Source organism: Oreochromis niloticus, linkage group LG1 (genome assembly GCF_001858045.2).
Source record: "Oreochromis niloticus isolate F11D_XX linkage group LG1, O_niloticus_UMD_NMBU, whole genome shotgun sequence".
Lineage (NCBI taxonomy): Eukaryota > Metazoa > Chordata > Actinopteri > Cichliformes > Cichlidae > Oreochromis > Oreochromis niloticus.
The window spans coordinates 4,460,080-4,532,168 of NC_031965.2; the positions used below are offsets into that span (position 1 = coordinate 4,460,080).

Consider the following 72,089-nt stretch of genomic DNA (forward strand, 5'->3'; position numbering starts at 1 on the left):
CAGCTAACACTAAAACAATTTTTATAAATAGCTCACAGACACTTGGTGCCAAAGTTGACTGATTTTTAGAGCTCAAGATATTGCTGTATGTATTTCTGTGCAAGTATGTTATGTGTGTGTGTGTGTGTGTGTGTGTGTGTGTGTGTGTGTGTAGTATTCCGGTTTTTCCTATCTTGGTGGGGACCAAAATCTGAAATTTACTATAGTGGTGGGACTAACAGCCCTCGTGGGGACCAAAATCCAGGTCCCCAAAATGTGGTATTAGTGTGATTAGGTTATTAGGTTATGGTTAGGTTTAGGGTAAGGGTTAGGGTTAGGCATTCATTTTTGATGGTTAGGGTTAGGGTAAGTGGCTAGGGAAAGCATTATCCCAATCAGATGTCCCCACTAGGATAGCAACACCCGACATGTGTGTCTGTGTGCATGTGTATGCTCATGCCTTTGCCCCAGCCATACCCTGCCTTCCTCTGTGTTATCCCTTCTGACCTTCTTTAACCTGGAATCAAATCAGATTTGTGCAAAGACCACAGGGCCTGTCTGAAATGTTGGCTTCAGCTCGCCACAGACTTCACTGCCAGATGTTCACTGGGGGATCTGCCATATGGTGCTTAATTTATTTCTGTTTCCTTCTCATCTCGTCTTTTTTCCATACATGTATCTCTCCTTTTCCTGTCTGTACATATACAATTTTGTACTTTTTAAAAAGGCAGGCTAAGGAATGGGCAATTGTCTCACAGTAATAACATCTATACATGGAGCCATTATCTTAAGATTTTCTGAATGTCTGTCATACCGTCATAGCTCTTCTGTCAGGCGTTAATAAACTCTTATCAGCTCAGTATATGTTCCTGTGACTGGCATTAGCAATTCACCTAATAACACAGCATGTGAGTAGTTTATTAGTGTCAATTAATAATACAATATATGATCACATTAATTTTGATGGTCAATAAAATGCTTTGTCTTATTAAATACAGCAGTTCTCTTATTATCTTAAAACTGGGGGGGTGGGGGGAGGGGGTGATGGTAAGTGTGTCCTTGATTTTCAGAAGCATTAATCCATCCCTATTTGCCATCCACTTTTGTAGGACAAATGTGCCTCTGTAAAGGCAAGTATATAATAATTCATAATGTGTGGTACAGGTGTGAAAATTGATGAAGTAAAAGAGGTGAAAATGAATAATCTTGAACATAGCTTTGACCAATTTAGTCATTCATGCATAGGGATGGGTATTGATAAGATTTTAACGATTCCGATTCCATTTTCGATTCTGTTTAACGATTCGATTCTTTATCGATTCTCTTATCGATTCTTATTTTTAAAAAGGAGAACACTAAGGTCGATTAGCTTAGAATTTTGTTTTATATCTTCTCTCTGAACAAGATAGAAATTTAGGAGTAACATGGCCTTATAAACCCAACAGTGAGATCTTAAGAGATCCAGCCTATGGCTCTTCAATGGGGTGTCACAGGGTCCCCGGGGAAAATTGTAAATGTAAAATAATAAAATAAATATTCTTCTGTAGCAATAACAAAGTATAACATAAATTATTCTGTAGCAATTACACAAGAATATTCAGTAATGTCCCTGCCTACAATTAAACACATTCACTTACCATCTGCTGTGGCAAATGGCTGCAAGGTTTTGACCACAAACTTAATCACTGCTCGGTGACATTCGGGCCTGAAAAGAGACGCTACCGGTGGACTGCAGCGACAACTGCCAGCGAGCGCCAGCCAGACTCTGTCTGTCTCTCTCATCACGGTCACCTAAATGCAGCGCACAGTAATGGCAGGTTTTGTAATAAAGCAGATCGCGCTAACATAATATGCACTGTTAGTTGATTATTTACCTGCCGCATTAACGGGAGATGACATGCAAACGTTACCACTGCTGCTGGGTTGAGATTCACGAGTCCGGAGCGGAATTAAAAACACGACATTCATTTAAGTTCATCGCGTGTTTTGTGAGCAAATGCTTTTGCATATTCGTAGTGTTTCCTCCCTTAAATGAAATATCTACTTTGCAAGTATTGCAAGTTGCCCTGTTGTCATCCGTTCTGGTAAAGTATAACCAAACTTTTGAGCGTTTGAGCCGCTTAGGCGCCGTGTTTCCTGCCAGGTACGCTCCGACGCTCCGCAACGTGGTGACGTCATTCGGGGCGACTGGAATCGATAAGGGAATCGTTTGCAAAAATGGCAAACGATTCCAAGGAATTGAAACAGTGGGAACCGGTTCTCAACAAGAACCGGTTTTCGATACCCATCCCTATTCATGCAGTACTTCTGTGTGCCCTGAAGCTCTGCTAACTCATGGCTTATTTTATTGTCAAGTGAAATGAGGTGAGTATGTGTCCTCATGGTGTTCCTGTTTTTGCAGGACATGCCATGGCTTATGTAAGATTCAGGTTAGTCACATTCTCTTTGCCTGCATCAACATCCATGAGATGAGATTAGTTCTGAGAGCTGCATTGCAAATTGAGCTTTAGTGCAAAGCTCTGGGCAGCTGCCTGCTGAGGTCTTATTTATGCATATTGCTGTGACCTGTCATAAAGTCTATATTTCCCAATACCCTAGTTAGGATATCCATGAGGGTTTTTGCTGTTTAGAAATTTGTTAAATCACTCAAAGCATACCAAATCACTTTTATATAAAGTGGTTTGAATTTACGCGGCTCTGACAAGCATCCCTTGTCAGCATATGTCTCTTGGTGGCGCTGTCACTTGGTGTTCGCTCGCTCTGTGGTATAGTATCACTTCCTGTTCCTGCTCAAACACAGTGGTGTTTCTGAGTAGCTTTTCTGCTTAGCAATTTAATTTAAATCTTTTGATACATCCCTTTTTCATAGTATAATCTTAACGTGCTTCATCTGAATCACCCTTTCTGTGTACTCACTACCTAATTTATAGCCAAAGTATTCACTCACTGTCTCTTTACTGTTTCGCTAGCTTAGCTTAGCTCGTAGCCGACTCGTTAGCACCATGGCTACTTCACCTGTCCCTCCTGCACTTTCCTGCTCATTGTGTCAGATGTTTAGTTACTCCTCGGCCTCCTTTAGCAGTAATGATACCTGTAATAAATGTAGCATATTTGCAGCTCTGGAGGCCAGGATTACTGAATTGGAGACTCGGCTTCGCACCCTTCATTCACCCGTAGCTAGCCAGGCCCCTGTAGCTGGTGCAGCCGAAGATAGCGTAGGCCCCGCTAGCTGTTCCCCGGCAGACCCCAAGCAGCTGGGGAAAGAGGGCGGCTGGGTGACGGTGAGGAGGAAGCATAGTCTTAAACTGAAGCCCCAGGTACACCACCAACCTGTTCATGTGTCTAACCGTTTTTCCCCACTCGGCGACACACCCGCCGGGGGTCAAACTCTGGTAATTGGTGATTCTGTTCTCAGACATGTGAAGCTAGAGACACCGGCAACCATAGTCAATTGTCTTCCAGGGGCCAGAGCAGGCGACATTGAAGGAAATTTAAAACTGCTGGCTAAGGGTAAACGTAAATACAGTAAGATCATAATTCACGTCGGCAGTAATGACACCCGGTTACGCCAATCGGAGGTCACTAAAATCAATATTGAATCGGTGTGTAACTTTGCAAAAACAATGTCGGACTCTGTAGTTTTCTCTGGTCCCCTCCCCAATCAGACCAGGAGTGACATGTTTAGCCGCATGTTCTCCTTAAATTGCTGGCTGTCTGAGTGGTGTCCCAGAAACGATGTGGGCTTCATAGATAATTGGCAAACCTTCTGGAGGAAACCTGGTCTTGTTAGGAGAGACGGCATCCATCCCACTTTGGATGGAGCAGCTCTCATTTCTAGAAATATGGACAAATTCATTAAACCCCCCAAAATATGACTATCCAGAGTTGGGACCAGGAAGCAGAGTTGCAGTCTTACACGCCTCTCTGCAGCTTCTCTCCTCCTGCTACCCCCCCAAAAACCCATCTCCATTGAGACTGTGTCAGCTCCCAAAAAGACAAAAAACAAACTAAAAACCAGCAATAAACAACTTAAACATAAAAAATCACAAAGAAAGAACAATACAGTATCCACATCTGAACCAAAGAGTAAAACAGTGAAATGTGGATTATTAAATATTAGGTCTCTCTCCTCCAAGTCTCTGTTAGTACATGACTTAATAATTGATCAACAAATCGATTTACTCTGCCTTACAGAAACCTGGTTGCAGCAGGATGAGTATGTTAGTTTAAATGAATCAACACCCCCGAGTCATTCTAACTACCAGAAATCCCGAAGCACAGGCCGAGGGGGCGGTGTGGCAGCAATTTTTCACACCAGCCTATTAATTAACGAAAGACCAAGACAGACTTTTAATTCATTTGAAAGCCTGATGCTTAGCCTCGTCCACCCCAGCTGTAAAACTCAGAAACCAGTCTTACTTGTTATCATCTATCGTCCACCTGGGCCTTACACAGAGTTTCTCTCTGATTTCTCAGACTTTTTATCTGATTTAGTGCTCAGCTCAGATAAAATAATTATTGTGGGTGATTTTAACATCCATGTAGATGCTAAAAATGACAGCCTCAACATGGCATTTAATCTGTTATTAGACTCAATTGGCTTCTCTCAAAATGTAAAAGAACCCACCCACCACTTTAATCACACTCTAGATCTTGTTTTAACGTATGGCATAGAAACTGAATATTTAACAGTGTTTCCTGAAAACCCTCTGCTGTCTGATCATTTCCTGATAACATTTACATTTACAATAATTGATTACACAGCAGTGGAGAGTAGACTTTATCACAGTAGATGTCTTTCTGAAAGCGCTGTAACTAAGTTTAAGAATATAATCCACCCACTGTTATCATCTTCAATGCCCTGTACCAACATAGAGCAGAGCAGCTATCTGAACGCTACTCCAACAGAGGTCGATTATCTTGTTAATAATTTTACCTCCTCACTACGTACGACTCTGGATACTGTAGCTCCTGTGAAAACTAAGGCCTCAAATCCAAAGTCCCTGACTCCGTGGTATAATTCTCAAACACGTAGCCTAAAGCAGATAACTCGTAAGCTGGAGAGGAAATGGCGTGTCACAAATTTAGAGGATCATCATTTAGCCTGGAGAAATAGTTTGCTGCTTTATAAGAAAGCCCTCCGCAAAGCCAGAACATCTTACTATTCGTCACTGATTGAAGAAAATAAGAACAACCCCAGGTTTCTCTTCAGCACTGTAGCCAGGCTGACAAAAAGTCAGAGCTCTACTGAGCCAACCATCCCTTTAACGTTAACTAGTAATGACTTCATGAACTTCTTCACAAATAAAATTTTTATCATTAGAGAAAAAATTACCAATAATCATCCCACAGATGTAATATTATCTACAGCTACTCTTAGTACCATCGATGTTAAGTTAGACTCTTTTTCTCCAATTGATCTTTCTGAGTTAACTTCAATAATTAATTCCTCCAAACCATCAACGTGTCTTTTAGACCCCATTCCTACAAAACTGCTCAAAGAAGTCCTGCCATTAATTAATTCTTCGATCTTAAATATGATCAACCTATCTCTAATAATCGGCTATGTACCACAGGCCTTCAAGCTGGCTGTAGTTAAACCTTTACTTAAAAAGCCATCTCTAGACCCAGCTGTCTTAGCTAATTATAGGCCAATCTCCAACCTTCCTTTCATATCAAAAATCCTTGAAAGAGTAGTTGTCAAACAGCTAACAGATCATCTGCAGAGGAATGGCTTATTTGAAGAGTTTCAGTCAGGTTTCAGAGCTCATCACAGCACAGAAACAGCTTTAGTGAAGGTTACAAATGATCTTCTTATGGCCTCTGACAGTGGACTCATCTCTGTGCTTGTCCTGCTAGACCTCAGTGCTGCGTTCGATACTGTTGACCATAATATCCTATTAGAGCGATTAGAACATGCTGTAGGTATTACAGGTACTGCACTGCAGTGGTTTGTATCATATCTATCTAATAGACTCCAGTTTGTACATGTAAATGGAGAGTCCTCTTCAGACACTAAGGTCAATTATGGTGTTCCACAGGGTTCAGTGCTAGGACCAATTCTATTTACATTATACATGCTTCCCCTAGGCAACATCATTAGAAGACATAGCATAAATTTTCACTGCTATGCAGATGACACGCAGCTCTATCTATCCATGAAGCCAGGTAACACACACCAATTAGTTAAACTGCAGGAATGTCTTAAAGACATAAAGACCTGGATGGCCGCTAACTTTCTGCTTCTTAATTCAGATAAAACTGAGGTTATTGTACTCGGCCCTGAAAATCTTAGAAATATGGTATCTAAGCAGATTCTTACTCTGGATGGCATTACCTTGGCCTCCAGTAACACTGTGAGAAACCTTGGAGTCATTTTTGACCAGGACATGTCCTTCAATGCACATATTAAACAAATATGTAAGACTGCTTTCTTCCATTTGCGCAACATCTCTAAAATTAGAAATATCCTGTCTCAGAGTGATGCTGAAAAACTAGTTCATGCATTTATTACTTCCAGGCTGGACTACTGTAATTCACTATTATCAGGAAGTCCTAAAAACTCGCTGAGAAGCCTTCAGCTAATCCAAAATGCTGCAGCAAGAGTACTGACAGGGACTAGAAAGAGAGAGCATATTTCTCCTGTTTTGGCTTCCCTTCATTGGCTTCCTGTTAAATCCAGAATTGATTTCAAAATCCTGCTCCTCACATACAAGGTCTTAAATAATCAGGCCCCATCTTATCTTAATGACCTTGTAGTACCATATCACCCTATTAGAGCACTTCGCTCTTGCACTGCAGGCCTACTTGTTGTTCCTAGAGTATTTAAAAGTAGAATGGGAGGCAGAGCCTTCAGTTTTCAGGCCCCTCTTCTGTGGAACCAACTTCCAGTTTGGATTCGGGAGACAGACACTATCTCTACTTTCAAGATTAGGCTTAAAACTTTCCTTTTTGCTAAAGCATATAGTTAGGGCTGGACCAGGTGACCCTGAATCCTCCCTTAGTTATGCTGCAATAGACGTAGGCTGCCGGGGATTCCCATGATGCATTGAGTTTTTCCCTTCCAGTCACCTTTCTCACTCACTATGTGCTAATAGACCTCTCTGCATCGAATCATATCTGTTATTAATCTCTGTCTCTCTTCCACAGCATGTCTTTCATCCTGTTTTCCTTCTTTCACCCCAACCGGTCGCAGCAGATGGCCGCCCCTCCCTGAGCCTGGTTCTGCCGGAGGTTTCTTCCTGTTAAAAGGGAGTTTTTCCTTCCCACTGTCGCCAAAGTGCTTGCTCATAGGGGGTCATATGATTGTTGGGTTTTTCTCTGTATTTATTATTGTGCTATCTACTGTACAATATAAAGCGCCTTGAGGCGACTTTTGTTGTGATTTGGCGCTATATAAATAAAATTGAATTGAATTGAATTGAATATGATAATGATCACTCTACTTTAGTACTTTTGGTATTTTGAGTATTTTTAAATAGCAGCTTTATGATGTAAACTCAACCTTGTTCATACATCAAACTGTGAATATAATCTCAATTTATGTACACTGTGGCACATTGATATTTTGGGGATTATTTAGAACATATTCTCAAAAAAATATTCTGATGCTCTATTGGGACTTATTCCCAGATGCCAGTTTTTCAAACCCACTGGTGTGACTTATTTGTCTCTTTTGGCCCTGTGACAGACTGCCAATCTGTCCAGAGTGTACCGTCTCGCCCTACGGTAGCTGTGATAGGGTCAAATTCGTGCATGTAGATGTTGAGTGTTCCTCACACACACGCATATGTTAGTTACCGAGTTAAAGAGGGTGTTTTTGGTAGGATCAATATTTTTATAAAATACGTATTTCCCTTTGGAAGTATTACTATAAAACACTGCGACATTTTCATTGGTATGCGCATGATATCTGCATTTATCTATCCATGAAACCAGATAACACACACCAATTAGTTAAACTGCAGGAATGTCTTAAAGACATAAAGACCTGGATGACCTCTGCTGCTAAATTCCAATATCAAATGTGCTATCTAACCAGATTCTTACTCTGGATGGCATTACCTTGGCCTCCAGTAATGCTGTGAGGAACCTTGGAGTCATTTTTGACCAGGATATGTCCTTCAATGCACATATTAAACAAATATGTAGGACTGCTTTCTTCCATTTGTGCAATATCTCTAAAATTAGAAATATCCTGTCTCAGGGTGACAGAAAAACTATTTCATGCATGCATTACTTCTAGGCTGAACTACTGTAATTCATTATTATCAGGATGTCCTAAAAGCTCACTGAAAAGCCTTCAGTTGATCGAAAAATTCTGGAGCAAGAGTACTGACAGGGACTAGAAAGAGAGAGCATATTTTTTCCTATACTGGCTTCCCTTCATTGGTGTGTGTGTGTTTTTCCTGTTTTCTCTGGGCTTCATGCCTTCTTGGATTTGTGAAGACCTTTTGCACTTGGTTATTTAAATCTGGTTATTTATCATTAAGAAATATTTTCTAAAGAAATTGTCCAATAGAGCTGTTGAGATCAGGAATGCTGATATCACATTTCAGTTTTCGTTGAACTAAAGCAGTTTTCCTAGCATGAAGCTGTGAGTAGCAAGGATTACTGACTACCTTTGTCTATATCCTGGTCCTGTAGAAAGACAAGCATTAACATGCAGAGGTTTGCAGTCTACCTTTTATTAGGAAAACAATAAACGGTTTTCAGCTGCTGTCACAAGTAAATCATGTCATGTAATACAAATGAAAAGTGTCAAAAAAATAAACATCAACAGAGGTAATTAGTGTCAGTGGTAAAGTGAGCCTTATCTCTCTAAAAATATATCAGCATATTAATTTTCGTTTACATTATTCAACACAGCTATGAGATGATAATGATGGTGGTGGTGGTGGTGGCATGTGTGTGTGCAAGAAGGACGGCATGACACGTTAGACAAATACACTCTAGCCTCTGTGTGTGGTCAAATTGGCAGTGCGGAGTGTTTGAGCACAGAGTACACAGGCTGAATGATTCTGTGGATCATTAGTGATGCTGGTTTTATTTATATACGCTCTTTTCTCCTGTTCGCTGTCAGCCATCAAGGGGTCCATCTCTTTTATTTGTGTGTCAAGCTCCTGCGTTCTGTGTTGCTTTGCTTTTACTCCTAGCAAAGATGTGATGCAACACCATAGATGTACACTGATTAAATGTGTCCCCCCCTTTCTGGTAACCATTGAGTGCTGCTAGGTTTCTGTTTGATATACAAAGTAAGAATGCTGCAGGTTCACAGGTTTGCCTGATTTCTCTTCAGTGGGCCAGCAATAATGGGAGGAGCTTATGCATGAACAGGAGAGTGATGCACAGCAGTGGGTCCATGGGGCTCATCACACTGCAGTCTGGAAGACACAGAAAGATGTGGCAATATTTACAACAGCACTGTATAATGCAAACATTTCTGCTTGTCCATTGGCCTCTACAGTGCTTCGTACAAAGACTTACTTCTTTGTATGTTATATACAAAGAAGTAAGTCAAAAGGAATCGTAATATACAGTTGTTCATCTCAGTGTGTTAATTAACCTTGGCAGCTGACGGCCTATGAAGGTTCAGTTAACTATAGTAATAGAAATCACTGGATCATTTGAAGAGCTTACAGCATCTGCTTCCCAACACCACAGGGAAGGGGGGGTCAGTGCGTGTATATGTGTCTTCATGTCTCTCTGTGTGTCGTTAGTGGGTGGATGAAAGTGAATGAGTGAATGCTGTGTGTGTGTGTGTGTGTGTGTGTGTGTGTGTGTGTGTGTGTGTGCATTGCTCAGCCTGGGTCTGGGGCTTGCTGAGCCCGGGTGGGACGGGGTCACCACTCGGGGTGCGTGACTGACACGGTAGCTCGGGGTGGCTTGGACCTCTCCCTTATTGGGAGGGGCTCTGCCGGGTGGTTCTTGGGTGCCTGTGGCCCTTTTAATTTTTGTGGTCCTAGTGCTACCTCCCACCACCACTACCGCAACACACACACACACACACACACACACACACACACACACACACACACACACTTCCTCTTTCTTTTTTTGCCTCTTTCCTATCTTGTCTTAGAAGTCATCATACTATTCCACATATAATGTAATAACACAAATAGAAATGAACAAATAAACAAATAAAAGATTCTATTTATTTAACAAAAGAAATTATCAAACAGTCTATCGGTTAATCTAAAACTTGAATGTAGCCATTCTCAGCAACCCCGGGCTCATTAAGAAAATGAATGATGGGATTCTCTGGCATTTATATGGGACCTTTCCGCTCTCATCACTTACAGTGCTTTATAGTACAAACCATTTTTACCCTTTTCACACAGCTCTTTATACGCTTTACACTACTGTCACCAGTCACAAAATATGTCAATAATCAACAATAGTGTAAAAACAATCAAACTTTCTGCACTTTCTATATGTGTTTATATGTGTGTGTATACAAAAATACTCTGGGAGGTCTTGAACCAAGTTCAAAACACCATTGTGGACAATTTTAGGTTACCTGTTAAATAACATGCATGTTTTAGGATTGTGTGATGATATCAGAGTAGGTGGAAGAAAAACAGCACTGAGCAAACATGCAAACTCTACACAGAAAAGCCTAGAGAGTAAGAGATATGAACCCACAATTTGTGATGCTTACCATCTCAACACTACACTGCCATGGATGAATTGATCAGAAATTCTTTAACTTTCAGGTGTCAGGGTGCTGGGTCTTTTCACCCAGCATTCTAAGCTAATTGTATACTGTACTCCTTGTATTATGATGATTTAGTTCCTGTTTATCCTCAGTTTAGTTCTTGTATTATATTCTCATATATTTAAGTTTTGTGGTTTCCCTGGGTTCCTCCTGTGTGTTTTGTCTAACCCCCGTGTGGGTGTCATGTCTTCTGTGTTTACGTCTCTTGCCCCTCTTTCCTTCTCCCTCACCCTCTTTGGAGCTGTCTTGTGAGGTGGTATAAGTCAATGACCACTCTGGATATTATTCCACTGTAAACCTTAATGTGTACTCCATCACACCATACACATGATGGCCGATGCCAAAACGTAACCCCATCGTACTGTTCCGATTGGATTAGCCCACACAGGTCATAACAGACAAGTTGTGCAGAGTAATCATTTAACCAAATGATCTACACTTTTAATAGGGTCTCTGTGTTTCACCTCCCTTTCCTGTTCCCGTGCAGCTCTCCTTGTGTTTCTTCTCCGCTCCCCTGTATGTTTTATTGTTTGCCTCCTTGTCTTATCCCTGATGTTATGTCAAGTCTGTGTCTCTGTGCTTCCTGTTTTATTTTGACAGTCTTGCATGTTCAGTGTGTTCTTTTTTGCTTCCTTCTGTTCCTTAGTTTGTCTCAGCTGTTCCCTGTCTGTTTCCGCTTCCCCTGATCGCCTCCTTTCTGTATATATTATTTTTCCACTGGCCTTTGACAGTGCATCTGCGTTTCCTCCCGTGTTCCTCCCAGTTTCCAGGTTTCCAGGGTTTTTCTAGTGTTACGGGGTTTGTGTTTATTTCTTTGTTCCCCCAGTTTAAGTGTTCCTTAGTTTAGTTTTTTATGGGGGGGGTTTCCCCGTTTGGTATGTCTGTATAAATAAACAGCACGCCTTCAGTTTAATTCAGTTTTTTGTCTCTCTGTGGTCTGGATTTGGGTCCTCATAAAAATCACACACACCTCTGCCACTGCAAATCGTGACATCAGGATTTAAAGGATTTATTGCTCATTTGTTTGTGAATAGTGTGGACGGACAAATTTATAGGACTAGCATATAGTTTTGGTTTATGAGGGCTTTTATATTTCCGCAGATTAAAACACAAACTGACGATCTCCATCCCTACTAGCTTTACTGGGGGACACCGAGGTGTTCTCAAACCAGCCAACAGATGTGCTGGGTCTGCACCAGTGTATCCCAAACACTTGGGGGTGTTTGGGACATCCCCAAGTGCCCCAGTCAGGTATCAGACTAGGAGGTGCCCAGGAGGCATCCCAGTCAGATGTCCAAATTATCTCAATTTTCAATGTGTAATCTTTCAGTGTGGAGGTAACAATGCTATTCATGCCATCTATAAGGGAGATATCCGCAATCTGACATCAGACAGAAAAACATTTCTCAGATATTGGGACTAGCGTTATTCTCCTGAAGCTCTACCCCCTGGAAAGGTGTTCTGGAGGGAAAACGACTGCATGGTCCTCCATTTTGTCTCTCGCTTCTAAAGTTTTACTGTGGTCTGGAGGTCTACACTTTGAAACAATAAAAATGTAAAACTAAAACACCATTGAGAAAAGCGTGTAGCCCCTGTCAGTCATGTCTGTTTACAAGTGTCAAGTCTGTGTCACTCTGTTTCTGGGTCTTGTCCCTGTTTGTTTACCCTTTCCTTGTGTCTAGTTGTATTTTTTCAGTCTAGGTCTCTGTCTCTGTGTATATGTTCCCTGTTTTATTTTGAAAGTCCTTGTCTCGTGTGAATTCTGCTCAGTTTTGCTGCACCTGTCTTATCAGGCCATCCAGCCATTTTCCACAGGTGTGTCCGCTCTGCCCTGATTCCCTCTTGTGTATATATTATCTTTGTCTCTCACTGTTCTTTGTCGTTATCTCATAATCGTAGATCAAACCCTGTGTTGTCCATTTGGTAATGACAATGACTTATAAGAGAGAAAATCTTTGTTTAATATAAATATGACCACCACATGCAATACTTTACACACTCCAACAGCTGCAAGGGCTCAGTGAACACATTAATATGATGTACTGTAATGAAAAGGAGAGGATGAAAACATGACAGGCAATTTGAAAGATCTGACAAATTATCTTTCCCCTTCCATTACCCTCCTGCCTCTAAGTCAGATGACATTGCAGTCAAATGACAGATGCCTGTATTTTTGAGCGGCCCCCTCCTCTGGCATCTCTTTGGCTGTCACTAGCAAAGGTAATCTTTCAGTTTTTATTTTCTTTTTAACCTTAGTCTGTTGTCAAATATTTTCAACAAATCATCTGAAACACAGAAAAATAAGTGAAAAAGACAGATTTAAGGAGCTTGTGAAAAAAAGTAAACTTGGCTTCTTTAAATTTCTTGAAGACGTTTCACCTCTCATCTGAGCTTCTTCAGTTCTAATACCAAATGGTGGTGAGTCCTAGATATTTAATCCCTAGTGGGATATTTCATCCCTTGTCCCTTAAGGAGGTCATTGACCCACAATTGATCATATGTCAGAATCAGAGAGAGATACACAGAGAGAAAGCCACAGGCAAGAATGATTTCCTGTATTACTCAGTGGTGCATTTGGCTAATCTCAGTCTCTCACTGAACCTGCTCCTTTTACTGGCCAGCACGTCATGGCGTGGGTGGGACGTTTTGTCTACCGTTGTCCTTACCTTGGACAACATCCAGTGAGTTTGCTTGCATCTGTGACCCTTAACCTTCTGTCCCAGCATGCAACAGCATAGAGGATGGCATTCACCACACAGACTCAGAAAATTCTGAGCATTGACCGACAGATGTTAAAAGACCTCAGCCCCCTCAGAAAATAGAGACATTTCTGGCCCCTGTGTTGCTGATCACATTGTCAAACGCACAACGTTGAAGATGCAAATATTGTGGCCTTCCTGTCAGGTAATCAACAATCCAGCAAACAATACCTCTCTTGTGTCCACCTGCATCGCTGTCAGTTTATCATCCAGGAGGCTTGATGGTATTAAATGCACTGGAAAAGTTGAAAAACATGACCCTCACAGTGCTCACTGGCTGGTCCAGATAGGCGTAGACACAACTGGGTAGGTAGATGATGACATCTTCAACTCTGAGATAGCACTGGTAAGTGAACTGAAGGGGATCCTGATGTGGCCTGACAATAGGTCGGAGCTGGTTCGAGGATGAGTCTTTTCAGTGTCTTCATGACGTGGGAAATTAGTGCAACAGGTCTGGCCTGAGGGCCAACAGCGCACAGTTCAATGTCCGTGCAAATCGGTTGTGGGTCATTATCAGCAGAGGTTTTCGGGTGACACTACTATGAGACCTTGCTTCACCCTGTGAACTATTGAGATCACCTGATGCAAGATGTGAGTGGGCATTAACCTCCTAAGAACTGAACTATGTCATGGCATGCATTTTTAATTTCTCTTTGCTATTTGGGCTGATTGGGACCTGATGAATGTAAAAACAAAGAATTACCTGATTTTTGTTTCTGAGAAAAATGAGATCCACATATGAGGACATTCATTTTAAATTTCGATAGAACAGTGGCAGTAAAATGTCCTTGTAAGTGGATATCAGGCCCTTGTAGAGCAAAATTTTGTATTTTGGTCTAGACAACCCAAAGTGTGATGTCCACATATGTGGACGCCAGGTCCTAGGAGGTTAAGGTGCCTGGGAAGGGAAAAACTGCATTGTAGGTGGCAGAAAATTCGCCTCTGTTCAAGGATCATCATTCACAGTGAACATTAATGGCCTCTTTCATTCCTTTTTCAAACCATCTGTCTTCTCTGTAAAAGATGTGAACATCAGCATCCTTGACAGAGTGACCTTTATCCTTTAGACGGACATGTACAGCGGAGTCTTGTCCTATCGAGGTGGCTCTTCTATTTTGTGCCATACATTATGTAGAGGTCTGAGCACTCCTCAGTACACTGCACAGCATACAGTGCGTTGTTTAGCTTGTGTTTGGGAGTTTAGTCCTTGGGAACCAGTTTTTGTATAAGAGTGGCTGAAGTGCACTGGGATGTGATCCTTGGAGAAGACTCTGCTGTGTTCCTCTGATAAACCTGCTACATAAGGGATGACAGTGTTGTTCCATTTGTCATTCTGTTTCTCCCTAATTGATGTCTGACCTTCTTTCCTACCCATCTTCGCTATTTTGATGAAAGCCCAATTGAGATAACCACATTTTAAGAGCTTACTTCACATGTGTGTGTTCCTTCATTTTCTCTTCTGGCTTAGAGGGAACATTTTCTTCCCGGTGTTGCAGGTTCCTGATTACTCCAAGTTTGTGTTCCAGAGGGTGGTGGGAGCCAAAAAGGAGGTACTGGTCCGTGTGTGTGGGCTTTCAGTAAACTTCAGTGTTGAGGTTTGATCTCCACTTGGCAGTGTGCATGCGTGTATAGTGTGTGGTATGGTGTGTAGTTCAGTGTGTAGTAGCAGTGTGTGTCCATTTACCTTTGTGGTGGGGAGCCTGTCTCAGCAGCCTCCCAGGATTTCTTGTACTCCAGGTCCTGAAAAAAAAGCTCTAAGCTGCGCTGATTCTAGTTGCTGGTGCCTTGTCTTGCGGTCTTGTGGGTTGCACACTTCGTGCTCACATGGGATCCTGGAGCCAGCCATTCCCCTGGCATATTGCCCATGGTCTCACATTTCACACAGACAGCGGATCCTCGCAGTGGCTGCCTGAGGTCAGTGAGTTCTCTGACATCGTGGGCATCCCCCTGTTCCCACGGTCTTGCAAGTTCACAAGCAGTAATGTAGAAACTAATGGCTTATCCATTGAAGCAGGGGCAGTCAGTGTTTATTTGTGTGTTGTTTTCTGGGAAGGCCAAGAAAGAGCTAGAACACCTAGCAGGAACTCCCTGCTCGCTGCTCATTGACTCCCTGTAACTAAGGTTACTGACTCCCTGCTGGCTAGGCTACACAGGGCCATGTCTACCCAGGCTTGTCTAACCAATTTGGTGTTCATTTCATCCCTCCACCTGCATCACCTGTCCCATCACATCAGGTTCTGGGGACCCTGACATTGCACCCGAGCTGCTGGCCACCTCCACTCACCTGGCTTCCCTACTCTGCTAGCTCTCCTCTTTCCACTATGCCTAAGTGGGCAAAGTGGGGACAGTGGATGCCTCACAGGCAATGGTGGAGTTTCCGGGCCCTCGGATGGGATCCACTCCCCTATCTGCTGTGAGGCCAGGCCCATCCTCCTGCAGCCCCTCCCAGCCCCTGCCCTCCGGCAGGAGCCATTAAAGGGCAGCTATCAGGAGGAGGATACTGACTCTGGGGTCCACTTCCCCAACATGCCCAAGGTCCACAAGTTGGACCACACATACAGCCCAACGGTCACACCTCACCAATAGTTTGCTTCACTTTAGTTTACTTTGCAGTCACTGCTTTAAATATGTTTTACTTATTGTCCAATAAAATTTCTTGGTTAAATTTATTTTTTTCATCACACCTTACAATGTTCATAGGGAGTGCCCACATATCACGTGGCATTGAAAGAGGCCATGTGAAACAATTGTCAAAATTCTGTTTTATGTTATATTAATTCATCTTTCTTTGTTTGGCTTCTCCTCCCTGGTTGGTAAAAGGTGTGGCAAAGGGCTAATGGATCTGAAGTACTGCTGAAAGCCTCATTGGACTAAACCAAATGCTTCAGTGCCTGGGGGGTGTTTGGAGTTTAATCATTTTGTGTTAGTTGATTATATGGCAGCCATTTGTCTTCCCCTTGTGTGTCATATGGTGTAGCTAAGCCAGTATTTAAGTTCATGTGTCATTTCGGCAGGTCAGTTTGTCTTATGTTTGTTTGAGGTTTTGTTAGTTGGGTTCATTAAGGTTCAGGATCAGATGCATTTGCTTAATATGTGTGTTATGAGCAGTTTGCCTTATGGGCGTGCCCTTCCTGTGCTTTTTGATTTGTTGGAGTCTGATCAGATCCAGAAATGCAATGTAGCCATTACCAGAGCACAGGCTAAGCAAGTCAATACCCACTCTGAGATTCTGAGTGCGGTGCCCTTTTTCCAATGAGGAGTTAGGAACAACTGTGGTGAGGCCACGGAAGACCCACAGACAAAAAAGGAAGGAGAAATTCAAATTTCGCCAACAGACACTGAGCCAACATAGTTACCATTAGCGTTCAATATTCCATCTGAAATAACTGAACTCCAAAAATCTAATCAATCTTTAATATCTCTTTTCCAGAAGGCAAAGGAAAATGAACCTGGAGCGGAGCAGGTTCTTGACAGTGAGTACATCTTGCAAAATGACATTCTCTATCGTTGGAAAGGGTCTGTGTTGTAGCTAGTGGTTCCCCAAAAGGTGAGAGACACCATTCTCACCTTGGGACATTCTATTCCGTGGGCTGGCCACCTTGGTAAGAACAAGACTACAGCTTGCATGAAACACAATTTTTACTGGCCTGGTCTGAGCAAAGATGTGGCTCCATTTTGTAAAAGTTGCCCACAGTGTCAGATAACATCTGTTAAAATCCCCCTCAGAGCTGCACTCCAACCTCTCCCTGTCATCGGCATTCCTTTTGAGCGTCTTGGAATGGAAATTGTAGGGTCTGTTGAGAGGAGCAAAGCGGGGAATCGCTACATGCTTGTTGTAAGACAGTGGTTCCCAAACTTTTTTTGCTAGGCCCCCATTTATTTTACAAGAAAAATGTAAAGAAAGTGTAAATCACCTCTCAGTTTTTCAATTTTTCAACAAGGGCCAGTTGCCACAGCTACTGTGGCAACTGGCCATTTTCTTGGATGTAGATCAGATAGTTGTTCACACTCTAACTCATATTGCTCCTTTGCTTTGCCTCAGTTCTAGTTTCCTTCTCCACCTTGGTCCTTTGTCATTTCATCATCCTGCAACGCTTTTTATCTTCTTCTTCAAATCACCTGTCATCAACCACAGCATTAATGATTGTAACATAGTCCTCTTTCTCCAAATTTCCCTTACCACCAACACCATACTAGTCTTAGACTTGTGCAAACTAAGAGGTCCTGGACAATGTAACCTGAATTATATATCCTATATTATTTTTGCTCAGTCATAGATACAGCAACATCTGCAAACTAAAGAATCTTGTTCTATTTGGATTAGATCATGGATGTCCAACTCCAGGCCTCAAGGACTGGTGTCCTGCAGGTTTTAGATGTGTCCTTGACAGTGTTGGAGAGTAACGGAATACATGTGCCGGCAATAGGCGTTATGTTTTTAAAATACAAAATATGAGTAACTGTATTCCGTTACAGTTACCGTGTGAAAAGGTGGTATTTGGAATACAGTTACTTTGTTGAAATAAATGGATTACACGGCGGTCTTTTCCTGTTTCATATGTTAGGCTATGCCCCCTCTATTTTTGATAATTCCACGCTGTTGGAAACCCAAACAAAACACGCATTAAGAGGCTCTAATGTGTGTGTCTCAATCTAGCAGCCTATTTCACCCCTACTTGCGTCCCGCATAATGAAAGATTATTGTTCAAAAAATTATTTAATATGAAGGCGATAGGCAGAGTGTTACAGGCATAGCCCTAAAGAATGTAGACTTATCAGTATTGTAGCCCAGTTGTAAGTAAGCTATTAAGACTCGACTGTACACTGTGTCCTGTACACTGTGTTCTCCAAAAAAGTTCCATTGGAGCAGCCTGTCAACGCCTCTCTCTGTCTCTCGCTAGCAAAGTTGACCCAGACAACAAAGTAAAGCTAGTTTTTGGTTACGAGCCCGACACGGAACCCCGCGTATTAGCCAGAGCTCCCTTTACTACAGTTCGGCGCCGCGGACCTGTTTTATATACGCGTGGAATAGTTTTCTATACAAGATCGCTGCCAAAAGTGCAGCCTTACCTAATGTCCACCCTACTGTTACTCATTTTATATTAAGATTTAAAAATCTAGTTGGTATTGATATGGCGAGTATTCTTCAGTAATAGTAATAAATCACACAGCAATAGTACATTCATGTAGTTGTAAAAAGCTTGATAATATATTAAGTAATCCAAAGTGTTGTGGATAGGCGTAGCTTTGGGTCACGTGGTGTCGGTGATAGTAATAGTGATTGCTATATCACCTGTTCACGGCCCGAGGGAATTTTTGTGAATGAGTGGGTGATGGGGGAAGTCGACTTTTGCTGACCGCTCAAGCTTAGAATGTTTTTTGATCACTAATTTTCTACCCAGATAGCAAGGAAACATTGAAACAATGTTGAGTCAATATCAGGCGACGTCATTGAAGCAACGTTGAAGTGTGACGTTGACCCAACATCACTCTTGCACCCATTTTTAACGTTGAAACAACGTCAGGTTTTGATGTTGAATCAATGTTGAAACCTGACATTGATTCTACGTTATATTTTCTTAACGCTGTTGACATTGAAACAATGTCAGATTCTGATATTGAAACACTGTTGAGCTATGGTATTGATTTTCCACCTCTTTCGTACAGTTGCTTTTTATTGAAAAAAAACCCCCAAAAACAAAAAAGGTCAATAGACATGTATCATTTGCAAAATACTTTATTAAAAGACAAAGTTTCCTATTTACATTTCTATGTTTCACGTCACTTTTTATTATTTACTCCGGGATGGGGATGGATGATGTGCGTCCTGCGCGCCACCCGTACGATCTGGAGCATATCTGAGCCATTTCTGGACTGCTTGAGCAAAGACCAACTCAGACATAGAGTTCGCCCCTACCTGCTGCGCCAGGCCATCTAGGACAAAAATAGACACACACAAAAAACAAAGACAAAAAAAAGGGAATTAGAGCACATGAATAAGCTCTTGTTAACTGTCTTCAGCAGGGAGAAAGTATGTAAACTCCTAGGCTGATAAACATGAAAGTCACCAGGCGGAAATCAGCAAACTGCCGCATTTGATTCCCAAAGAGCTATAAGCTGAAAATGTGATGTGTCTTAGCTTGGTGTGCCGTGTATCCTTTAAAAAAAAAAGAAAAAAAAAGAAAAAAAAAAAGAAAACATGGGGTCCTCGGGCTGTACAAAGTGTACAACCCGAGGACAAAACAAGCCGAAGACCAAAGACTCCATCTCCAGATTAACCGGACATGAAAGTCTTGTTATTAAGAAAGACAAAGTAATATAGCAAAAAACAGACATAGGAAATGTGAAACGCACCCAGCACATCAATTGATCCCTTTATTGTTCACTTTAGGCTCATAAAACTACAATAAATGTTAAAACTTACCAAATATGCATCTGCACAGCGCTGTCTCTTTAAATGCCCTTTTTTGCTTTGTCTGGTCCTTGGTTTTTTCCCCTGCCCAGTTGAGTAGAGGCCAGCTCCTTTGTAATGGCATAAACCATTACACGGCGGACTCGCACCTCCAGTGTGGTCCAGCAGCACCAATCAACGCAAAGCGTCTCACCTATAGACACATTTTATGAGATGGAATTAGCGTGTCTCATGTCTTAAATGTGTATGCAAGTGCTTGTGTGTTTACTTCATGTAATTGATGATAGAAACATGTCATTTAGTTTTCCCTAAAGCCTGATTTTCAAGTCATACAAAGAATAAACCAAAGTATTGGCAGTACAATGTATTTCTATTCCCTTTTGTTGGATATTCATTTGTTAGTTCTTGTAACTGCTAAAAGTGTTTACTAGTTTTTGCCTGTCACATATATTTGTTATACCATGTAAACTGTGAAATTCCAAGATTTTCAAACTTGCCTTGTAATAGTGGCCTCACAGAGTCTCTGGAATCTACAGAAGAAAAAAAAAAAATCACAACAAGATGACATTCAGGAGTATAAATTGTTTTTTTTGTTTTTTTTTTAGATAAGAGTTGTGATGCAGCTTTAAAGCTTTTTTTAAAAGCATACCATCTATAGGGAAGACATCAGACTCTGCATGCTGGCGAGATCGCAAAGCTGTGTCGGTTTGTGCCGGAGTGGCGAAAGGTGCCGGAAGCTGGGTGGGGCATTATGATGGTTGCTATCAGTGGGCTGGGGGGCAGACTGCGGAGTGATGAGGGCTGTTTAGAAAAAGATAATTTTTTTAAGTATTTAAGAATACAGACAACTTGTCAAAAAAGTTTCCTCGTGTCAGACACAGATATGTACACAGACACTAGACAGTATTTTATTACCTGGTATTTTCACTCGAGGGGCCTGGGGAAACCGTTTTTTTGTAGGCTGCTCATCCTCTGAGTCCGTATATGTGTACAGGGGATTTGGTCTAAAGAAAAGAAATTAAAAACGGTCTTAAGTAATTGTAAATATGCTTTTGGCATATTGTTTCCTAAAGTTAGTTTGATTTCTAACAACACACACAGGAAACAGAGACGTGCAAGAAGGTACAGTATACAATGAATTTTTGAAGTGCACAAGTGTACACGGCTTTGCATTTTTAAAAAGTTTACAAACTTCCACTTTTTGGACTATATTATGTGGTGATATTGCAGTATGCAAGCACCACAGATATGTATAAAAGACAAGATCATAAATTCTTAACAATCAAAGATATGTTTGTGAATAAAAGGGTTTTACTTGTGCTTTCTTTTAAGACTGGTCTGGGTTTCTTCTTCGGACTGAAGGTCAGACGTATCACAGCGTTCACGTGGATATCTCTGACGACTGCGTTCTGCTTCGTGAAATGTGCCTGGAAATACAAACACAATGTACGGCCAGACATACATTACGTGTGGACAAAAGGTGCAAACGCATAGAAAAATCAGCGGTTTCAAAAATACGCTGGTACGTGTGGACGTAGCCTTATTCATTATACAAGGCACAAACGGAAAGTCATGTGACCGTGCAACGTACAGTCACGTGGGCATGCTGCGTGAGCATTCAAACCGAGTCTAAAGTTTTCGTGTGCGAATTGAAACGAGTGCTCTCCAGTCATCAAAAGTAACAAAGTCATTGAACACGTTTATACAGTTAACTTTACGTTTATCAATCATATATCACAGATTTAGAATTTTTTGTAGTACTAAGCAACTACAGAGCGAAAGTCTGGGTCAAGCGCCGAGGCGACGGCAAGAACAAAGGAAAACTCGAAGCGTTAAAGCTAGCTTTGTAAGGGAATATAACGAAGAAATTATGAAACGAAAATGTTTTCTTTGTTGATATACTTTGTTCGCAGTGCAGTTTATTTGTTGCCGGATTGTAAGAAGTAGACACAATTTCCGGCTCGTAAATAACAGTAAAAAACTCGTTAATGTACAACATTAACGAGTTTTTTACTGTTATTCAAATGCAAACATGGAAATAACGAGTAGGAAAAAAAAATCATTCATTCTTACCTTATACTAATCGTGGTGCAGGCCAGTGCAGTGCATGAACTGATGCCTTCTCCGGTCAATTCCGCTGAGAGTAAATCAAATGTCCCGCTCTACTGTAGAAGACAATGAATACCTGGGGGGATGTACCAATGTGAGAGGGGTGCTGCGGAATAGTCCAAGTGATCGCTGCTTTAATTTCGGTCAACTATACATAAATTGCACGTAGACACGATTTTTTAAAGCTGGTGAACTAGACCAAGTCATTGATAACAAATGAACAATAAATCTACTTTCTCTGGTACTTTATACCCGATCAGTTGCAGTGCAATTTAATGCTCAACTACAAATCGATGGTTTTTGATGGTGACCGGAGCCGAATGATCGTCAACTATAAATAGACGTTTTCTCGACGTTGTTGTTGTCACCTGGTCGACTATAAATAGATCAAATATCAATGACAAAAAAACAACGGTGAATCAACATCGTTACAACGTCCCTATAGTAAGACCGTCGGTTTACCACAGTATTTCAATGTTGTTACAACATTGGCATTTCAACCCCGACCATATACGACGGTTCGGATGAAAAATCAACATAGATTCAATGTCGTCTTGCTATCTGGGTATGGATTTTAAGGATTTGATAACAAATAAAGGAGTTTTTAACCTAGAACTTTGACTTATGTTTTGAACTGCGGGCGCGTCAACATTATTCCCCTATTCGGCTGCTCGGCGACTCAAAGGCTTGACAGTCGCCAATATTTGTCAGCAAAAAGTGCGACGGCAATGGAGCCTCCCGCAATCAGCGCTGAATAAACGCCGACGCGAGCCCACACACCACCGCCACTACACCTATAAAAGCAGCTAGTCTGACAGATAAGGAGAAGACGACGGTGGTATGTAAACTGTGTTTTTGTGCTGCGTATTGTTAGTTTGAACGCAGTTTGGATTCTGACCATACGAAGATGTTTTTGTGACACGCCCACCGCTACGTTTGCTGTTGGATTTGGTGTGTGTGTGTGCTGTGGCTCTGCAGGTGTTCAACTGAGTTTGAAGGAATTGCTGTTGCCTTTATTTTGGATTTTGGCATGCTGCTTATGTTGAATGCTTAAAATGAGTGGATCACAGGCTGCATCTGTTGTTGGAAAAACTGAAAAGGATAAATTATTAATTTCTCTCACTGAGAAAGCTCTTGCAAAGAAAATTGAAACCATCCAAACAGATCGGAAAAGGCATGTAAACAAAATGAATTATTATGTCTCTTAAAGAGCTAATGAAAGATGATAAAAATTATTCACAACTCAAATCACAGTTTGATGAGTTAACACACCTGTTTAAGGATGCCAGTGCATTGCACGAATCTTTACTTTCTCTAATCTCATTTGATGAGAAAGATAAACAAAATACATGGTTCTCAAGCATCGCTAAATACAATAAAGGGTTTATGGAGGATGTTAAGATATGGCTCTCTGAAACTGATAAACGTACGGGGAGGCCATCATCTGACAAAGCACAGTCACAGGAAAATTCCCTGGGAGGAGAAATGGAGGTGCGAGAGCACACTGGAAAACAACCTCAATCATCTCTTAATCCCCAGAATGATGTTAATGATGACGTGTTGCCATCCGACAGTGTGTCAAATCAAGGCAGTAGGTCAAGCTCAAGAGTATCATCTACTTCATCTGCACATCTCAGGGCAGAAGCTGAAATGGCCGCCTTGCTCGCACGTCAACATATGCTGAAAGAAAAACACTCTCTTGAAGAACAAGAGGAACAATTGAGGAGAAAGAAAGAACAACTTCAGCTTGAAGCAAATATAGCTGCAACTGTTGGAAAGGTGAACGTGCTGAGAACTGGATCCACTATGCGGAGCGTCGCTTCACGGAAATCTAATGGAATGGAATCATATTTTAAAACAAAGGGAAACAACCTTGAAATTCTTAATGTGGATGCAGAGACTTTTGTTCCACAGACACTTACAAAAGGAAACACAATCACTGGGAATGCAGAGCTTCAAGTAAAAACAGTGCAACAGAATATGAAAACTTCTGACGCTTTTGGATCAATTCCACCTTTGCCTAAGCCACAAGCTGCTCATCCAGTAGCCAATGAAAATCTGTTGTCCATTATGGAAAAACAAAATGAATTAACTTGTATGTTGGTCCATCAGCAAAGTCTTTCTTCACTGCCCAAAAGGGAGATTCAAACCTTTGATGGTGACCCTTTACATTTTCAGGCTTTCATGCGCTCTTTTGAACAGGTCATAGAAGCAAAGACTGGCGATGCTGGCGACTGCCTGCATTATCTTGCACAGTACACCAAGGGGCAGCCCAATGAACTTGTTAAAAGCTGTCAACACATGTCTGAGAGTGCTGGATATGTAAAGGCAAAGACTCTGCTGTATGAGCACTTTGGGAATGGACATGTGATTGCATCTGCTTATTTGAACAAAGTTCACTCATGGCCACTGATTAGATCGGAAGATGGAAAAGCTCTTCAGGCATATTGTTTGTTCCTGCGTGGATGCTGCAATGCAATGGAAGAGATTAATGATCTCTCTGAATTAAATACACCTGCCAGTATGCTTGCTGTGATTAGAAGACTGCCATATAAGTTAAAAGACAAATGGCGAACAGTGAATGTGACATTCAGGAGAGGCAACATCGCAGAGCCGCATTCATTGACATTGTTTCCTTCCTTGAGCGTCAAGTTAAAATTGCTACAGATCCCGTCTTTGGAAATCTATGTGACGTTCCAGCAACACATCTAGCAGCCAAGGGTAGCAATGGAGGGAAACGTTCTCCGCATCTAAGAGCTAAAGGAAGTAGCTTCGCCACAACAGTCTCTGATGTTGAGAGACAGAATCAGACAGGGGCTCAAGATCGTCACAGCACTGTGAAGGCTTGTTTTTTCTGCAAAGGCAGACACACACTGGAGTCATGTGCTCTGCTTGATAAGAAACCTCATAATGAGAAGATTTCTTTTCTTAAAAAGAACAGCATCTGTTTTGGCTGTTTGTGTACTGGGCACATAAGCAAAGAATGCAGAAAACGCCTTTCATGTAAAATCTGTGGTCTCCGACATGCAAGTATACTCCATATCCACCATAAAGAGAAGAATGAAGTCAAACCTAATAATGAGGCAGATAACATTCCTGTTACGATCCAGACTAGTGGTCTTACTGGGGCCGGTGAACAAGACTGTAAGCTTGCCATTGTGCCAGTTAAAGTAAAATCAAAGAGAGGTCAAAGAATAGTGGAAACGTATGCCTTTCTGGACCAAGGGAGTTCGGCGTCCTTTTGTACAGTGGGTCTTATGGACAAGCTGAATATTGCTGGGAGGAGGACAAAGATTCTCCTGCGCACCATGGGACAGGAGAAAGTGGTGGACAGTTTCATTGTACCTGAACTTGAAGTTGCAGGATTGGACAGTGACATGTACCGTGATATGCCTAACAGGACCTGGATGATTGGCCACATTTGAAGCATGTTCATTTGCCAGAAATTAAGGCCAATGTGGAGCTTTTGATTGGCATTAATATGCCCAGAGCTCTAGAACCTTTGGAGGTCATCCGGAGTGTAGGTGATGGACCTTTTGCCATTAGGACTGTGCTTGGCTGGACAGTGAATGGGCCACTTAATCGAGAATGCTGTGGAAGGCCAGGATGTTTGGCAACAGTTACTGCCAACAGAGTTTCTGCTGTCACACTGGACAAGCTATGGAAACAGCAGTTCAAGATGGACTTTCCTGAGAGCAGCGATGATGAACAGATGGGGCTGTCAAAGGAAGACTTGAAGTTCCTGGAATTGGCCAGCAAGACGGTGACTTTGAGGGATGGGCACTACAGCATTGCCCTGCCACTGAAAGACCGAGACATAAGAATGCCTGACAACCGTGCAATTGCTGAGCAACGAGCCTTAGGTTTGAAGAAAAGGTTCATCAGAGATAAAGACTTTCACAAAGACTACACTGCCTTCATGACAGATCTCATATCTAGAGGATATGCAAAGAGAGTGCCAGTCGCAGAATTAGAGCGCAGTGATGGGAAGCTTTGGTATATCCCTCACCATCCTACCAAGGGGAAGATGCGGGTCATCTTTGACTGTGCAGCATCATTCCAGGGTGTCTCTCTTAATGCGCAGCTCCTGAGTGGTCCTGACTTAACAAATGGTTTGGTTGGCGTACTGACGAGGTTCAGAAAAGAGCCTATTGTTTTGATGTCTGACATCGAGGCTATGTTTCACCAGGTGCATGTGCCAGAAGAAGATGCTGACCTTTTGAGGTTTCTTTGGTGGCCTGGTGGTGACTTCAATCAGAGCATGCAAGAGTACAGAATGGGTGTTCATTTGTTTGGGGCAACGTCCTCTCCAAGCAGAGAGGACGTTGAAGAAATGCGCAGAGGACAACAAAGCATACTTCAGCCAGCAGGTGACTGACACCATTCTGTATAGTTTTTATGTGGATGACTGCCTTGCTTCAATATGCTCTGAAGAAGAAGCCATCAATCTTTACTCAGGCCTCAGAGACATTTGCGCCAAGGGTGGTTTCCACTTAACAAAGTGGATCAGCAATAGCCGCAGCATTCTGGCAGTTATACCTGAGGAGGAAAGAGCAAATGAAGTTAAGGACCTAGACCTGGATTGTGACCTTTTACCTGTTGAGCGGGCATTGGGAGTGAGGTGGTGCCTGCAGTCAGATGCATTTAAGTTCTGCATATCCATCCCAAACAGACCATTGACTCGGAGAGGGATCCTATCCACAGTAAGCTCCTTCTATGACCCTCTGGGGTTCCTTGCTCCTGTTATCTTCACAGCCAAAAGAATCCTTCAAGATCTGTGCCAGAGGGGGATAGGATGGGATGATGCTATACCATCAGCAGTTGCTCAAGAGTGGAAAAGCTGGGTAGAAGAATTGCATCTGTTGAACAACATCAGCATCGGACATTGTTTAAAACCTTCTGATTTTGGACAGACGACCGCTGCTCAGTTGCACCACTTTGCAGATGCGAGTGAGAAGGGCTATGGGGCTGTTACCTACCTGTTGCTGCACAACAGTCGCTCACAGACACACAGTTGCTTCATAATGGGAAAATCCAGGGTGGCAGCTTTAAAACCAGTCACAATCCCTCGCATGGAATTGACGGCAGCAGTGCTAGCAGTTCGCATGGATAGAATGTAGAGGAGGGAGTTGAGACTCCCTCTCCTAAACTCTGTCTTTTGGACGGACAGCACCGCAGTGTTGAAATATATAAACAATGAGACTTCCAGGTTCCGTGTTTTTGTGGCGAACAGAGTGTCAGAAATTCTCAAGGCTTCTAGTGCCTCCCAATGGAGGTATGTGAACACCACACATAACCCTGCGGACCTTGCCTCCAGAGGTATGAAGGCAGAGACCTTTTTACGTGACACTGAATGGATATCTGGTCCTGCATTTCTTACACAGCCAGAGAACAATTGGCCTGTGAACCCAGAAAACTTGCAAGAACCTTCACATGAAGATCCTGAAGTTAAGGTGTCTGCTGCCATCAACATCTCACAAGTACACGATGATGATCATCCTCTGACCCTTTTAATCCATTGTGCCTCATCCTGGACTCGTCTCATCAGGGTGATGGGTTGGATTTTGAGGTTCAAGACATTGCTATTGCATCACAGGAAGATACATTTCCAGTCTGCATCTGATACAATTCAGTCTGAAGATGCTCAACATAAGTTTGATTTCCGGCATGGCTTTCTTTCATTGGGAGAGATTGAGGATGCTGAGATGCAAATAATTAAGTTCTGTCAGAGGAAGAGTTACGCTGAAGAAATTTCTTGTCTCCAAAGGGGATGGTCTGTGAAACGAAGCAGCCACATATATAAGTTGAATCAATCCCGTTTTGGAGGATGATGTGCTGCGGGTTGGCGGACGTCTCAGTAGGGCTGTCATGTCAGAAGATTCCAAGCATCCTGTCATAATCGCTAAAGAGCTTCACATTTCTAATCTCATTCTACAGCATATTCATAAAGAGGTGGGTCATGGTGGAAGGAACCACATACTCTCAAAGCTGCATCAAAAATACTGGATTCCTGGCGCTGGTACTTTGATTCGAAGCATCATGTCGAGGTGTGTGACCAGCAGAAGGTTTCATGGAGCTGCAGGCCAGCAGCAGATGGCTGAGTTGCCTGAAAGCAGAGTGACCTCTGAGAAACCCCCATTTAGCTTTGTTGGAGTGGACTATTTTGGTCCATTTGAAGTGAAGTGTGGGAGAAGTCTTGTGAAGTGGTATGGTGTTATTTTTACTTGTTTGGCAATTAGAGCAGTGCATATTGAGGTTGCCTCATCTCTTGACACTGACTCTTTTATTAACGCCTTACGACGTTTCATTGCAAGACGAGGTCAGGTACAAGAACTGCGCTCGGACAATGGGACTAACTTTGTGGGCGCAGAGCACGAGCTGAGACGAGCTATGGAAGAGTGGAATCAGGAAAAGATCTCTGATGCTCTGTCTTTGAAGGGAGTGAAATGGATCTTTAATCCTCCAACTGGATCGCATCATGGTGGAGCATGGGAGCGGTTGATTCATTCTGTCAGAAAGGTCCTTAATTCCACTCTCCAAACACAGCATTTTGACGAGGAAGGGCTCCAAACTGCTCTTTGTGAAGTGGAGTCAATCCTCAACAGTAGACCCATTACGCTGGAATCCACCGATCCAAATGATTTGGAAGCCTTAACACCAAACCATCTCCTTCTTCTCAAGTCCAACCCGTCTTTACCACCTGGCCTGTTCCAGAGGGACGATCTCTACGCACGTAAACGATGGAGGCCAGTTCAATATATATCTGACCTGTTTTGGAAAAGATGGACTAAAGAATACTTGCCACAACTTCAGCAGCGCCAGAAATGGGGAAGGATTAAACGCAACTTTGTTCCTGGAGATGTGGTCCTTATAGTGGATGATTCTGCACCTCGTGGTTCCTGGATCATTGGGAGAGTCACCGGAGCTGCACCAGATGAAAAGGGGCTTGTGCGTCAGGTCTGGATTAAGACCCCAACCAGCCATGTTTGCAGACCCGTCACAAAGATATGCCTTCTTCACGAGACCTCTGACCCATGACGATGACATTTATGACACAGTGTGACTGTAACTGTAACTGTAACTAACTTTGAATTGACTTTAATGTTATGAGATGTACATCACAGACTGACTATATTTAGGCTAAGTGCTGGTAACCTCTGGCCTATGACTGACTGACCATGTGCAGACAGAAGAAAAGAAGAGAAGAAATGAGAAATTAACTTTGGTGGACTTTTGAGTATGTTATGTTGTCTCACTGGGTGTCTGTTATGTGATGTAGTGTATGTCTTGAGTTATGGTTTCGGATGTGTACACTGTAAAATGTAATATTGTGTTTAATTAAAAATATTAAATAGGCTGAACTCAATTTTTTTTCAATTTGTTCTTAGAACTCAATTTAAATAAGTTACCAGTACTTTTTATGAAAAAACGCTGATAAACTCAATTTATTTGAGTTGTCTTAACTTAGAAAAACTCAGTAAGCTGGAAGTTTTGCTTCTCAGTGCGGAAGGATGAAAGATATGGTTTGAAAATGCCACGTCACTACCGTCCTCCTCCCTAGCACGGATCAGTCCGCATTTGTTGAGCAAACCTGGAGAAGCGTCAGCTCAAGATATTATTGTTGTCGGGGAGGAGCCAAGATGGCGACCTGTGTGGACGCTTCTCTGTAAGCTCGTGAATCTCTGATGTGTACCTAACCTTTTAAATGATCTAAACGGACTCAGATAACTCTTTTTTTAGAAGTGACTCACTGCACTTGTGTTTTGCGTACGTACAGGACATCTAGGCCAAACTGAGTTTCTTTTTTTCCTGCCGAATCCCGACACACTGGAGTGTTAGCTTGTATTGAAACATTTAGCTAATAGCCACGGGATAAGTTTGCAAAATGGCCAAAAAAGAGGCAAGAAGAAAGGAAGGACTGATAATGGACTTGGAGCCAGATAAAACCTTTGCAGGCTTATGCAAACCTCTCCCTCAGACCCCTCTCAACAGCCCCAACCCAAAGAAGAGCCGCATCGAAGCGCATGAGGTGAGAGAGGAAGCTGTATCCAATGCCGACATCTTAAAAGCTATTAATGGGCTGAATGACAGATTCTCCAAATTCGAACAAATGGTGAACAAAAACACGGCGGAGATTATTGCTGTGCGGGATCACGTGAAAGGTCTTGAAATACAAAGCAAAGAGACAGAGGTTACTGTGAAGAAGCTGAAAGATCGCATTGCTGCACTTCAGGAGAAACAAGAGGAGACGGAGAGATATAGCCGGCGGTGGAACCTGCGTTTGCTGAATCTCCCAGAGCATAGTAACGAAGATATAAGAAAAGAGGTGATGGATATAATCGCCCTAATCATCCCTGAGGAAAAAACCAAATTCGAGTTCATGATAGATACTGTTCATAGAGTTGGTCGAACAAGAGATGAAAACAGTTCACGCCCCATCATCATACAGTTCACCATGCGCACCTTCCGACACAAAGTGTGGAGAGCTTCCCTCAACTCTGATGTGATGAAGAAGAGGAATCTCAGGTTGGCTGAAGATCTCACCTACATGGAAAGACAGTGCAGAAATAAACTGTGGCCAACTGTCAAACAAGCTCGTGACGAGGGAAAGAAGACCAAATGGATTGGTCCTGTGGCCATCATTGATGGTGTAAGACACACTGCATAAATAAGAGGTTATTAAAAGGTCAGCAAGATGACTGAAATACTTTAAGTTCACTCTGTAAGTTACCTAACATTAACAGGTATTTCAACTACCTCAGGCTCTCAATGTTACTGTTCAATATTTAATAATTTTGAGGCACTTGTATATTGTTTTTTTTTGTGTGTGTGTGTGTTTTTTGCTTGAAATACCTCAGGTTCATTAGGTAATATGTTTACAACCAGTAATATCCTCTTTAAATTTTCTATAAAACTTTCATACCTCCAAGTTAGTTGTACCAATGTTTGGTAAACATTATTATGGTTATGCTTGAACTTGCCTATGTTTTACAGTGTGAGTAGTTAAACATCCTAATTTTATTGGAGTATAAATGTTAATTTGCTTAAGCATCTGGGTCACTTCATCGGGGAAAAGAAAACAGAGTCTGAAGACTTTATTTAGGTACTCAACACTTAGTGTTCCCTTTTGAGAGTATCTTCTTTAGGTGTTTATACGTAGGACCTTATAAGTTTCTAGTTAGTTTAACAGACATCCAGTTCACTTTATTCATTCCCTTCTTTTCTTATGGCAGACTTACATTTCAGTTCCTTAAAAATACTATCCCTTAATGTTCGAGGTATTCGTGACAGTACCAAAAGAAAGTCAATTTTCATTTTCTGTAGACGGAAAAATGCTGATTTGATTTTTCTACAAGAAACTCATTCGAGTGATAATGATGTAAAATTCTGGAAAGCACAGTGGGGTGATCAGTGTTATTTTTGCCACGCCTCTCAACATTCAGCAGGCGTAGCCATTCTCCTTAACAACTTTAAAGGTAATATTATTGAATCATTGTCTTCAGATGAAGGCAGATGGATTATTCTGGTTTTCAAATTGGACAACACCTTCTTTATAGTCTGTAATTTATACAGTCATAACAACACAACTCAGGCCAAATCTATGTGCATACAATTATCTGAGAAACTTGATTTTTTAAAATCAAAATATAAGGGAGCCCACATGATTCTTGGAGGAGATTATAATGATGCTCCAGACGATCTTATAGATAGAGTACCAATAAGAATATCTCAACACTCAAGATTTAAAAGCACGGCATTTTTCTGTGAACAACTTGCAGTTATAGATGTATGGAGATTCTTCAACTCTAATACAAAAGAGTTTACCTGGAGCAATGCAAACGGATCTCTACAATCCAGAATTGATTTGTGGTTAATATCTTCTTCATGTTTACATTTTGTTTCAGAATCTTCTCTTGATTTTGCTCCATTAACTGATCACAAATTGATCACAATCCACTTAGTTGGCAATAAACAAAGTCAAAGTAAACTACGTGGTTTTTGGAAGCTAAATAATAATTTATTGAATGATGATACATTTTGTAGTATAGTGGAAAAAACGGCAGAACAGATATTCGGGGATACCAATATGAGTCACACACTAAAATGGGAATTTTTCAAATTCAAAGTAAGGGAAGCGGCAATAAGGCGAAGCAAAGAAATTAAAAAAAGAAATGACACTAAAGAAATCAGTATTATGAATGAATTAAACATATTAATGAAGAAAGATGCCCTATCAGATGATGAAGAAATTAAATTGAAAAGACTAAAGGAAGAAATAGATAATGCATATATTAACATGGCTAAAGGGGCCTTTATAAGGTCCAAAGCAAAATGGCTAGAACTAGGTGAAAGAAATTCTAGTTACTTTTTTGCTCTTGAGAAACGAAACCAAAGAAGAAACAATATATCTGCTCTTAAGATTGATAATAACATAACCACTAATCATTTAGATATCTCAAAACATGTTGGTTCATTCTACAAAGATATATACAAATCAAATTGTAATATCAATGATTGTGATAGATTTATTGAGTCAGTTAAAAATTGCACCAACTATCTCAGAAAACTTTAAAACTAATTGTGAACGTCCCATAACAAAATCAGAAATTTCAGAGGCAATTCGATCAATGAAAAAGGGCAAATCTCCAGGCAATGATGGTTTGTCAGTGGAATTTTATTTACAGTTCTGGGATATCATTGTTGATCCTTTATTAGAATTATTTAAGGAATGGCAGCACGGTGGGACGGTGGTTAGCACTGTTGCCGCACAGCAAGAAGGTCCTGAGTTCAATTCCACCATCAGGCCGGGGTCTTTCTGTGTGGAGTTTGCATGTTCTCCCCGTGTTTGCGTGGGTTCCCTCCGGGTACTCCGGCTTCCTCCCACCGTCCAAAGACATGCAGTTTGAGGGGATAGGTTAATTGGATAATCCAAATTGTCACTATGTGTGAGTGAATGTGAGCGTGAATGGTTGTCTGTCCCTGTGTGTTGGCCCTGCAACAGACTGGCGACCTGTCCAGGGTGTACCCCGCCTCTCGCCCTATGACAGCTGGGATAGGCTCCAGCGCCCCCGCGACCCTGGAAAGGATAAGCGGAAGCGGATGGATGGATGGATTTAAGGAATGCCTTGATAGAAAAGAAATGTCTACAAGCATGAAACAGGGTATTATAACTTTAATTCCTAAACCTGATAAAGATCTTCTTGTTATAGAAAATTGGAGACCTATCACGCTTTTGAACATAGATTATAAGATTATCTCTTTGGTCTATGCCAAAAGATTAAAGAAAAATCTTGATGAGATCATAGCTGAAACGCAAACTGGATTCATGACCAACCGCCATATCAGTTCAAACATAAGGCTTATTTTTGACCTATTAGACTACTCTGACAATATAGATGATGATTCCCTTATTGTGTTTCTTGATTTTTATAAGGCTTTCGATACGGTAGAACATTATTTCTTATTTAAAGCACTCAAAACCTTTGGTTTTGGTCCAAACTTTGTGTCAACTATCGAAATGTTTTATAAAAATATTGACAGTTGTGTCATACTATATCCAAATACTACTAAAAGATTTCCAGTCATGAGATCTGTTCGCCAGGGATGCCCAATTTCCCCCTTTTTATTTTTGATTGTGGCTGAACTACTTTCATTACACATTTTGAATAGCCCAGTTATTAAAGGTTTATCTATATTTGGTAAAGAAATCAGAGTGACTCAACTAGCAGATGACACCGTTTTACTCTTAAAAAACAAAGACCAGATTGAAAATGCTATTTCATTAATAAACGAATTCTCAATTGCCTCTGGATTAAAACTAAATAAATCTAAATGTGAAATTTTATGTTTGTACCAATCAAATGTCAAATCCTTATACAATATTCCTGTCAAAACCTGTGTTAGATACCTTGGTATTCATGTCTGTAAGAATGACACAGAGCGTCAACAACTCAACTTCTCTCCCAGGATGGAAAAAACTAAAACTATACTGAACTTATGGCTCCAAAGAGACCTATCAATTTTTGGTAGAATCCTTTTGACTAAAGCTGAAGGTGTTTCCAGATTTGTGTATCCAGCCCTTTCCCTTAATGTGTATGATTCCACATGTATGGAAGAATAAGCACCATCATCTAAAAAAATCATTGCTTTGTGGATCTAAAGATAAAGGTGGTTTTGGCCTTCTGGACTTCATGGACTTGAACTATACATTTAAGGTGAAATGGCTAAAAGAATGCTTAAAATCTCCTGGATCATTATGGCATTTCATTCCACATAATATTTTTAGAAATGTTGGAGGTTTGCAGTTCCTATTGTCTTGTAATTACAGTATATCAAAGTTACCAGTTAAAATGTCTGCATTTTATCAACAGGCATTGTTGGCTTGGAAATTATGTTATTCACATAACTTTTCTCCACATAGATCTATTATCTGGAATAACGAATGTATTACTAAGAGGAACAAATCACTATATCTGCAGAATTGGATTGATAAAAATATAATCTATTTAAAAGACTTATTTGACTCTGAAGGCCAACTACTCAGTTACAATGACTTTATTACAGAAAAAACATTCCCTATCAAATTTAAAGATTTTAGCTCAGTAATAAAGTCCGTTCCTAGCGGACTGACTGAGTTGATGAAAAGTTACAAAAAACAGAACACACCACATGCATCTGTTAGCACTCTTTATATAAATGGTATTGATCTCTTAAGCAAGAAATGCACCAATAAACATATTAGAGAATGTTTGTATAATGTGAAGAAAATAACTCCAAGAGGGAAGTTTTTTTGGAATGCTATTTTTGATAACATCAACTGGGATAAAGCATGGCTTGTTCCTTTTAGATTTTGTATTACAAACAAAGTTAGAGAATTACATTTGAAAATATTACATAACATATATCCATCCAACACATACATTTCAAGGTTCTTTGACATTGATAGAAAATGTACCTTTTGTAAAACTGAACTTGAAAGTGTTATTCATTTGTTTTATGGCTGTTCATATAGTGCTACATTTTGGAGAAAGCTTGAAAATTATATACTGTGCAAAACAACATACAAAATCAAAATTGAAGGAAAAAACATTATAACTTATTTTGAAACTAAAGAAAAAAAAATATGTACCATTGTCAATCTTTATATCTTATTAGGGAAATTCCATATACATAAATGTAAATTTCAAAACTCAACCCCATCATTTCATTTGTTTTTGATTGAAATTGAATATTACTTAAACTCTCTTAAATTAACTTCCAATAAAAAAGGTTTATCATTGATTGAAATTCATTCAGAAATGTTTAATGAATGAGCTGTTACAAATATAACTTTTAAGTACAAAGTTGTTATGAAGTCTGTCACATCCCTCCTTTTTTTTTCTTCTTTTCTTTTATTTATTTATCCTTCTTATTTCATCATACTGTATGTTGTTACTGTTATTTGTCTTGTCTACTGTACAAACTGAACTGGAATGACTGACTGTTCACTTTATAATTTGCAATAAAGTTGTTAAAAAAAAGTACCTTATTTTAAAAAGAAAAAAAAAAGATATTATTGTTGTCACTGCTGTGGATCTTTACCTGATACACTGACTTGGTGAGTAAATGTTTACTCTTATTCAAACTGATTTGTGGCTTCTCTTAGTTTAGCACCAGGTTTAAAATCTTGCTAGCTAGTTAGTGTTAGCCTAGCATTGCTGCTGCCGCTGGGCACATCTTACTTAAAAATTAACACCACAGCCTTACAAACCTTACATAAAACTATGTCGGTGAAATTTTCTGTTGATTGTTTGAAATAAATAAGTGAGATAAGAGCCCAGACAAAATTCTTCGGGAGGTGCAGCCGTTAGGGGTGGGGTAGGTGTCAATGGAAAATTGTACTTAGTAGTCAGTATAATCTTTTAATGATATAAGTTTCCATATATGCTTAGAGGTGTATAATCGATTGTGTAGTGATAGGATGTGTGATCTTTAGTAGGCTTTGTGTGCATTCCAGGGTGTTCTGGTATTCAAACCCACATCCTGGGAGCATGGGAGAGGTCATACCTTGTTTTATTGTTTTACGGTAGGATAAACGTAGCTATGCCTGTTTTAGGCTAAGTGCATTTTGTTTAGATGAACTGCTGGACTTCCAGACCAGCAGGTTTAGGGAAGTCGTTTATGGACACACACACACACACACACACCTAAACATCCACATTCCAATGTAAAGAACAAACACCCACTGATGTATAAATAAAGACCAGGGCAGTCTCAGAGCGCGTGTCACAGAGCCCTGCTCTGTGCTGCCCTTGTATACAAGTAAAACTGTGTTTCTCCTCTCTGATTCTCAACTGAAGAAGTGTTTTAGAATAATTCTCCTGACATTTGTTTTGGTCCTTCGTAGCCGGAGCAGAAACATCAGAACTGTTATCTGTGACTCTGTTCCAGGATCTGGCGCACTGTTTCCTGACGCCGTGGAGCCAGCACCAAAGACTGTGCACAGCCCTCTTAGACGAGGAGGACCCGGGACGTTTGAGTCCAGGCCGGTCTGTTCCACGGCGGTGGGATTCAGTCTGACAATCCGAACCACCAGTGAGTCGTCTGAGGGTGAGAAACACTATTTTGATATATAAAACGGCCGCAGAGGTTCAATGAAACGCGTAAAATAGGTTAGGGTTCGCCGAAAGGAACTGTGTTTAGACCAGTTTTAGAGGTAGCTGAAATTACTTCATGACAAATTAAAATACGTTGAGATAAAGAAATTAAAATAGGTTTAAGTTCGCCAAAAGGAACTGTGTTTAGACTGGTTTTAGAAGTGGCCGTGGAATACTTCGTGACAAATTAGCGCGCAAATGTCTATCTGTGTGTATGTACATGTGTGTGTGGGAGTCAGTATAATGACATATGAGATGAAGTAAAATAGGTAAATATTAAAACTAATGACGTGCATACCGGCACCTGTTTGAAAGACTGTCATCCTAATATGAGCCATTGTTGAGATATAGAGCACACCTATGAAAACAACTAATATGCTGAACCCTGTATGAAACAGCTGAAAACTACATGATGGAGAAGCTGAATTGAATATGAAAGTGCAAGTCTTTGCCACTGTGGGCAAAGCACGCAACCACTGTGTGAGGTTGCGTTGCGGTCTCTTCTGAGCTGATGAGCAAGCTACACATTATCAGATCGAGAGCTGGCTGAGAACTCATCAAAGAGAGGGAAACAAAACTATGATAACTCAAGTATGTAGCGTATCCGTGAGTTCAGCTTCTTCTTTCAGATGCGCAGCAGTTTTCCTGGATCTTGACTCATGTGTGTAGAGTGTTCATAGCATCAGCATCATGTTCTTGTTTACTTGTTTTGTTGGGTTGAAAAATAATTAAATAAACTTGTGATCATACTTATGGATCACCATGGCACATGTCATCAGCCATATGATTTATTTACGCAGATGAAAAAAGTGAGTGTGAATGTGCCTGACGTCACAGTGTGTGTGCGTTGTGTAAAACTAATTGCCTCCAATTGTGAGAATGGTGATTCTGCAGGTCACCAGTTATTTAAAAAAAAAAAAAAAAAAAAAAAGAGTAAAAAGAGACAAAATTAAAATTGCAGATGAAAAATAATCATAGGAAAAAGGTTTTGTGTTTATCAGCCAATAACAACTACAATCTCATTTTCTGCTTTTAAGAAAGGAGAATTCAAAAAACAGAGAGAGATGTGTGTTGGTTAATAATAATAATAATAATGCATTGGATTTATATAGCGCTTTTCAAGGCACCCAAAGCGCTTTACAAGCAGTGATGATAATAATGAAAATGTCTTAGTTTTGTCACTTTCAGATTAAAAGCAGACCTGAATCAATTTTCCACATGCAGCAGTCGGAAGAAAGTTATAGTTTAACACCACTGGAAATGTTCAGGCCAGTTTCTGGCTAACTTATTTACAGCACCATGTGTCCCTCAACCTCACAAGCAAGATCTCACTCCTCCCTGAAGACAAGAAATGCAGTTCCAAAGAGCAATAACATGGCAGATAAAGAGACAGCAGCAAAGTCCTGAGCAAGTCCTGAGTCCCAGCAAGCAGCAGCAGTGTGGACAAACAGCATCGGAGAAGAAGAGCAAACCCATCATCCTGACTGATTGGATGAATGACACTGTGTTTCCAACAAGCTGCAAATTCACTGTGCTTGTGAAAAGAACGTTTGAAAAGAACTGAGGAGACTGTTGGAGTTTGACATTTGCCACCTTTGGAGAAAATGGCAAGAAGAGACAGTGGAACACAGGACAAAGCTGAAGAAGAACTGCCGGCTGTTGGACTGTTGAAGTGGGAGAGGACAACAGAGTGAGAGGAGGTAAGAACACAGAGAGCGCTGTTGTTTAATGTGGGAAATCAAAATTTGGGTTAGCAAACCTGGGGAAAAGAAAACTGACTGCTTAAGTGGAAAATTGTGAAGGAATCTGAACCACTGCAAAAAGAAACATATACAAAATCACACACACAAGCAGAACATGCATTAACCCTACTGACACAAACACAAGAGAGCTCATGAAGATTAGACAGCATCTTGAGCATGTGAGTCTGTTTATCATCTTGTCCAAGTCACCTCGTGTGATGAAAAGACCAGTGGACTCATAGCACATTAGTTAAAAATGATCAATTAATAGCAGAGAAGTGTGTAGGAAAGGCAGCTTTAAGAACATGCCCTGCTGGAGATGCAGCTCCAGAGACATTGATTAAACCTACCTAATAACACAAACCCACATGCAATGAAAATCAGCTTGTTATCTCTCATCAGTGTTAAAATAGTGTAAATTTAATAGACGTTTGTTATCAAATGCTGAATTTATCCAATGCTGACAGTTAACTCTCTAGGTTACAGGACAACAGTTTAATTTTTGTGAAACAAAAAAAAGATTCTGGTTTGACCAACCAGTCATCAGACAATAAATTTAGTTGTTAATATAGTAAATTGGGAGATGCTTTCTGCCTGATTGATGCAGCACAAGTAATTTACTGTATGAGGGAAAATTCTATTTTTTGTAATAATATTTTGAATATGCATTTCTGTTGTCCTGTCATCTTAGTGCTTTGGTTTGGGGAAGTTGTTTCTTTACTGATCTTTTCCTGTCTTCTGTTATTAGACTTGAGATATGACTGCACTATGCTGTTGCTGGTGACCACAGTTAATTCTACAAGACATGCTGTGTAGGTAAACAAACAACAACAGTTTGGTCTGCATTTCTTGAAAGATCACATCCCCCAAACTTAGTTTAGAGGGTCTACACTGTATATAGTGAAGTCTGCAAGTTTTCTAACAGCAAAATTTGTTTTGTGCCCAAATCATTTTGCACATCATTAGAATGAAAGTTATTGGCCATGTTTGCATAGCCCTTTTTAAAATGATGCTTTCATGACATTATTGTGTGTCGGTTGGTGGTCAGGGCTATGCAGACTGACAAGTGGGACATTGAATGTCACCTCTCCGGTGGGGAGGGAGCCTGAGATTGTTTAAATTGGAGTCTGTTTTATACCAAATGCAGAAAAAAATGTTTTAAGAAAGCAATTAAGTTCATGTTCCAAAAATATGATTGTTTGCTTGCATGACAACAGGAGAGACGAGTCCTCCGTCACAGATGGTGTGGTCAGTGAAGATGGTCGCCTGCAGGTTCAAGCTCATTGCATCTCCAACCCACATCCACTGCCACTGTACTTAAGGGAAGTTAAAGACTTTCTTCTGCACCTACATTTGGATCACCTCGATCCATGACAGTCATTCAGGCAGTAATGCCTGGACTGGAAACAAGCCATCCTTAAAATAATACAACATTCCAGCTCATGTGTTGGAATGGAAAACAAATGTGTTGTTTAAATTAGAGACTGCACTTGTGACAGAACAATAAATATTTTATTTTGATTATATAAGTAATGTAAGTACAAAACAAACTTGTGGTAGGCCTAAACTTATTTTCAGAATAATTAAATCTGAGACTTTGTTTCATTGTAAGATTATAATTGTTTGTTGTTCAGCAGAACAGTGTCCAGTATGTTGGCTGTTATACTTTGTTGTGTTTAAAAATAAAAGTTGGGCTCGTTTTAACATCATTACAAAAAGTGTTGTTAATTGTTTTTAATCATATTCAGGTTACCACAAATTGTTTTTTCATTTAGTTGAACTTGAAATGTTTGTCAGTAGGTAAACAATTAGTATTGCACAGTCAGAGATATCGAGTTATTCTTAATACTGCAGACTTGCAATGTATAAGTTGTCCTAACAGTCATCTTAAGTAAGCTTTACTTAGTTTTTTTTGAGGCAACGAGTTTCCATAATTTTTTTGAGTTCTGGGAACTAACAAGGCTGTACAGTGTACTCAAAATGAGTAAGTTGCCCTAACTTGGTCATCTTACGTAAACTTGATCCAATTTTTTTGAGTTCTGGGAACAAATGAGCTTGTACAGAGTACTCAAAATAAACAAGTTGTCCTAATTTAGTCATTTTTAGCTAAGCTTTACTCAATTTTTTGAGGCAACGAGTTTCCATAATTTTTTTGAGTTCTGGGAACTAATTAGATTTTACAGTGTTATTACTATAAGAATGTAATAATTAGGGGCCGGAATGTTGTGGATAGGCGTAGCTTTGGGTCACGTGGAGTCGGTGATAGTAATAGTGATTGCTATATCACCTGTTCACGGCCCGAGGGAATTTTTGTGAATGAGTGGGTGATGGGGGAAGTCGACTTTTGCTGACCGCTCAAGCTTAGAATGTTTTTTGATCACTGTTTTTCTATGGGTTTTAAGGATTTGATAACAAATAGAGGAGTTTTTAACCTAGAACTTTGACTTACGTTTTGAACAGCGGGCGCGTCAACATTATTCCCCTATTCGGCTGCTCGGCGACTCAAAGGCTTGACAGTCGCCAATACAAAGTATTCAGAATACGTTACTCTCATTGAGTAACGTAAGGGAATACGTTACAAAATACATTTTGGGGCATGTATTCTGTAATCTGTAGTGGAATACATTTTAAAAGTAACCTTCCGAACACTGGTCCTTGATCCGACCGACACAGCTGATTTAAATGACCTCCTCAACATGTCTTGAAGTTCTCCAGAGGCCTGATAATGAACTAATCATTTCATTCAGGTGTGTTGACCCAGTTTGATATCCAAAACCTGCAGGACACCGGCCCTTGCAGACTTGAGATGGAAACCCCTGGATTAGATTATCTACTAATATTTTTGTTTTTGTGGTAGAACTTGTCATATTTTCTCAATCCAGCATAAAATTGTATACAATGGCATTTTCTTTATATTTGCAACTGAGAATTTTATGTTAAAAAGTATTCTACATGTTTTATTTTGAATTGCTCAAGAAAGTGGAAATTCAACAATATATCATTCAGAAATTACAACCAGTTCACTTTGCAATATGGGACTTTGTAGGACTGTTTGAATCTTATTCTTATATTTTTACTACCCAGTATTTAAACATTTTTTTATGTGTCTATTTGATTCATTCTGATTATAAGAAAGGCCAGTTTGCTTTAAAAAGTCCAAAAAGTCAGTACAGTGCAGTAATAAAACAGAAGTACACCAGACAAAATTCAGCTTTTGAAAGCAAATTGTCGGACATCATGTCTTACACTGTGGTCAGCAGTACAGGAGCACCACAGGGAACTGTGCTGTCCCCTCTTCTCTTCACCCTGTACACCTCTGACTTCTGCTACAACTCTGAATTATGCCATATTCAGAAGTTTGCAGATGACACAGCCATCATGGGGTGTATCTGGGATAATCAGGAAGAGGAGTACAGAAGTCTGGTGAGGAACTTGGAGTCACACAAACCACCTGCAACTCAACACCTCAAAGACCAAGGAACTGGTTGTGGACTTCGGGAGGTCCAGAGCAGGTCCACTGCCGGTTCAGATAGAGGGAGAGGAGGTGGTCAACAAGTACAAGTACCTCGGGCTGTGGGTGGACAACAAACTGGACTGGTCATGCAACACAGAGCACCTGTATAAAAAAGCCCAAAGCTGACTGTACTTCCTCAGGAGACTGAGGTCTTTTAACATCTGCAGGAAGCTCCTGAGGATGTTTTACCAGTCGGTGGTTGCTGGAGTACTTTTCTATGCTGTGGTGTGCTGGGGGAGCAGCACAGCAAAGAAGGACTCATCCAGGCTGGAAAAACTGATCAGGAAGGCTGGCTCTGTGGTCGGCATGAAGCTGGACACTCTGGTGACAGTGGCAGAGAAAAGGACACTAAAAAAAATTGCTGGACATTATGGACAATGCTGGACATCCTCTGCACACGGCCATAAACAACCAGAGGAGTCTGTTCAGTGACAGGTTGCTTCTCCCAAAGACAAGAACCAACAGACTTTTAAGTCTGTTGGTTCTTGTCTCCTTTGTCCCACACGCCATCAAACTGTTTAACTCCTCTCTGGAGGGGAGAGGGAGGGGAAACAGGAGGACAAAGGAGGGGGGGACAACTAAGCTGTAGTGCCTTTTCACTGTGCAATACTTTTTGTTAATATCCAACGGTGCAATAGACTTCATACTTGACATGTGCAATTGCCTTGTATTCTTATTCCTATTTATTCTATTTATCCCTTTTGTATACTCTTTATTTATATATGTCTCTGTATTTATATATGTGTATATATGGTATTCTGCTCACATTCTGTAACTTCTGTCGGTGCTGTGCTATTGGAAACCGAATTTCCCGGAGGAACCCAAACGAGGGATTAATAAAGTTTTATCTAATCTAATCTAAAATTAACTTGTGAGAGAACAAATCTTTACAGTGAAGGAAGTAAATGTGATTGTGTAACTCCTGTATGGAAATGTTTGCTCCGAACAAAATATTAGGAAAAAGCATGTATAGCAATCAATAACCCTCTATCCCTCCCAATAAGCCGCTGAATCATTTTTTTTTTTCTGATTGTGAATCACAGCTTCAGCTTCAAAGCTCATGTCCCAGCTTCACACTAATTCACATGCCTCTGCACTCTTCGAGGCCAAAATTGCAAAAAAAAAAAAATTTCCCCACATTCTGAGGTCAGGAGAACTGCTTCCCTTGTGTAATCACGCTCTATTACTTGCTCCGGTCTCTCACTGACAATCTCTGGAGAACCCTTTCTGACACAGATCACAACTCTGAGTGATGTCTAACTCCAGACAACAGATACAGATCGGAAATGAACAAGACTAAAAAGCTGAGTCACCCAGATGCATGTAGGAGTGTTTACAACAGCATGCATTTACATACATTCATGAAGTATAATAAATACCTCTGTTACCATCCACTTATAATGTTTGATTGTACACAAATGGATATGAGCCAGGAAAAGCGACCAAGTGTGTTCACCAAAATTTTTCCATGACACAGCTGAAATGTCTAAAATAGTAAGAAGCATTCACACCAGCAATGGAAGCTTGTGGCTGGGAGCTTTTATGGATTCTTTCAGTAATAATCTAGAAGACAGCTAACAGATGCTGCTTACATAAATGAACAGTCGACACTTGACCTCACAACTTCTTAGTTCATCGTTGTTTGCTTTTTGCTTTTGGGGGCATACTGCAAGCTACCCTGCAAGCTACTGCTGAACAGATATGTGAAAATTTTGACATATATCTGCTGTTGCTACTTTCTTCTTTAGCAGGTGAATTTGGGAAAGATTCCACTAAACACTCACTTTAACTGATTTTCTTGCAAATAATCAAAGAGTAAGTTCTCCAGACCCAGCTATCATCCATGTATTTCACACAAAATCTAGTTTTCTCTTTTTGTTCAAATACTTTCTAATAACATAACACACATATATCAGATGTTTCTCCCTTTCGTTGTGAGAAGTCACTGAATGACAGTATATTGAAGAGTGACAGTTTCCTAAAAGAAACAAGCATACACCCTAACCCTAACCGTTTTGTCTAAAGACTGATCACTTACCAACATAGTACATACACATGGAAGCAAATGCACTGCAAATCAATACATGAGATCTGCATACAATTCAGACCAGCTGCAGTCTACATCAGCAGAGCGCCTAGACTTCTATGAGTTTTAATTATTCACAAGTACACTTCATCGAACAAAACTGGGGCAGGGAGACGAATTACAGGGAGGTAGATTACAACAACCGCCCCTCCCATCCCTCGCTAACCATCTGCCAAGCTTCTAACTAAAAATAGGTGTTAGACATGCGTAGAGAAGTCAAAAAATGTGCTCATCTGAATAGAATAGATTTGAAAAGCATGAGAGGTGTTGGCATGGGCATATAAATGGGTTATGAGAACAAAAAGTAAAAAAGTATTGTACATTTAAACTATAGAAGTCCTCAGTGCACCTGTAGATAAACATAGCTACAAGGTAAACGGCACATTTGCTTTTATTTGATTTATTAAGACAGATGAAGCTTGAAACAGACCAGCAGCCTCAGTCTAAGCTAAACTGCACCTTTTAATCTCAGATTGTAGAACACCTGGGGGTCACTGTTTCATCTCCACCCACCTCCAGCATTCACCCATTCACTCACCAGCCCCATACTGCTGCCTGAGGATGGCTGTGTTTCCTGACAGGGGTGTAGCTGTTGACCTGGCCACTGAGGTGGTGGATATTAAGGGAGACAGGAGACCAGGCTGAGACTCTTGAGACACCCGGTGCTTCCCCAGCCCTGGCATTCGACCTCCTGCAAAATTTTTGCGAGGCTCAGAGGTGGCCCTCCAAGATGAGGCACCTCCCAAAGCTGTGATGGTATTCCTCAGTGATCCACAGTTCTGAATGTGTGACACAGCCTCTTCAGCCACCATACTGTCAGCCAGTGTGACATGCAGTGTAGCATGAACATTAAATTCCTGATTTTCAGCAGCCCACAGATCAGAAACACGGCACTCATACACGCCCTCATCTTCTTTCTTCACCTTGGACAGGCTGAGGTTGTGAGAGATGGCATTGCCCTGAACACGCACAGTCTGGAAGTCAGGCACAGAAATCATGGGAAAAAAATGGCAATGCCTCAGTAACGTCTGCTTTTATTATGCATTTTATTCATCGACCTGTAGTTCCATGTTTTTATGACTAACCACTAACACATTCATTATCTCTAATAAGGACACGTGTTACTAACTCCCATATAACATATTATTTTCTTGTTTAGCATAAACTAAATGTGCACAAGAGGAATCTATGAGCTTCAGTTTTGTGATGCCACAGATCAATCTTCATTTGCCAGAAACAATTTTACGCTCTCTCTAAAGTGTGAATATCATAGAACAAATCCAGTGAATAAAACACTTTCAGCGGGACAGTAAAGCGGGTACTTACACTTATTTTTGTGGCTTCTCTTGAAACATCCTAAAAAAGAGATACTTTTATCAGTTTTGAAAATCTCACCGAATGTCAGCTGCACATTTTGGTAACAACACAAGTTTTCCTTTCTTTTGTTCCAGAGAGAGAAAATGGCATAAGCAGAGCTGTTTGTCTCAAAGACACTGTTGATAGCCTCTCTCATTGTCCCTCGTGTGTGTTTTCTTCTGCTTTCTTCCCCCCCTGCTACATGTTGCAATGGGCTGAAGGGGAAATGAATTTCCATATGCGCTCATGATGGTGGCTTGAAACACCAGACGTAAGAGGTATCAGATAATGTTGATAATCACCAAGTGCCCAAAGTCTGAGTGATGTGTGGATTTTCAGTTCACTTTTAAAATGGTTCAACAAGTGCTGCTTATGGGTACTGAAATGTGCAGAAAATGCTTTAGCAGTATTCCCCATCATAGTCAGTGTTAATGCTTAAAGGATGTTAAAATAAATTATAGTGTAGATGATGCAGGGTAGAGACAGACACACACACATATGCGTGAGGGCTATAAGTACCTTGGCTCTGTTAGTCGGAGCAGTGATCTGCAGCTCATCTTTAGACATATCTTTCTTCAGGTACCACCACTGGATCTCCAAAGACATGGGTGCTGAGCTGACAGCTTTAAAGGCGCAGGGCATCTCAACATCATCTCCTTCCCCCACACTCACATCTTTAGGGACTTCAGTAAATGTAGCTTTGGTGTGTTAGGGTAGAAGAGAGAAAAGGGCGAGACGGCAATTTTGCAAGTTTTTAAATGAGTATATGCCCTCTGCAAATTGGTCTTTCATCTGCCTCTATTTAAATCATATCAGTTTCATAGACTGACACGCTTCTATTGAGGTATCCAAAAATCTCCCCTGGCTTTATTTAATTGAAAGCATTTTATTTATCTATTCATGTTATTAGAGAAGGATAAGCTGCACGGGCTTAGTATCAGCATGTTTCACACAAGTGGCGCTTAGCTGAAGGAGCTTTTTAATGCCAGTCTATCTCCAATGTGCATTTCCTTCATGTCACTTCACTTACCATTGGCACAAATCATACAGGCTGAGTTGATAAGGAAATAATAAAGGATCCCGTGGAGTCCCGTTTTTTCCATGTCACAGTTAGTTCTTATCACGTTCACGAGCGTTGGACGGTCATTTGACCTGGACGCGATGTTACCCGCCTGCTCAGATAACTCCAAATATAGGCAAAGAAGAACCCCGATTCAGACGCAGCAGCGGCAGCATCAGCAACACGCAGGATCCAAAGCTGAGCTCGGGCATAATTAAAGCGCAGAGACTACAAATAGTGGATCCCTCAGAGAAGAGGCGCCTCCTTCGTTCCCAGCTGACTACCATCTGAGAAAACGAACTTCCTAATCAGGGACTTCCTCTACCTTGGTACAGCGCTTCCCTGAAAGAAGAAAGGCTCCATCGCTCACTAACAGTCTTGTGCGTGTGTTAAAGATCGGAAGCACTGCAGCTGAGGCAGCCAGAGACCGACAGCGATCACTGCTGAAAAGTGCAGAGCTTCGTCGCTGCGCCTCCTCTGTCTGCTGTCACCAACCTCCAGTCCTCCCGCTGCACGCTGCAAAGAGACACCCCCCCCCCACCGCCAGTCTTGTCTTCCCACTGCTTCAGGGCTCCAAATATAAATACCAATTTTCTTTTACGCATTGAACTCACACACTTGCTGAATTAGTGTGAAAGCTGAGGTGAGTCACATTAATTGGACGACACAGTGTTAATGGAAATGAATGAAAATGCAACTTTTCAAAGCCAGTGAATTAAAAAAAAATCTATTTATGTAAAATGATAACGAAAAAGTTGCTTGACTTTTCATGTTCAAAGCTATGATTTGTTGTATAGTTGTAAATGAACCTATTCAAAAGTAATTTTAAACTTGTGCAAATTATGACATAAAATAGCTCAGCCTGCAGATATTTTTTTTTCAAATCTTGCAACAGTCTTTGTGTGATTTCTCTATCATGATCCAAGCTGAGCGTTAAGTTTTTGGGTGTATTTTTCCATTCCTGCTCAAGTGGGGGAGACCGGGATAGTGGTAACATTTCTGACATTTTTGTCTTTTCTGCAATCCAAAATATTTGCATGTCTCTGTTATTAAATAGTAGAGCTATTTTCTCTGCAACACAGTTACTAATTGCATGGCATGGTCTCAAACACAAAGAGTGAAATTTTACAATTAACCGCATAGTCTAAGTAAGTTGTAACATAATGTAACACAATGAAATAAGGGTACTGACAAAACCTTAATATGTAATCTTTTTTATTCAACACTTAAATGCACTTATAAACATTTATCTAGCTATTTGTGTGTGTGTGGAGGTGTGTGTGACAGAGTGCAGAAATATAGCTTTTGAACATATTCTAACAAAAAAAACAACTTTTCACCAACTGAATATTTCATTCATTTTGGTTGGCCTATTGAGTCTCGCCTCATTGGCTCAGTGGGCATTGTAACCTACAACTCTTGCACTAAGATTTGAACATAATAATGAAGCTGAAAAAAATGTAGTTGTGCACCAGCTTCATTAACTGAACTGTATGTGTTTGTGTCAAGTTTTTAATCACCATCAGAATCACAGTGGTGACAGATGTATGGCACTCCTGGAGTGCAGGCCTCATGAGCCCACAGAGTACAGGTCAGGCACTTAACCCAAGCTTCTTTTGGCTTTGAGTTATTGAAGTTTTCCATGCACACAATACAGAAATTCTGAGGAATCTGTGCTGTCCTGTTCAGTGTTATTCATTTTCAGATTTTTCTTTCGTGACACAGAAAGCTTGGATTCTTTTAGGTTTGTGGGAGTGGATTTCCCTTGTTTCTGGCACAGCCTCTTGCAGGCCTCATGAGGTTATCCATGAGAAGAATCACTTTTTTTTCATGGCCGACCTTGGTGTGGTTTGCAAAGTGCTTCAGAAAGATGAGGAACTCTGTTTCTTGCATCCATCCTAATTTATTTCCATTACCAATACTTTCTACTGGCCCATCTCTGACAAAGTGGTCTGCATAACGTATGCGTGGGAACACAAACATTGGAGGAGTTGTGTTGCCAATGGCATTAACTGCACATACAAGCGTGACCAGTGAACCTCTCTCTGCTGATGTCATTGCCCCAACTTGTTTAGTGCCACATTTGCAATCACTCTGTCTGGGGTTTGCACAGTTGTTATGCCACTCTCATCAATATTCAATATCAGTGCTAACAGCTAACCTGATTGGCTACCTCCCTGGACTTTTTGAGGGGGCAATAACAACAACAACAACAACAACAACAAAAATAATAATAATAATAATGATAATAATAATAATAATGATAATAATAATGTGCAATAAACATTCACTCATTCTTTTATTTATTTATTATTATTTATTTATTTTTTTGCTCATACCTTTCTTGCACTTTAAGTTACTGTGTTGTGTTGTTACTGTGTTGTGCTCAGTTGTGTTTAGTTGTGCATAGTGCCAACATGGAACAGTTTCCAATTTCGTTGTACTATTGTAGTAGATATGACTGTGCAATGACAATAAAGAGTTATCTTAAATTAAATTAAAACATACCAAAGTAAAGCAATCTCTCTCCTTTCATCTCAGACAACACTGTCATAAAGCTTCTCTTCTGCCACTTAATATGTGCATCCAGCCGCTACATTACTGCCATCTTGTTGCTGCAGTCGGCTATTGCCGCTGAAAGCTTTTTTTTTCTTCTTTTTTTTGAAAGCTATTTCAATGTCATTGCAATGGTGTCATGTCTCTGTCTCTGAGGACGTGTCCATCATGTAACAATGACTGGAGCTGGCCAGCAACTTTTTTCTGGTAAAGTTAGGGTTCTTGCACATGCACGCTGTGGATAAACTTGTGGTCTTTGACAGTAAACTAAGGGGAAACCAGTGTGAGGCAAACAGGAGCTGGTCTTTTTTTGTACTGCTCTGAGATCAGTTACAATTTGCACTTCCTATGGAAACACAGCTAGCATTAGCAAATAAATGAGCTCCAGTGATTTAGCATCCTTACAAATGAGCTTCCGCTTGCCTACCACCTTGGCCAACATGTGTGATGTATAGAAGATGGACCATGAAAAAGTTGCTAATAATTCTTTTTACTACATTGGCAAGAAATGTTCTGACAATGATGGGGAGGGGAAAGGAACTCTGAACATGTCAGAGTGCTCAGCAGCACTTTCAGATTAGCATCTATGAGAATGTCTGAATGTGATAATTAATTGATTATTTTAATATACTTTTTGAAAACTCAAGATGTAGGCCTGTGTTCTGAGGTCATGAACATTGTAAATGTTTAATGTCCATTGTAAATGCGCTCAGTCTTAAACACATGCAACAGTAATTTTAATTAATACTGATTGTGGAGGGGGGGGGGATGAGCAGGCAACCATATGCCTTATGGGGGAGAGCAGACTGGCCCTTTCGGGTCTGACACGCAGCCCTTTGCCGCATGTCTTACCCTCTCTCCCTCCATCTTCCTGTCACTCTTCACTGCTCTGTCCAATAGAGCCAAAAAAAAGGCCAACAAATATTTTAATAATGATGGGGAACATTTTTCTGCAGAATAATCATTTTTAGTATTATAAGTGGGTGACTGTAGCTCAGGAGGTAAAGCAGGTCATTTACTGCTCGGAAGGTTAGTGGTTTCATCAGGGCTGGACTGGGACAAAAAAATCGGGCTGGGCATTTTGACTACAGACCGGCCCACCAGGTATTATAGGAAAAGTCGTAAAGCCTGTGAATGAAAACGAACACTGTTGTGACAGTGATGTACACTCTCTTGTTGGTATATATGTATCAATCTAATAAACTTAAACCTACACCATCCTCCCTAAGATAAGATAAGAGATAAGATAAGATAAGATAACTCTTTATTGTGGTATCCTACCAGAATAACCCTATTCTGGTATCCTAAACAAAACTTAAAATAAAATAAAATATTAAACAACCTAATCAATAACTACATATACCTAACTAATAGGGTTGCCAACTCTCAGCAGAAAATAGGGAACCACTCCCACCCTCCGCCTAATAATGCTTAATCATTGTAATCAACTTTAATTTAATGCACATGTAAAACAAATGCGCAGAAATCAAATTTTTTTCTACAATAATTAAATGGATTTCTTTCTTCAACAGAATTGCAGACTGCACAGATGGTACCTTCCCAAAGGAAAAGTACTATAGCTTACTAGGGTATATATTAGACTTAATATTTACTATACACAATAATGGATTTCTATACATTACATCAGATAAAAACTTTGGTTCTAAGATTCAGATAATTATTTATAAAAACTAGACATTTTTAAATGAGAATAAGAAAGTGCACTACCTGCGACTACCGCTGGTTTCCTCTTTCTGGCGCAAAGTGGGCGCTAAACAAACAGGAGAGACGGGACTTGCGACAGAAAAGCCAATCAGCTGATCATTGATCAGTTTCATGATTGAAGTAGCAACAGGAGAAGGAGGGGGAGAGAATGAGAGAAGAAGAGGCAGCTGCGCAGCATAAAGACTAGAGATGGACCGATCCGATATTATGTATTGGTATCGGTCCGATACTGACCTAAATTACTGGATCGGATATCGGCGAGAAATAAAAAAATGTAATCCGATCCATTAAATATCAAAAAAACACATCACAAAACTTGCGACACAGCGTAACTCGGCTCATAACCGTAGCACGTCGGAGCATCACGTGATAGAGCGGCTGTGTGTATTTGTAGCCTCGCTACCAAACCAGCATTTCATCTCCGAGGAAGTTATCCCAGAGAGAAGTAAAGCAAGTGTGTAAGTTCATCTCTGAATGTTTGTAAAGCGTTCCCACTGATCGGCTTTTCTGTCACGAGTCCGTCTCTCTTCTTTGTTTTTGGCCCACTTTGCACCAGAAAGAGGAAACCAGTGGCTGAACAACAGCAGCACGTTTAAGCTTGATAAGCTGTTGTTAGAATTTATTTAATATTACTTTCTACACCAGGATCCTTTTCTATGTAGCTGACAGCTGGTAACTGTGCAGGGGCGGATCTAGCAAAGTTTAGCCAGGGGGGCCGATGGGGCATGAACCCTTATTCTCATTTAAAATGTCTAGCTTTTAATAAATAATTATCTGAATCTTACACCCAAAGTTTTAATCTGATGTAAAATGTATAGAAGTCCATTACTGTATATAGTAACTGTTAAATCTAATATACCCTAGTAAGCTATACTACTTTTTCCTTTGGGAAGGTACCATCTGTGCAGTCTGCAGTTCTGTTGAAGAAAGATGTTGAATCTATTTAATTATTCTTGAAAAATAATTTATTTCTGTGCATTTTTTTTTCACACTGCATCAAATTAAAGTTGATTACGTCAATTAAGCATCATGAGGTGCAGGGTGAGGGGTGGTTCCCTATTTTTTTTTGCTGGGAGTTTGCAACCCTATTAGTTAGGTTGCTTAATATTTCTGCTAAGTACTCTTTAAAATACCAGAATAGGGAGGATGGAGTAGGTTTAAGTTTATTAGATTGATCAGTGTTGCTGAACTATGAAATATTTTGGGTGCAGTGTATTTTTTACATACAGGTATAACAGAATAGCTTTAGTGTTGTTGTTTATTTAAACTTGAGTATGAACTTATCCAAAATGCAGCAAGATATTAAAAAAACAGTTTTATTGATTAAAAAACACACTATATCGGATTCATATCGGTATCGGCAGATATCCAAATTTATGATATCGGTATCGGTATCGGACATAAAAAAGTGGTATCGTGCCATCTCTAGTAAAGACACAGAATAACTCCAGCTTTGTGAATGTTTTTCATTCTAGCTGAAGTACAGGACAAATCGCGTTCCTTTTCACCTCAATATGGAAATTTTAAGTTCAACCTCCTCAGCTGTAATTGGTCCAGCCCAGAGTTGATCATGACCAATTGGCCAATCCACCACCTTTCATTGTTTATACCATTACAAAAGAAAAAAAGAAAAAAACAAAAAAACATCGGCCCATAAAAATGGAAAATTGCCATCGGGCACCGGGCAAATGGCCGGTATGCCCGACGGCCAGTCCAGCTGTGGGTTCCATCCGTGTCTCTTCCAGTCTGCATGCTAATTAATCCTTGGGCAAGATATTAACCCCAGGTTGCTCTCCAATGCACCCATCGGTGTGTTATTGTTAACTAGAAAGCACTGGAAAGCATAGAAGAAAGGGAATGCGGTGTTGTATACAGCGCTTTGAGTGCTCCGGGAGAGTAGAAAGGGGCTATACAAGAATCAGTCCATTTGCCATTTAAAAGGTTCCAATAATACAGTTTTATGTATCATCATCATCATCTTCAAGCCTGTAGACTCCTGGTGGAGCATAGAGCCGCAACAACACCACGCCAACGGACTCTGTTTTCGGAGCCGTTCTCATCAGCTGGGTCCACGTCATTCCGGCGGCCTTTACTTCGCTCTCGACAGATCTTCTCCACGTCTGTTTGGGTCTCCCCACTTTCCTTTTTTCTTGTGGGTTCCAGTCCAGTGCTTGCCTTGTGACATTGTCGAATGGTTTTCGAAGTGTGTGGCCTATCCAGCCCCATTTTCTCTTCTTTATGTCTTGACCGACCGGGTTCTGTTTGGTTCTCTTCCACAGGTCTGTGTTCAAGATCTTCTCAGGCCATCTGATGTTGAGGATGTGTCGCAAGCACTTGTTGATGAAGATCTGTATCTTGCTGGTAATGGTGTTGGTCACCCGCCACATCTCGGACCCATACAGGAGGACTGCTTTCACATTGGTGTTGAAGATGCGGATCTTGCTGCGCTGAGATAAGACTTTGGAGTTCCAGATGGGTCGCAGGATGCTGAATGTAAGCCTTGCTTTGTTGATCCGGCTCCTAATGTCTTCATCTGTGCCACCCTCAGTGCTTTAACTTATTTTATTTCATTCTTGAGTTATGTTTTTATTTTTTTGAGCCTGAGGAAATCCTACAGCATCGGCTTGTGCTTTGTGGAACTTCTTTTAACGAAGATGGGGTTTTTATTTCGCATGGTTTTATTGGCGATCATGACGGTTGTTTGGAGTTACTCACAAACAATTACATACTCACGGGAGTTTCTTCTGGATCTTCCGTGGAAAGGCCCGTCTCTGGACTCTTTTCACCCTCCAATGTTTTCCAGCTCTGGATTATCCAGTAACCACAGGGGCACTTTTGTTTTTAACAGAGTCAAAGCAAGGAAGCGGGGTAAGAAGGGAGGCCTACGTCAGCGATTGAAGAAGCAAATACGATACAATCGTATTCCTTTACCATCAATAATCCTGGCTAATGTGCAGTCTCTGAGGAGTAAACTGGATGAACTGCATTTGAATGTCGCACATTTACGTGACTACAGAGATACATGTCTAATGGCATTCACAGAGACTTGGCTCAGGGATTCTGACCCTGATTCTTCTCTGGAATTAAAGGGCTTCGGGTTTCCCATACATTTGGATCGAGACCCCGGAGCTACCCAGAAATCTCAAGGAGGAGGGGTGTGTTTTTATATAAATCAGAAATGGTGTAAAAATGTTACCGTTTGTAAACAAGTGTGTCTGCTTGACATTGAGCTCCTCTCTGTGTCTTTGAGGCCATTTTATCTGCCGAGGGAATTCCCACAGATCAACGTCACCATCGTTTACATCCATCCTAAAGCGAATCCTAAGAATGCGACTGACACCATCTCCAACGTCATACACTCACTACAATCTCTCTCTCCTGAGGCCCCTAATATTGTTCTTGGGGACTTTAATCACTGCGACTTGAAAAAAACACTGAGCAGTTTTTATCAGTATGTGAACTGTCCCACACGATTCAATAAGTCTCTGGATCTATGTTACGGTTCCATAAAAGGTGCGTACACATCTGTGGCTGGCCCCGCCCTTGGATCCTCGGATCACATCACGGTGCATCTCCTGCCAGTTTATAAGACTGTGCTGAGAAGAGAGAATGTAAGGAAACACTACATAAAGGTTTGGAGTGACGACACCTCTTTAGCCTTGCAGGGCTGCTTTGACTGCACAGACTGGTCGGTGTTTACAGAATCATGTAGAGACTAGAGATGGCACGATACCACTTTTTTATGTCCGATACCGATATCATAAATTTGGATATCTGCCGATACTGATATGAATCCGATATTGTGTGTTTTTTAATCAATAAAACTGTTTTTTTTAATATCTTGCTGCATTTTGGATAAGTTCATACTCAAGTTTAAATAAACAACAACACTAAAGCTATTCTGTTATACCTGTGTGTAAAAAATACACTGCACCCAAAATATTTCATAGTTCAGCAACACTGATCAATCTAATAAACCTTACCTAAGTTAAAACCTAACTTAAACCTACTCCATCCTCCCTATTCTGGTATTTTAAAGAGTACTTAGCAGAAATATTAAGCAACCTAACTAATAGGGTTGCAAACTCCCAGCAAAACAAAAAAAAAAACAAAACAAAAAAAAAAAAAATAGGGAACCACCCCCCACCTTCCACCTCATGATGCTTAATCGATGTAATCAACTTTAATTTGATGCAAGGTGAAAAAAATTGCACAGAAACAAATTATTTTTCAAGAATATTTAAATAGATTCAACATCTTTCTTCAACAGAATTGCAGAATTCACAGATGGTACTTTCCCAAAGGAAAAAGTAGTATAGCTTACTAGGGTATATTAGACTTAAGAGTTACTATATATAGTAATGGACTTCTATACATTTTACATCAGATTAAAACTTTGGGTGTAAGATTCAGATAATTATAGGGATGGGTATCGTTTAGGTTTTATTCGATACCGGTGCCAAACCGGTACTTTTGAAACAGTGCCGGTGCTTAAACGGTGCTCAAACCAGTGCTTAAAGAATGGAGAACACAAAATTGGTCCAAAAACCTCTCATGTTCAGCAGTTTTTTTTTTGTAAAAAGATAACAATGTTAGCCTTTTCTGCAGCTATAGGGGATTTATGGTATCACTCTTGGCTGGAAGCAGTGCTTAAACAATGGAAAAAACACAAACTTTGTCCAAAAACCTCTCATGTTCAGCTGGGTTTTTTTTGTAAAAAGATAACAATGTTAGCCTTTTCTGCAGCTATAGGGCATATATGGTATCACTCTTGGCTGGAAGCAGTGCTTAAACAATGGAAAAAACACAAACTTTGTCCAAAAACCTCTCATGTTTAGCTGTTTTCCACTTTTTCTTTGGTCATTTTAGCCTTTTTGGCCAGGGTGAAGGGAGTATCTGCCATCAAACAAGAAGACAGCCGCATGTAACTACGACGGTGTTTGCTAGTTCACCTTACCTTACATGCATTAATGTAATAATGTGGTTAGCGTACTCAACGTTAATTACACACGAACAACATGAAGCTACTGACCCAGAGGAGAACGGCTGCTGCTGCCATCATCATCCGTCATCATTTCTGCTACGCCGGCAGGGCTAGGGGCCAGGACTCTACTCTTCGGGTTTTTGGGGGATGTTGCTAACTCCGGGTCCGATAACAGGCACCACACCCGCAGTAGATGTGCACGGTGTGAGGTCTCGCAGCAAGCATTTCTCGGCTTTAAAAAAAAAACGCTATGCGTCGCCAGGTGTTTCATCAGATTTGAGGTGTTACCTCCTTTGACAGTATCACAGTATCAGCTTAAAGCACTTGTTGCAGGCTGCTGAGTTTGCATCTTTTGCTGTGAAGTACAGCCAGACTTTTGATCGCTTCGCCTTGGGCATTTTTAATCTGTAGCTCTCCTCTAAAAGAACGCACATACCTGGCCCCGCCTACTATCCTCGGAAACGTAAAATGATTGGCTAGAATTGGCTCAGGAAAAAAAAAGCACCCAAATAAAGCACCGAAATGTGCGCTGCTTTTCGGTCTGGTTACTACCGTTTATGTCAGAACCGGTGCCATCATGGCACCGGACACCGGTACCCATCCCTAGATAATTATTCATTAAAAGCTAGATATTTTAAATGAGAATAAGAAAGAAAAGTATGTCTTTGTGCCCCCTTTTCCCTGTTCATGCCCTATCGGCCCCCCTGGCTAAACTTTGCTAGATCCGCCCCTGCACAGTTACCAGCCGTCAGCTGCGTAGAAAACGATCCTGGTCTAGAAAGTAATATTAAATACATTCTAACGACAGTTTATCAAGCTTAAACGTGCTGCTGTTGTTCAGCCGCTGGTTTCCTCTTTCTGGCTCGAAGTGGGCGATAAACAAACAAGAGAGACAGACTCGCGACAGAAAAGCCGATCAGCTGATCATTAAGCAGTTTGACGATTGAAGTAGCAGCAGGAAGGTGAGGGAGAGAGAGGCAGTCGCTCCATATATCGGCTGTTAAGCTTAACATGGGAATGCTTTACAAACATTCGGAGATGAACTTACACACTTGCTTTACTTCTCTCTGGGATAACTTCCTCGGAGATGAAATGCTGGTTTGGTAGCAAGGCTACAAATACACACAGCCGCTCTATCACATGACGCATACTGCTGCAACGTGCTACGGTTATGAGCCGAGTTACGCTGTGTTGCAAGTTTTGTGAGATGCTTTTTTGATATTTAATGGATCGGATTACATTTTTTATTTTTCGCCGATATCCGATCCAGTAATTTAGGTCAGTATCAGACCGATACCGATACGTAATATCGGATCGGTCCATCTCTAGTAGAGACATTAATGAACTCACTGACGTTGTCTGCAGCTATATCTCCTTTTGCAGAGACATGATTATCCCTTCAAAGGTTGTGCATTTTTTCCCTAATAACAAACCATGGTCTTCAAAAGCCCTTAGGAGGCTGATTCATGGAAGGAAAAAAGCTTTTACTGAAGGGAATATCTTGAAAGTTAGAGAAATTAGGAAGGAGATCAGATCAGAAATTTAAAAAGCCAAAATAAAATACAAGGATAAGGTAGAGGCAGAGATGGGTAGCAATAACTTAAGGGTTGCCTGGGCAGGCATGAAACACATGACTGGTCTCTGTTACAGTGACTGTAATAAGATAAGTCTCCCTGGTTTTAGTTCAGACTCAGTTAGCCAATGAGCTGAATAGATTTTATTTGAGATTTAATGATAATTATAATTTTAGGAATACATTTGATTTCTTAATAGAGAGCACCAGAGCCCCCCCCCCCCCCTGCTTTGTTCTTTGATGAAAGAAGGGTGGAAAATCTTTTTAAAATGAGTAAGACTAATAAAAGTCCAGGTCCTGATAATATATGTGGCCAGGTGCTTAGAACATGCGCTGAGCAATTATGCAGTATTTTTTATTACATCTTTCTCTTATCACTTCAGCAACAGAAGGTTCCAGAGGTATGGAAAAAATCAATTATTTCTCCAGTTGCTAAGACCACAAAACCTACATCATTAAATGATTTTAGGCCTGTCGCTTTAACTTCTTTAGTGATGAAGTCCTTTGAAAAACTTGTCAGGAAGGAGATCCTGCAGCAAGTAGAAAAGCTTATCAACCCACTACAATTTGCATACAGGCCTCGTAGAGGTGTTGATGATGCAGTGGTCACTCTGTTGAATTTTCTTTATCGCCATCTTGATGGTGCCAAAGCTCATGCTCGGCTCTTATTTATTGATTTTTCTTCAGCTTTTAATACTATCCAGCCACATCTTTTAGTTGATAAACTTCTTAACCAGTTTAAAATTGATTTTAATCTTGTTGGTTGGATTTTAGACTTTTTAACTGACAGATCTCAGTGTGTGAGAGTAAACGGCTGTTTTTCCAAACAGCTGAACTCTTCTACTGGCTCACCACAAGGTTGTTGTCTCTCTCCTCTACTGTATATTTTGTACACTAATGACTGTTGCAGTACACAGGCCAACAGGCATTTCATTAAATATGCAGATGACACAGTCATTGTGTAGCCGGTCTGGCCTTAAACTCTGATTGCCGTTAGTTCTCTGCGTTGTGTTGTGTGAATAACCAGAGGAGTCAGCTCTCACTTTGCCATCTGGGGCAGATTTATTCTCCCATAACTGTTTAAAATAAAAATAAAATAGTACAGCAACTTCACTTTACTGGACTTCTGCATGAACCCCTCTCCTCAGCGGGGCCTCTAGGCGACTGAGGAAAATAGCGCGCAGCTACCGGAAGTGACTTCATGGGAAGTCAAAGGTCACACAAACAAAATAAAAGCTCCCATAATATAAATACAGAAAATAAACATATATAAATGTTGTGGATGAGTTTGTTTTGTGATGTGATCAGTCCTTCTTAATGATCAACACCTTGAAAACCAAGGACATGGTTATTGACTTCAGGAAGACATCCCCCCATCCTGCACTAACAGTGGTAAATGGTGCAGCCATTGAACTGGTGGACAGTTATAAGTATTTGGGGGGTTGTTCTTGATAAGGCTCTGTCCTTTGAGTCACATTTTGCTGCTACAGTGAAAAAGGTTCAACAAAGACTGTACTTTTTAAGGAGGTTGAGAGGTTTTAATGTTTCATCTGAAATGATGACTCTTTTTTATAAAAGTTTTATTGAATCTGTTTTAACCTTCTGTATCATTGCTTGGTATGGTAATATTTCTTTGAATAATAAGACCAGACTTAGTAACCTGGTTAAAGTGGCTAGTCAGATTTCAGGGAGGTCTCAGGTCCAGCTTGTGGACTTCTATAACAGGCAGGTGCTGAGGAAGGCAACCTCTGTCATGTTGTGTTCAGATCACCCTCTCTTTAATGATTTTCAACTGCTTCCATCAGGTCGTCGGTATAAAGTGCCTGCAGTGAAGACAAAGAGACATAGATTGTCTTTTGTACCTAGTGCTATTATCATGGTTAATAACACTAAACCATAAGGGTTGTTGCCATTGCACACTGCACTTTTTTGATGATAAATTTAGGTTGTTTCCTCTGGGCTTATTTTCGTGGGTATGTGTTGTGTTTGTTTTTATACAGAGATGTATGGACATACTGCAAATCAATTTCCCATTGACAATAAAGTTACCATTGAACATTGAACCCATCTTCTTCTTTGTTCCTTGTCACTTGTGATGGTTTTCCCATTCTTGTCCTTGACTGGCTTACTTGGGTTGAAACTTTTTCCTGACAAGGTCCGGTTGATCTCATACACTCACCTCATGTTGTTCTGCTTAGCTGCTGTTTCTGCCTCTTCTGTCATACTGTGCACAAATTGTCTTTTGTCCCGTCTGGCACTCTTCTTCACTTCTCGGTTCACTTCCCAATATTGGGCTCTGAGGTCTGTTTTCTCATGTTGGTCTTAACATCTGTTAATTTTTTTGCTTCACCTCCTTTCTCTTCTCTATCTTCTCCCATGTCTCTTTTGTCATCCCATCTTTCTGCTCCCTCTTCTTCTTCCCCAGGACTTTGGTGCAAACGGCCTTACAGGTCTTCTGTATTTCTGTCCAGGGGTTCTCTATTGTCTCATCGACCAGATCCCCCAGCACCTCAAACCTGTTCCTGACTTCACAGTCGAACTCTTTTGCTTGCTTGCTGTCTTTCAAAAACTGTATGTTGAACTTGTGGGGACAGTTGGGACGGTTGCCACTAGCAAATGTCCCAACTCTCCCGGACCATAATACAGTTTTATGTATACTGAGGTGTTTTCATAGTGTTGCAATAATAACGAAAGAGGATGTATGTTATATCAGAAGACACGGTGGTAAGAAGACTGATCAATTTGTTTAACTAACTCGTTTACACAAGGCATTTTGTAGAGGGCACAGGAGGCGTGGTATTTTTCTTGAAACAACAACCTTTTTTCTCGAAATGATCAATAATATATTTTTCTTAATGTAGCCCCAATATTCTTTCGTAGGGAAGTGAGACGTAGTGAGAATGGTGGAGAAACGGCCACGCCTGTGATCTGACGTGACGCTAACTGAGTGCAGACCGTCAGCCCCGTTCTTGTGGGTCACATGACAGGCCAGCCTTCCCGACTGATCTGAAACACATCCCATAACCATGGTAAGCACTTTACCAAATACCGACTTTAGTGCAACGTTGTGCATTCCGAAATTTGCCTGTGTGTAGTTTTGACCGCTGGAAAAACTCATTTTGACTGTGTAATGTGATTTGATCTAAAGTCACCTACGTGAATGGTCCTTTGGCCTAGCTCAGCGTTTGACAGCAGCTAGCTAAGCTAACTAGCAGCCGACTGAGTGAAGCTATCGAGCGAGTAGATGCAACATTTGTGTGTTTGTCTTTGAAACACTCTTCGTGCTCCTATATACAGTATGATATTTGCAAACAAAGGCTGCGGTAAACATCAACATTTCTGACGCAATTTAAATGAGACTGTACAGTTAGGTTTTGTTAGTGTCGTCTTCCGCTTTGCTGTGTCATATTTTAATGTAAGCATCTGAATGTTGTGGCATAACTCCGACTTAGAGTAACCGAACAGGACGCCTGTGTGGTACACATACACACGGAAACATGTCGTATGAGATTGTGCAGGCGAGCCTGGGCTCAAATACTTGTAGCAGGTTAGCTTCGTTTGGTCTGATGGACATTCAGAATACTCAGTCGTTTCTATAAAACTTTTTTTTTTTTTAAATCACGGACCGTGGTCACTGTCTCTGTGAGGCTAGGATGATCCTGCCATTAAACTTCATTAGTAGATACAGCCATCCACCTAGTCGGTCGTGACTTCAAACATGCAAACAAATCTGACTCGATGTGTTTTGGATTTAGACATGAAAACAACTAGGGAGTCTGCTGAACTCCTCAGACTGTTCCGTTTTTTCCTTTCTCTTTTCTGGCGTTATAGATCATTAGACAAGTCAAACTTGAGTTCTTGCTTTTTATGCTGTGTTGCATGAAGAAAATCCTACTAGATCAATCAAGGAGTGATATAACTTGTATTTCCATCCTCTGTTGCAGCCAGCAACACAGCAGTCACCCCAGGATGAACAGGAGAAGCTTCTGGATGAAGCTGTGCAAGCTGTCAAGGTCCAGTCGTTCCAGATGAAGCGATGCCTGGTAGGAGCATTTCAGTTTATAGGACTATCATCTTGATTGTGATGTGCTTTTTAAACCACTGGCAATAAAAGTCCAGGAGTATCCTTAGGAAGAACCTAAGGATACTCCTGGACTTTTATTGCCTTTTTGATTAGTCATATTTTTGTATTATTCTTTTTAATCAATAGGGATGGCCGATATAACCTCAAAATTCTGTTATGATATTTAAAAAGACTGTGCAATAATCATATTTCTTATACTATGGGGAAAAAGAATGAACTAAGTTTTATTGATGTAAGTAAATGAGGGGCATTTTCCATCCTTCTGTCTGAGAATCAGTTAATCCCCTTTTCTTTTTCATAATGATGTCTCAAAGATGTCACATTGATGTCTCAAAGATGAATTCAAGGTCCATTCAGGCTGTTCAGTGTGTTATACAGGGAGTGCAGAATTATTAGGCAAATGAGTATTTTGTCCACATCATCCTCTTCATGCATGTTGTCTTACTCCAAGCTGTATAGGCTCGAAAGCCTACTACCAATTAAGCATATTAGGTGATGTGCATCTCTGTAATGAGAAGGGGTGTGGTCTAATGACATCAACACCCTATATCAGGTGTGCATAATTATTAGGCAACTTCCTTTCCTTTGGCAAAATGGGTCAAAAGAAGGACTTGACAGGCTCAGAAAAGTCAAAAATAGTGAGATATCTTGCAGAGGGATGCAGCAGTCTTAAAATTGCAAAGCTTCTGAAGCGTGATCATCGAACAATCAAGCGTTTCATTCAAAATAGTCAACAGGGTCGCAAGAAGCGTGTGGAAAAACCAAGGCGCAAAATAACTGCCCATGAACTGAGAAAAGTCAAGCGTGCAGCTGCCAAGATGCCACTTGCCACCAGTTTGGCCATATTTCAGAGCTGCAACATCACTGGAGTGCCCAAAAGCACAAGGTGTGCAATACTCAGAGACATGGCCAAGGTAAGAAAGGCTGAAAGACAACCACCACTGAACAAGACACACAAGCTGAAACGTCAAGACTGGGCCAAGAAATATCTCAAGACTGATTTTTCTAAGGTTTTATGGACTGATGAAATGAGAGTGAGTCTTGATGGGCCAGATGGATGGGCCCGTGGCTGGATTGGTAAAGGGCAGAGAGCTCCAGTCCGACTCAGACGCCAGCAAGGTGGAGGTGGAGTACTGGTTTGGGCTGGTATCATCAAAGATGAGCTTGTGGGGCCTTTTCGGGTTGAGGATGGAGTCAAGCTCAACTCCCAGTCCTACTGCCAGTTTCTGGAAGACACCTTCTTCAAGCAGTGGTACAGGAAGAAGTCTGCATCCTTCAAGAAAAACATGATTTTCATGCAGGACAATGCTCCATCACACGCGTCCAAGTACTCCACAGCGTGGCTGGCAAGAAAGGGTATAAAAGAAGAAAAACTAATGACATGGCCTCCTTGTTCACCTGATCTGAACCCCATTGAGAACCTGTGGTCCATCATCAAATGTGAGATTTACAAGGAGGGAAAACAGTACACCTCTCTGAACAGTGTCTGGGAGGCTGTGGTTGATGCTGCACGCAATGTTGATGGTGAGCAGATCAAAACACTGACAGAATCCATGGATGGCAGGCTTTTGAGTGTCCTTGCAAAGAAAGGTGGCTATAATGGTCGCTGATTTGTTTTTGTTTTGCTTTTGAATGTCAGAAATGTATATTTGTGAATGTGGAGATGTTATATTGGTTTCACTGGTAAAAATAAATAATTGAAATGGGTATATATTTGTTTTTTGTTAAGTTGCCTAATAATTATGCACAGTAATAGTCACCTGCACACACAGATATCCCCCTAAAATAGCTAAAACTAAAAGCTACTTCCAAAAACATTCAGCTTTAATATTAATGAGTTTTTTGGGTTCATTGAGAACATGGTTGTTGTTCAATAATAAAATTATTCCTCAAAAATACAACTTGCCTAATAATTCTGCACTCCCTGTACATGAAGTGTTTCTTGAATCATGAATGTGTTTTGGATGTGATATGTAATATGCAATATATTTGTGGCCTGCAGGACAAAAACAAGTTGATGGATGCTTTGAAGCATGCCTCCAACATGCTGGGTGAACTAAGGACCTCCATGCTTTCTCCAAAGAGCTACTACGAGCTCTGTATTCTTTACATGTGCTGATTAGACATTTATGTCTCATCTAAACTTGCTGACTGTATAACAGATACTACTAGCCAGTCGTTACATGTCACAGTTTATAACTTTATGATGTTTGAGGTGGGGTTGTCATATTGTCATTCATTTGCCTTCAAATATGTTAATCATATTTGAAGGCAAATGAAGCAACAAGCAGGCGAGAGATATTCACTTGAAAAGGACAAGGAGAATAAGCTCTGCCTAGTATTTTACTGCATGGTCACATTGATTTGGGGAGAAAACTTCAGACACTGGGCCAGAAGCTGAAACAGCATGGACAGTATGCTTGCATTACAACAATATCTTGATTAATAAATGAGAGCTGAATGAAGGCAGCGCAAAATGATGTTTTAAAGTCCAGAGCTGGCTGCCTTCTAAAGTCAAACACTCTGACCAGATTGTCATTGGAAATCCCATCCAAAATAGTCTTAGTTGAACAACTGTTGAAAAAAGGCAGAGCTACTGCACTCATTTAATTCATCCCCGTTTTTAGTTCTACTGGTGCTTCCTTTTCGGATTTTTTTGGAGTAGGACTTGGTGTAAACTGTAGGCTTATGGAGCTGTAATGTAAAATTGAAAGAACACTTAATGCTTAGGTGGCCTGGCAGTATTGCGCCTGAACACACTGTGTGCAGATTGAAAGTGAAGCCACTACATTATAAACATGCTGCAAGGAACGGTATTGTTGAATGTATATGATTTGTGGCGTGTGTGCATTGGTCCCTAACACTGTCTTCAGATATGGCAATCTCTGATGAACTCCACTACTTAGAGGTTTATCTGACTGATGAGTTTGCCAAGGGACGTAAGGTGGCAGATCTGTATGAGCTGGTCCAATATGCGGGCAACATCATCCCCAGACTGTGAGTATCAACCAACCTGAACTTCTATCAAACGTGGAGCATTAGTGGCGTCTGTTCAGCACTGTCTTCCTTTTACCCAATAGAGAGACGACATTAACATTTCAGCCATACAAATTAAGTGCTAAAAAACATAGCATTTCAGCTCATAAACTAACCAAGACATGTTTGGTCTGAAAAGGCTGCAAATGTGTATTGGTAAGGCCAATGTCTCCATGTTATCTGCTTTTTGTTTGAACTGATATTTTCCTCCTAGGGCTATTTTATTATGGTGATATTATTTCAACTCTAGGCCCCTGTCCCAGTTTTCTACCATAGTTTTCTACCTGCATTTATGGATCTGTATAGCTCAGACCATACACAAGCAAATGTGGGCTGGTCCTTGTGTATCTGTGTCCAAATATTTAGACATTTGAATGCAGAGGCAATGTTTCAGAATTAAATATTTCAAACTGTTGAGCTGAAGTGAAGTCTGTTGATGTAATGTTAATATGGATTCTTGTTGTGATGTGTGGATTTTTACCCCTCAGCCATAAGAGGCTAATGGGGCTATTGTTGTCACCATGGCAGGTGAGTAGGTGGGTGGGCGGATAGCGCGAACATCTAAGTTTGTGAATGCGATAACTGGAGAATGAGGTCACGTAGGAGCTTCAAATTGATACCATAGTTGACTCTGCTATGAGACTCGAACGAGTTTAATTCCTGGTGATTTTGACCTCTTGGTCAGAGTTAAGTTTAATGAAAATCCTCTCAAAATCTTGTGAATGCGATAACTTGAACAACGCGACATAGGATTTTGAAATTGATAACATAGGTGTCTCTACTAGGAGGGTGAGGGTTAGCAGTGGTGGTCACCAGTAAATGTGCAAAAGTTACTTTTACACATTTGTGAGTAGTCACATTGGTGTAGGTGAAATGTGATGAATCTGCATTTGTGACCTTGTGTGACTGTTGTCTGTTTATACTAACTTTATACTCTGAAGTTGTGGTAGATGTCTGTCTAATGAAGTCTTTTTGTTTCCTCCCGTCTCCCCAGTTATCTGCTAATTACAGTGGGTGTGGTGTATGTTCGGTCCTTCCCGCAGTCTCGCAAGGACATTCTGAAGGACCTCGTTGAGATGTGCCGTGGTGTCCAACACCCACTCAGGGGCCTCTTCCTCAGAAATTACTTGTTGCAGTGTACTCGCAACATACTACCAGATGATGGAGAGCAGTCAGAGTAAGTAAGCTGAGCTTTTTCCCTCTGTGTGCACCCACAACTATCACGGTAGCTGCTCATTGGGTCCATGCATGCAGATACCATCGCTCAGATTCTGTTCTTCACAGTGGTGCTGCTGTTGGAATGTCACTGAATGTCTATTCCTTGCTTGGCTTGACCCAGGTTCTCTGTGGACCTCTCTCTTTTAAGTCTACCCCCCTTTTTTTTTTTCAACATTTCCATTACAAAGGAGTGTTTAAACACACTGCCCCCAACAACCGGTGTTGCAATATCTTTGCTACACTATACTATTTGCTTGTCTGCCTTTACATTCATATGAACTTCAATGACATCCCGTTCTTAATCCATAGAGTTTGCAGCTATATATAAAAGCTTTGACTATTCTCGGAAGGCTTTCCACAAAATTTAGGAGTGTTTTATGGACTTTTTAACCATTCTTACAGAATGGCATTTGTGAGGTCAGACACGAAGAAGGCCTGGTTCACAGTCTCTGCTCGAACTCATCCCAAAGACAGTCTATTAGGTTAAGGTCAGGACTCTGTGCAGGGCAGTCAAATTCTTATGCACCATATTTGCTCCTCCATGTCTTTATGGACCTTGCTTTTTGCACTGGTGTGCAGTCATGTTGGAACAGGAAGGGCCCAACTGTTCCCACAAAGTTGGAGTATAAAATTGTCCAAAATGTCTTGGTATACTGAAGGAGTAAGAATTAAGTAAGAACCATTCACTAGAACTAAGGGACCAGGCCCAGCTCCTGAATTTCACCCCCCCCCCCCCCCCCCCCCCCCACACACACACACCTTAATCCCCCCTCAAGTGCCATCTCCTTGCAACTGACAAACCCTGACTCATCCATCAGGTAATCTGACAATCCAAAGAACATGTCTCCCCTGTCATGCTTTACACCACTGCATCTGACGCTTTGCATAGTGATGTAAGGCTTGAATGCAGCTGCTTGGGCATGGAAACCCACTACATGAAGCTCTCTACTCACTGTTCTTGAGCCAGTCTGAAGGCCACTTGAATTTTAGAGGTCTATAGCGATTGAGTCTGCAGAAAGTTTGCAACCTTAACACAGAGCCTTGTAGGTTTGGATTTTTTCCCCTTAATTATAAACACCTAGAAACTGTAGTTTGTGTTTACTTGTGTTATCTTTCTCTAATATTAACATTTGTTTGATGATTTGAAACATTTAAGAATGACAAACGTATAAAAACAAGTAGGAAATCAGGAAGGGGCCACATCTTTGTATGTCTGCTGTATTGTTTTAATGCTAGTATTTTGTTGGGTACTCTCGCCCCAGCTGTTTAATACATTGGTAACTTCTTATTAGAAGTCATGATTGAACTGTGACGTTATTTTAACCAGGCCTGCAACGCTCTTTCAGAATCTTTATTCCATATTTAGTGGTGAAGAAATTTCTAGTAGTTGAGGTTATGTATAAGTGACATATAATGATCATGATAAGTGAAACAAACAGAGAAGGTAACATCACATTCACAGAAGGAACATGACTATGAAGATCAAAGGTACTTTATAATAATGGCTTTTTAAAACATATAGATGTTAATTATCGCTGTATGTGTGATGATGTTCCTTCATTCAGATTGCCCCATAGGGTACATAGAGACACGTATACATGCTTACACTGTGGTCATTATTGTAAGTAGGGATGGGGATTGATAAGAATTTGGTGATTCCGATTCTATTATCGATATCACTTTGAGAGTCACCACCATCCTAAGCAGCATATGAAAGACATTACATTCATGCAAATTATTTACATGCTGAGTGGCCAAATGTTTGTGGATGTTGCAGGTGTTTCCACTCTTGTTGTGATCAGCGTTGGGGTCATTACTCCAAAAAAGTAAAGTGAAAAACATTATTACACAGAACACCTTTCTTAAAAGTAATGCATTACATTACTTAATTTCTTCTAGGAGAAAGACATTCGTTATGCTGCTTTTTACATTGCTTTCAGGTTACTCTGTAAAATTACCTCGTAATGACCAATCATTACGAGGCGTGTGGGGCTAAGGCTACAGCCTCACACGCCAACACAAATTTCTATCCTAAAAAGAACACACATGATCTTTTTCTTAGTATTTAGGTATGAGCACAAAGATGAAAACCAGCACAAAGAGACTTAATAGAATTTATTAACATTTAGGTGATGTAATGTAGATGTGATCTGTGAAAATTAGGGACACCCCCTCTGTACTGGACTTTTCTATTCAGGGATATTAAGCAGGATTTTTCATATAATAAATTATTAAGTCCACTGTTTGGATTAAAAAAACGCGTAACTGGTCATGGTGTTATATTAGTATTTTAATAGTTGATACTGGAAATTTAGAAATCACCAGAGGGGAAAGAGAACTCTAGTCCTGTAATCTTCTGCATCCCTGTTGTTAAATTGCAGCTTTTACTCCACAGGGGAACAGAGGAGATGACCGGTGACATCAATGACTCCATCGACTTTGTCCTTCTAAACTTTGCGGAGATGAACAAGTTGTGGGTTCGAATGCAGCATCAGGGTCACAGCCGAGACCGAGAGAAGAGAGAAAAGGAGCGACAAGAACTTAGGATTCTGGTGGGCACCAATCTAGTTCGGCTCAGCCAACTGGAGGGTGTCAATGTGGAGAAATACAAACAGGTGTGTCTTTGTGTTTTTGCTGAGACTAGATCTGCACAGTGGGGACTGGTCTCAGCACAGAAATCGATTTGTTACTGTCATGTTAGAAAGAGGAGAGCTGCTCGTTCTCTGGTGTCTTCGACACTGATCATGACTTTCAGAAAGGTGGAAGTGATGTTTGATTATCTGCATTTATTTATGTTATAGTAATAGGGTTGTTATCAACTCAAGTAACGTTATGTTGAAATTACCTGACTTCCTGTGTCTTTTCTGCATGTACTGGAAGTCCCCAAAGATGTGATATAATGACATAAGGTGCACATTGCTTTATTTTCACCAAAATAAACAATGGCCACTGTTATGGCTTTATTATGTGGTAATGGTTTGACGCACACATTAGGGCTGAGTTATGTGCTCCAGTGAGTGATCATCCTATCGGCCTCCTATGAGCGATAGCATCACCGCTGTGGTGGGGTGGTAGTGGAGGCTATTTCTTGAGCATCGATGATTCTTTTGACATTGAATTGTAATGTTTCAGTCTTCAGCGTCATGTTTGCTACATTTGACATGTATTTATACCGTACATACTGTTGGTGTATTTATGATAATTTGGTATTTGTTCAGTCAAACTGTTTTTCCTGTGTGCCTTTTTCTCTCCACAGATTGTTCTTCCTGGAGTCCTGGAGCAGGTTGTGAACTGCAGGGATTCACTGGCTCAGGAGTATCTTATGGAATGCATCATTCAGGTACCTTATGTGAAAATTCTCAAGTCTCTAGAAACATTTACAACTAATCCAGTAGACTAGACTTTACTTGCTATTTATAACACTGGATTTAAGGAATCGTAGGGATGACCAGAAATCAGTTAGTAAAAAAAAACAAACAAACACTGTACCATGTTAAAGGAAAAAAAAACGGGGGATTGATCAAATGTAGGCAGATTTGTTCCACTCGCCATGTTCTTGTATTAAAAGCACTGACTCATTGGATGCAGTCCCCCAATAACCCAACATTATTTGAAAAATTCAAATTCAAATGGCCTTTATTTCAGTCTTGGAGCATCCTGGTTGTTTCAAATATATGACGTGCAGTCATAGTCATTCAGGCCTTAACTAAAATAATCTCGTCTCCGAAGGTTTTCCCAGACGAGTTCCACCTTCAAACACTGAATCCTTTCCTGCGTTCCTGTGCTGAGCTACATCAACACGTAAATGTGAAGAACATCATCATTGCCCTCATTGACAGGTATGGTTTTATTTGTTGGAATGTAGCAGAGCTACCCAATGAGCAAACTGGAATTTAGTGCTTTTTGAGACTTGTTGACCACTCATTTATACTCATTGACAGTACCAGTTACAGTTAGCCATATATTACTTTATTCTATACATTTTAAAAATATTAGATTTGTATTTAAATATTTGTATCTTAATCATAGTCAATTAAGAATTCTCATTCAACCCAGCACTTATGTCTTTGGACATAAGTGTTAGGTTGTCGGAGGAAATTCGCACAGGGAGCTAACCAGAAAATTCTAGCCAGTGCTAACCGTTTCACCACTGTGCTGCTCCATAAGCCTGTTCATTTACTCTGGTCCCCAAGCTTAAACCTTTAACTGCAAGATGAGGTTTCCAGCATTTTGTTCTTCCTGTTTAAAGTAATGATGATTTGCTCATAATAATGCTTGTTCAGCGGTGAACATTATGAATCTTTTAAAACCCTGATGCACAGCTGAGCTCAAGGATTTACTGTCTGTTTATGGAGATTTTTTTTTTAAGCCACTTTCTGATTTGTGTTTCAGACTTGCTCTGTTTGCTCATCGAGAAGATGGCCCAGGGATCCCTGCTGAAATCAAACTGTTTGACATCTTCTCTCAGCAGGTGGCCACTGTAATTCAGGTACATTTCCTTAAATTCAAGAAGGTTTGAAATAGGGGTGGGCAATATATCGAATATACTTGATGTATCGCGAGTTTTTCCACGTATGATGATTAAAATGCCTTTATCATAACCATCGAGTATAGGTTGCCGAGGAAATATTAAGCTGTCTGCACGTAATTCCCTGTAAGGTTTTTGGTTTTCTCCCACACGCAGAGAATGCATCATTTATTCCCCCCCCCCAATCGGACAATTTTCTGCGGCACATTTTTGGCACATTGCGCTGAGCGAGAGTGTTTATATACTACCATATAGGGAAAAATATGGCTATAGTGGGAGTTGCAGACTTGCTGTCATTTGGATTTCACAAGGAGGATGTCGAACAAAATGCAGTACCACAAATTTATTCCACCAGCTGAAAAGTCATCCCCTGCAAAATTACGAATGTTTTAAACTCCGCATGTGAACATCTCCCCACACACCAAAGAAAAGTTTAAATAAACCAGCTGTGATACGAACTACAACAGCTATCCACTAGAGAAACGGGGAAAAACAACACATGTAAGTCTGATTCCATGTTACTGTTTAACATGGAGTATATTTGTGGTTTTCGAAACTTGCAGTTTTGGAATCTGTGAGATCTCTGCTTTTAGACAATGTGCCATTGGCTTGGTTATGTGAAGTCGAGTGAGTTCTTGGCTTCCATGTTTGTGTTTAGGCACATTTTGCAAAATTATGTAACAGGTGTTTTAATTGTTTGTTGTTTTCGCTGTGTTTGGTGGTCGTAGAAATGGTTTATATGAGCTTTTAGCTGAGATTCAGAGGTTCAATGGATACCACACATGCTGATATTTACATAAAAAACCTGACTTCACAGAGGCTTAAGCTGCAACTCACCCGTGGTACCGGGGGAGCTGGGGCGCAAGACCTATCATGATATAGATAGATAGATAGATAGATAGATAGATAGATAGATAGATATATGAGTGTATCACAATATAGCCAAAAAATTGTGTGATATCAGATTTTTCTCATATCACCCAACCCTAGTTTGACCAAAGTAGATGACAGAGTTACTTTATTGAATGCAAAAAGTTTTCGGGAGAGAGCTATCCTTAACCATACGAGTGTTATTAAGAACAATCTTTTTTTAAGCTGCAGCTGAACAGAGCACATTAAAACCACATAATATTATTATGGAGCCACATTTAAAGTCTAACAGAGATGGCATATCATATTAGGATCTTAGGAAACTAGCAATCATTATTTATCAATTTTGATATCAGTGTGTTACAGGACAACAGTATGGTCAAAGGCAGATCCTCTCAAACTAGGTAGAGTACTAGAGTAAGTGTAACTAACAATGAAACTACTGCTCCCTTCTTTTGTCTACTTTTTCAGTCTCGCCAGGACATGCCATCAGAGGATATTGTATCGCTTCAGGTCTCTCTCATCAATCTGGCCATGAAATGCTACCCTGAACGTGTAGATTATGTAGACAAGGTCCTGGAGAGTACTGTGGAGATCTTCAACAAGCTCAACTTGGAACAGTAAGTCTCTGGTCCCTTGATGAACTCCTGAGTGAGCTGTGTAATGTCATGAAATCATAAAGCTGTGTTTAATAAAAGCTGCAGAATGCATTCATTCTTATAACATAAATTGCTTTGCATATTGAGATGTATTATTAGTATTATTGAGGAAACTAAAAACTTGGTTGCTTTCATGAGTTGTGCAGATGCAGCAGCAGATGAAAGGTTTTACATATCAGGACATAATAAAACTCATCTTAACATTTGGCAAATACACCGTCAGATGCACAAAAGCACATGATATATTATACAGTGTCATTATTTATTTAACAAGATGGTAAGTCAGTAAAGCAGTACAGCCAACTAAGTCCAGGCTTACTGCTTCCATGGGAATTAAAAAGGGGAAGTAGCAGCCAGGTCCTGATTACCACATGCACTATATTATTTTAGGGTTTTTACCTTACAATATAAAACGCCCTGAGGCAACTTTTGTTGTGATTTGTCGTTTTTAAATAAAACTGAATTAAAAATTGTACTTGATTG

At 40.6% G+C, this 72,089-nt stretch overlaps 2 protein-coding genes across 5 annotated transcripts in view; one reads left to right on the forward strand and one right to left on the reverse strand.

Moving 5' to 3' along the window:
* Positions 1-8,655: 8,655 nt before the first annotated feature.
* vstm2b (V-set and transmembrane domain containing 2B) lies at positions 8,656-46,985 on the reverse strand. Its single transcript, XM_003459287.5, has 5 exons — positions 46,344-46,985; positions 45,833-46,011; positions 45,284-45,313; positions 44,496-44,931; positions 8,656-9,362 (listed from the first exon to the last, which is right to left on the reverse strand). The coding sequence occupies exons 1-5, from the start codon at positions 46,414-46,416 to the stop codon at positions 9,274-9,276; spliced, it is 807 nt and encodes a 268-aa protein (XP_003459335.2). The 5' UTR covers positions 46,417-46,985; the 3' UTR covers positions 8,656-9,273.
* Positions 46,986-59,812: 12,827 nt separating this feature from the next.
* The window catches only part of vps35 (VPS35 retromer complex component), a 24,165-nt gene continuing 11,888 nt past the window's right edge, over positions 59,813-72,089 (forward strand). For 2 of the 4 annotated variants that reach the window (XM_013266949.3, XM_013266951.3), the window contains exons 1-11: positions 59,813-59,935; positions 60,092-60,240; positions 61,156-61,254; positions 63,298-63,394; positions 64,169-64,292; positions 65,326-65,508; positions 67,945-68,164; positions 68,806-68,889; positions 69,279-69,388; positions 69,942-70,038; positions 71,419-71,567. In XM_013266949.3, coding sequence (XP_013122403.1) covers positions 60,238-60,240; positions 61,156-61,254; positions 63,298-63,394; positions 64,169-64,292; positions 65,326-65,508; positions 67,945-68,164; positions 68,806-68,889; positions 69,279-69,388; positions 69,942-70,038; positions 71,419-71,567 — 1,166 coding nt within the window. In that variant the 5' untranslated portion in view covers positions 59,813-59,935; positions 60,092-60,237. Of the gene's footprint in view, positions 59,936-60,082; positions 60,241-61,155; positions 61,255-63,297; positions 63,395-64,168; positions 64,293-65,325; positions 65,509-67,944; positions 68,165-68,805; positions 68,890-69,278; positions 69,389-69,941; positions 70,039-71,418; positions 71,568-72,089 lie in introns of those variants that run through there. The other 2 variants (XM_013266952.3, XM_025910156.1) reach the window with 2 other exon arrangements.

Excerpts from the sequence above, each read along its gene's own strand:
- vstm2b (XM_003459287.5), bottom strand. The coding sequence starts at position 46,416 with ATGGAAAAAACGGGACTCCACGGGATCCTTTATTATTTCCTTATCAAC. Across the intron at positions 46,012-46,343 it reads CTGTATGATTTGTGCCAATG|CTACATTTACTGAAGTCCCT; the intron begins GTAAGTGAAGTG and ends AACACACCAAAG. Across the intron at positions 9,363-44,495 it reads CAGGCAGCAGTATGGGGCTG|ACTGCAGTGTGATGAGCCCC; the intron begins GTGAGTGAATGG and ends TGTGTCTTCCAG.